The sequence below is a fragment of the Macrobrachium rosenbergii genome, chromosome 14, assembly GCF_040412425.1.
Source record: "Macrobrachium rosenbergii isolate ZJJX-2024 chromosome 14, ASM4041242v1, whole genome shotgun sequence".
Lineage (NCBI taxonomy): Eukaryota > Metazoa > Arthropoda > Malacostraca > Decapoda > Palaemonidae > Macrobrachium > Macrobrachium rosenbergii.
In genome coordinates, this window is record NC_089754.1 from 19,188,455 (window position 1) to 19,260,543 (window position 72,089).

The following is a 72,089-nucleotide window of genomic DNA, read 5'->3' on the forward strand; positions in this document are numbered from 1 at the left end:
AAAGTGCGGACGGACAGAGAAAGCCATCTCAATAGCTTTCCTTTACAGAAAACTAAAAAGGATAACACTAAGATTGTACCCTCACCTTTGATGACGAAAAATTCGGCTTTGAAGAATACCAAGGTAGTAGACCTTTGAGAGAAGTTAGCTCATGAGTTTACAGATTGAATAAAAGCAGTGACCAAAACTGTTGGATCTAAGGTTGGCAATTCCTTTATGATATATGTGGAACAGTGAAACATGAGGCGTGCCACGTTGGATTTAAAGAAGTGTTGGCATAATAATAAAATAGTTTGAATAAACAATAATAAAAGTACTTTTCCTCTTATAGATAACCAAAGAGTTAAAGTCTATAATACTGTAAAGACTCTGGATGGACAGAGTTTTTTTTTATTCAGTTAAAAAGATTATCATCATAAGTTGTTATACATGAAAAAAGTCAAGCCCTCCACATGCATAAAGACCCAGTTATATAAATACGGGAAACATTTCAACAAAACTCAACGCTTCTTAATATGTATATTGTTTTGCTATGATCTTCCAAATATATGCAATCATTGACAGATTGAGAGATAAGCACAGAATGTCTAAATTTGTAGAGACTTCTTTGTATCTATCTGTTTTGCTTATATCTTAAAACGCCTCAGCCAGTATAGGCTATGTAAAATAACCCAGGAAAATACATAATTATTTGCTTCACTTTATTTTAGGAAAACACAGTAACCACCAGATGGATACGTGGAAAGAAAAAGTTTGAGAGAGAATTACCAACGAAGAGAAGGAAAAGGTCTTATGGGAACGGGATTCTCAGGAACACCAGTAAAAGCATGGAAAATATAATCACAGAGACGTAAACAAGTAAATTAAGCAACGCTTTATGAGAAAGTTTTAAATGGATGAACCACTTAACTAAAGAGACGTTTAATTACATAGTGCATATATAAACTTTCATATTTTCAGTATTTTTCACTTATTTTTAAGTAATGAGACAGGATACTAGAGAATGTCATTGGACTTAAGATCTTAATCCCATTACTTATGTGTTCGTTAACTTTAAAGTTTTCCCTTTCAGGTTTAACACGAAACCCTTCTGTTTTATGGAATACAATACATCTGAAATATAGCGACAAAATAATTAAACAGAAATCATCGGCACTAATTTTTGTGGAATACTGCTGCATAACAAAAACGGAAATTCTTTGACAGGTAACAAAATACAGTTGTATTTTGAAAGCGCGAGCATTATTTAAAGGCGTATGTAATTTGAAGTTTTTATTTTTGTACAAAAAATTCATCAACCACAACCTCCCCACCACAAAAAAAAAAAGAAAAAAGGAAAAAATGAAACGGAACTTCCGTACATTAAATAAGAAAGTTCTTTAAAAAATTATATATATGTAAATAAAAAACAGAGGAAATGATCTTCGGAATTCGTTGATTTATTCTGTCGATTTTAATGAGGTTTCTTTCCGAAAGAAAAAGATTAACGGAAACAATAGTTAACTCTCGTTCTTATACTAAAAAGAAAAATACATAAGATGAATTAAGTAGGTTCTGAATTATTTTAATGTTACCCAATTATGAAAGAGATATTTTGTATTAACTTGCTGTTTATCATTTGTGGGATGCACAGCCTGAAAAAAAGGCTATAACTGAGCAAGGTTCCGGAACTTCCACAATAAATGCCTCCTCATTTACCAATATTGAAAATGCCTTAAAAGAGATTCATCCAAATTCATTGCCACTGACTTCAAAAGTGGATAATTTCTTAAGCTACCAGGATATTGATGCTCTTCAATTCCAACATTTCTTCTACCCCATTTATCTTTTACTTCTGGGTGTACCCCACTCATCAATTCTCCCAGAATTCCCGAATTATACATATTCTACATATTCTTTAGTCCTCTATTAGCCTCTATTCTCTCCAACTGACTAAACCACATCAAAACGCTGAAGTATCCTATCAACCACGTTTACGTTTTTAATTCATCGTTAAAGCTATTGCACATATTTCTCACCATTTCATTCTTCCTTACTTCACATATTCTGCGCAAAAACTTAGTTCCTACAGCTTCTACTGATTATCCTCTCAATAACCTCCAACAACTACTTATATTTCCATACATTGGCGTTGGATTAACATTCACTTCATACATCCTAATTTTCCTTCCATGTGCACTTTTCTATACTAGTTCAGTGATTCACCTGTCCCCTACGGTAAAATTAACAATTACATTTACTCCCAAATGCCAATAATACTTAGACAATCTCGTTCCTCTTCATCTATATTAGCATTCCTGTCTACCGTTTACCGTCATCACCTTATTCTAGCTAAAACTTTGCTTTCAAATTTGTTTACTTGCAAACACACTGAACCGTATCTTCAGCTTCTTTCCACTATAATAGCTGGCACTGTACCATCTGCAAATAGTAACCAGTGCATATTCTTACCTTTTCCTCAATATTCTCACACAAGCGGGTCATCGGAAATCGGGCCACCCTCATTCTTCCTTGTCTGACCCTTACAACTCATACTCCTGTTTCAAACTCACTATTTTTTTTTATATAAAAATCTATTATGTACCTTCCAAGCTTTATTAAGTAATGTTGTACTACAAAGAATGATTACAATTTCCATCACTTTTCTGGTCAGTCATTTTATAACTTGACTGCAACCACATTGGTAGTGTGTAACACCTTGGAAGCAAATATAGCCTAGATTACTAATACTTCAGGTATATGGCAAGGAGGCGTCAAGTGAAGGGTTTGGACTCCTTCATAAAAGATTTGTCTCCTAAATGACAGATCAGCCTTGGATGAGTAAGGAATGAAACAAGCACAACTTATTCTTTTGAAGTGATGGATTGATTTATATATTTTAGGCATACATGCCAAGCACTGGGGCAACTAAGATTTTTCAGCGCTGAAACGGAAACTGACAGTAAAAGTTTGAAAGGTGTAACAAGAGGAAAACCTCGCAGTTGCACTATGAATCAATTGTTAGGATAGGGTGAACAGTAAGATGGAAAAAAGAGAATATGAACTTGGGTACAGTAAAAGGAATGAAAGCAGTTGCAGCTATGGGAAGAAGGGACGCTGCAAAGACCCTTGAGTAATGCCTACATTGCACCGCATGAGGTCCACCGACGGCGCTACCGCCCCCCTCCCCTACGGAATGTAAGCTGATATAATGGATATAGGCTGGTGGTAGCAGCACATACAAAATTACTAAAAATTCTAACTCCAAATTGGAAGGCTAACTCCTTCCAGTGACCTCCCTCAAGGGAACAAGAGGCATAGTTATTATATAATGTGTATAAATATATATATACATATACATATACATATATATATATATATATATATATATATATATATATATATATATATATATATCGAAGTCACTTTAACTTGGAATAAGTTACACCCAAAGTCATTATGACCCGTAAGTTTCGGCCACCAAATGGAGAAGGTGAACAGGTGGTTAAGTTACCTTGTTCTAATACTTCAAATGCGGATCTGAATCCTGTAAAGGACTTCTAAATATTTTAATTACTCATTTGGTTTTAGTAAGAAGATTATAGATATTATATATATATATATATATATATATATTTATATATATATATATTTTAGTATTACTCATTATATATTTATATAATAAATATATATATATATATATATATATATATATATATATATATATATATATATATATATATAATATATATATATATATATATATATATATATATATATATAATATATACATATATATATATATAAATATATATATACTGTATATTAGTGCACATCTGCTCTCATAATTGACGGTCGAATATTACAAATTTTTAAGTTGCATAGTACTTTGAAACGTAACCCCTGTCTTATTCTTCCAGAATGTTAATAAATGTAGGACAGAAATTAGATAAATGTAAATATCACATTTAGTCACAGCCACATCCTTCTGTAAATAAAAGTGAATACATGACTATTAAATTAAATTAATTAATCACTATAAGAAAAAGACTAATTACTGATACACCTCATAGTTTCCATGCCATCCGAACTGGCAAATAGCTAAGATGCCTTAGTGTACAATGATTTACATAAATGGCTGCAAATTATATTTTATTTGAAAATAAATTGATAACAGTTCTGAATAGAGCAAATTAACTATAATCAGTATCTCCCCTGTTTTTATTTTTGGCAAATATTTTTTTACTGCCAAGTATACGAACCTAATTTGGCTAATTCGGTTAATCATTTTAAAACTTTATTATTTTTACTTATATTTTTTAACATACTGCAAAACATTACAACAATCAAGCTTTAAAAATACACCAAAATACGTAAAACTTACTGAAAACTAATACAGACCATCAAAGAAACATACGGCTAAGCAAGTTTGCAACATCGAGTCATTATTTTACTTGTGTTTATATCCTTCTGTTTTTTCTCTATTGCTGGTAATATATATATATATATATATATATATATATATATATATATATATATATATATATATATATGTGTGTGTGTGTGTGTGTGTGTATACTGTATATATATATATATATATATATATATATATATATATATATATATATATATATATATATATATATATATATATATATATATATATATACTGTAATATACATACTAGCTGGCCAACTCGGTGTTGCCTGGGAATACTCTGAATGACAGTCGATCATTTACCTCAGAAAGGGAGTAACACGTGGTGTGGTTTTGATTAACATATCCCGGCCAAAATCTAGCGGGAGTTGTCTTGTACACTGTGTCAAGGCACCATTTCGATTAAATAATTAGTTTGAAAGATATTTGAGAAAAACGATGACTCGCGCTTCCTGAAATGGATAGTAGTATATTTATCACTTATATATTTTTTTTAATTATGTCGATGAACAAATGGCTATAATACTCACAGAAATCAAGTTAGCCTATATGGACAAATATGTAGAAATACCAAGAAAGTTAGATCATTTTACATACTAGGCTTAACAGGCGGCCATCTTGGAAAATGGCTGACAAATTGGATTCCTGCATGGCAAGGAGTGTTCTCCCAATTAAAGTCTGGAATTTTATGACAAAGAAACCCCTAACTTTTTCCAATAATGACTGAAATTTAGCTATTTATACAAAAGTATATCTGCATTTTTTCATGATAATCGTCATATGGCGGCCATCTTGGAAAATGGCCACCTATGGGAATTTCAGGTGGCTAGCACTTTTTTCTTAAAGTCTACCCGCCCCCCTCCCCTCCCCATGAGCATTTCTGCCAAATTTCAAACTTGTATCCTCAAGTGAACGATTGTATGGCTTATCTGCGCCAGTAAATGATGAAGGAAATAATATGTGGATTATACAGAAAAATCTGCCGTGAAGTAAAACGGAATATTGATAGTTATTATTTTCGTACAAATATTTGGCCATTTTTCAATCCTACCATCGTGAAAAATTAAAGCATAAAAACGGAACGACCTCCGCTGTATTTGCCGTGCTTGTTAGTTTAATGTGAGATAGTTAATGCTACTGCAGTGGGAGACTTTGCGTAAATTTCCATATTGAGTCAATAATGGAAAGGTGAATATTTTATATACTGTTAGTCAAAGTGTGTGTGTATGTATATATATATATATATATATATATTTATATATATATACACACACACACATATATATATATATATACTTGCTGACCAACCCGACACTGCCCAGGAAAAACTTTGAATAACAGCCGATCATTTACCTTAGATAGGAAGTAACACGTGGTGTTGTTTAGATTAACAAGTCCCTGCTAAACCAAAACACCACCCACTAAACCTAAACACAACCCCCACTAAACCTAAACACCCCCTAAATCGAAACACGGCCCCACTAAACCTAAACATACCACTCAACTAAACTGAAACACCCCCACTAAACCTAAGCCCACCTCATTAAACCAAAACATACCCTTACTAAACCTAAGCACATCCCTCACTAAACCAAAACACACCCCCACCAAACCAAAACACACCCCCACTAAACCTAAACACATTGTCCACTAAACATGAACACCCCTCCCAAAAAACCTAAGCACACCCTCACTAAACCTAAGCACACCCCCAACTAGCCTAAACATATCCCCAATAAACCTAAACACCTCCCTAAATAGAAACACACCCCCACTAAACCAAAATACATCCCCCAACTGAAACATAAACATACCCCCATTAAAACAAAACACACCCCCACTAAACCTAAACACATCCTTCATTAAACACAAACACCCCTCCCACTAAACCTAAGTGCACCCACACTAAACCTAAACACCCCCACTAAACCTAAACACACACCACCCACAAAACCTAAACACATCCCTCACTAAACATAAATGCATCCCCACTATCCCTAAAGCCACCCCCTCTAAACCTAAACACACACCCCCACCAAACCTAAACACAAACCTTGATGATACAGAATTATTAATCACAGGAAAGAGAAGCATTTTCAATACTATATTTCTATGGTCTCGAAAACGTGAAATGAGGCATGATAAATCCGTAGATTTTATTTACCACATTAGCTACAAAGGAAAGGGGGAGGGGGAAGTGGGCGGGGGTATGAGTTTAAAACCTAAGCGAAAGCCTTCCTGGGGTCAAATGAGTGTTGCGGGCAAAATTTCGTTTAGATCAGTCACGCGGTTCGAATTTCTATAGAGCACAAGTTGACATAGTTACATTCACTTTTATTATAATAAAAATATAATTATATATGTATATAACCAAATCACGAAAATATGGAACGTGATAAATATATAAAGACAAATCCACGAAGGAAAGAGAAACACTGAGTGCTGCAAGGTTTTTTCAACTGTCTTCCTTAGTTAGCAGAGACAAAACCCTGCTACGTAAAGGACGACAGTCGAAAGGTCTCTGCAGCATTCCAGTGTTTTCTTCCTTCATGGATTTTGTCTTATATATATTATATATATATATTATAATGTATATATATATATATATATACTGTAATATATATATATATAATATATATAGGCTATATAGATTCTAAATACCAGATATCCTGTCATTTATAAAAAAAAACTAAAGGATTTCATCACAGCAAAAATCTATTTTAAAGATTAAAAACTCCAGAAGTGGAAAAGGCAAGTACATCAAATCTTAATTTTCTGTACACTGTCACTTCTTGTACAAAAAAATATATAAAAAAGTTTCTCTCTTGCACTGAACCCGAAGTACACAGATGCAAATGCTGTGCAAAGTTCCTCTCATGGCGCGTATTGGCGATGCCAAGATAAAGACGAGCGTAAATCTCAGGGGGCATTTCCCGCGAGAAAAGCCACTCCTTTATCAAAAACCACGGTGGGCCGTTGTCATCGATCCCGCACAAAAATCACTCCTCTCACGAGGCTGTTTAGCTTCGAGGTTAGATATCTGTTGCTCTAAATCTGCGTGAGACTTATTCCCTTTCCTCGGAATGCAATTGGGCTGAGATCTGAGCCTGTCGTTATTGTCATTTAAATGCATTTTTGTCATCTATTAATATGTTTTTTTTTAAATAGTTGTCTTACTTCTACTTCCATTTCAGTATGTACTGTATGTACCTTATATTTTTCACATGACGTTTTACCATTTATAAACGTCTATGTGTATATATATACATATAAAACACATACACATATATATATATATGTATGAGTGATATAAAGAAGCAATAGTAATTAGCCTACATATTGGTAATGATGGAAATACATATAGGGGTGGCATGGGATGAAAAAATAATTCATTGTACCTTAGAGTCTGTTAATAGTTAGCCAATGTAACAATGTCTATGACCTTGCAAAAAAAAAAAAAAAAAAAACTTATCATATTTCTTTATCATGAAAAATGTATTATATTTACCTGCACAAAACAGGCAAGAAAAAACAATATTTACGACTGTAAATATTGCCCAGCATCCAAATTCACGAAGTAAAAAAAGGTAGCCTTACACCCCATATTCATAACAAGTAGCCGTAATGAAAAACATACATAGAATCCGCCCTGACAGTGAATAATGATATTCGTTCTTGATACAGACACCTAGAATACGGCAAAATTACGCAAAATTTTAGGAATACGGCTTAAAAAAAGTAACACTGCTGTTCGTGCAACTGGGTCTGCATTCGAAGTTGTCATATTCTTAGTAAATTTTACACAACGGAAAAAATAAATGTTATCAAATTTTGTTCTATGTGACAACTAATTTTATTTGGTGGCATTCAATAAGGCGTCACCGCCAGCAACCAATGACATTTTATACCCATGGTATTCTGATACTCCCACAGGGGATGGATAGCCACTGGTTCAGGTTAGTTAAGGCTAAACGTTCCCAAGTATGTCTTTTCCTTTTGATTTATAACAGCTTATGTATGTAGGTAACGTATGTGTATGTATGTATGTATGTATGTATGTATGTATGTATGTATGTATGTATGTATGTATGTATGTATATACATAAATATGTGTTTGTTGGCAATTGCTGTCACATAAAATATACAGTCCCTGTACATTTTATAGCACAGGCTAAGTATTCGCTTCTGTTGAAATATACTTTTTACGAGGCCATCACATAACATATTCATAATAGCCTAAAACAACAAAGTTCCCAACAATTCATTTTCAAAATATAACAGTTAATCGTATAATTTCTCATGCCTCTGAAACGTTTTGCAATTGAAATACCACACTCACTCTCGACAGAGATTCTCTTACACCACTGATAGCCTAGACCTACTCTACGTTCACTGTTAAGGAGTTTGTTATTACCTAACATCCCAACCATTTCTGAACGACAGGAAACTGATATTCACATATATTTGCTTTAAACACTGAAAAATGTGAACCAATCAATTATGTCACAGGCAAAATAAGGCACATGATCAAGGCTAGGCTACTCACCGAAACAGCACCGTTTTGATCTTGATGGAGTAGGTGACTGGTGTTCACTTACTACTTTATTCACTTTTGCAGTAATCTGCCATTATTTCTTCCTATTGCACGGTAACACAAAACGTTACTGACTCCCGAGAATTCCACACTTTATAATGTTTACTCTTCAATCACCAATAACCAATGGAAAATACGTTACGCGGCCGAACAACCATGTTACCGACAACGATTCTGCGGATCTGCGTTGCTATCATTGTAAGCTCACGACTTCAGCTTCGACAGTTACACAGGATTTGCTCGCACGTTTATCTTCCTGTATTATAACAGAAAGCGTTCCCGAAGTACCGAACACAGAAATAAATGAACGTTTCGACTTCAAACACCGCAAAAATAATACTATAAGCGACACGTTTTCGACAGACACTTGTGCTAATAGATACTTCTTGGCGGCAGAACAAAATCAAGAGCTCTCATTGGTTACTAATCGGTGACGTAAAAGTAGTCGACCAATAGTAAGGCAGTATTCTTGCCAGGCCACCACAGTTTCTCAAATCGTGGGTTTTCGAATTTTGACATAAGCCATGAACGTTTGGTTTGATTTGATGAATTTAGATGGTCAAGCCAAGCACTGGGAAGCTTTCGGCCATCCAGTGCTTAAGACAGTGATAACGGGGAGTGGTTGGACAACAAGATAAAGAAATCCAGAAAACAGGAGATAAAATACAATGATCTAAAGGCGGTGTCATCTGTACATCGTAGTTTTGTATGCCGCCACCAGGGATGCTCGTCTGCATATCCTTGTGCCGTCTTTAAATCCCCGCGACCCGCGGAAATTAAATGGATGCTTGGTGTGTCCTGCTATTGTTTTCGTTCATTACTTTCGTAATGTTACGTTGTGCACTTTTTAATGGAAGAGATGAGCAAGGGAATTCTTAAAGAAAAATGGAATAGCATTTCACAGGTGAGCAAGCATACTGAATTTTAGTTAACCATTATTTTGTTAGAATATGTTTTGTTAGCAGTTGACACGCTTTCTCAGTAAACATGTCTCATTTCCAGCACATTATTGTGATACATAAATGCAATGGCGATTTCAGTTTTGAAATCAGACCATCATTAATCTTATATACTCCACTTAATATCGTAAAATAGATCTTGCTCGTGTTAAAAATGCTATGTAGGAACTAGGCCTATAGGTTACTTACTGGTTGTGTCAACAAGTCTTGTCTTTTAATCATAAAACACGTTACATGAGAGTATTTCAGGGCGACCGATGATAACAATTTCTATTATTTAATTTAAAGTAAAAACGGTTGTATTTTTGTATGTGTAATAAATCCTGGTTTCATTTCTGTTTTCATCAAATGATACGTCTCGTAGACTGATATTAGCGAGAAAACGAAAATTTGGTAGCCTAGGATTCACCTGTGCCCTTAAACCACTCATCTATTAGGATGATGTATCATTTAAATCTCATTCTATGTACAACTTATTCTCGAATATATGACAATCATTTCTTTCTGGTAAAATTTACTGAATCACCATACTAAGGGAAGAATAGCCTTTAAGAATGCTAACAGCAAGGAAAAGAATCTTTGCTAAGTAAACGCTAGGCCTATGCTCATTAGTTCGGGTGGTTTTACTCTTTTGTTTTTTTCAGAACAATTTTCGTCCAGATATATGGTAGCCGTTATTTAAACATTCTCTTTAGATATCGTTCCAAAGCTAGCAATAAAATGCTCCCGGAAATACCAAAGTAGCTCAACATGCTAAACAATACGCAATTTACTCGGCAAATGTAATATCACTTTCACAGTGTTGATATTTCTTATTTGCTGTTAAAAATGCTTGGCTATAAGTAGGCTGACAAGATGTTGCTTATGTTAACATGTCTTGTTTTTATCCTGTAACAAAGAAGCGTGAGAGCAATAATTTTATATTGATGGATAAGAATAAATATATTTACATGATGTATGATAAAAAAGAATAAATATTATATATATACGGTGCGGCGTAAGTAACGCCCTTTGTTTAAGTGGAACAAAATTAAAGCCTTTTATTATCCTTATTTTTTATGAACATACAGGTTATAGATTAATATAATATATTAACAAAATTAATATAATGCTTATTCGGTTTAATAATGTTCAATAAATGATATTTCGGCTTTGCATGAATGTTAAATTAGCTGATAACAATCTTGGTTTTCAGCACCATTTTATTGTTTTGATAGTACAATTGAATTGCTTTTATCTCTGTTCCTTTGTTAATCTCATGTTGTATAAATTATCTGAAAAAAATGAATGCAAATTAATTAAAGAAAATAATAAAACCAAATAAAGCATTATATTAATTTTGTTAATATATTATAATCTATTAACCTGTGGCAATACATTCATGTTCAAAACATAAGAAGATAATCAAAAGTTTTAATTTTGTTCCACTTGAAACAAAGGGCGTTACTGTATGCTGCAGTATATATATATATATAGTACTGAATGTTCAACATAAATCAACATTTTAATTTAGTCGTTACAAGAAATATCTGTAATGATATATTTATATATATATATATATAATATATATATATATATATATATATATATATATATATATATATATATATATATATTGTTTGACATAAATCAACATTTCATTTTATAGTTATTTATTTATGCGTATTGTTTACTGATCACTCTGTAAGAGAATCATTTTTCCTGATGAAATTGTGTATTTTTGACTTTCCAGTATTTCAAGTTTATACAGGTTAAGATTGGTGATTCTTTTATGGGAAATTTTAATTCACACAAATCAACATTCAGTTATTTTCTGTTTTTTTGTTAAAAGAAAATTTATATTTATTTGTATGTATATAGAATACTGATTGCTTGATAAGGAATAGTAGTTTTCTAATCAAATTGTTTGAGGTTTTTTCCAATGTCTGAGATATAGACAGATCAGAAAGCAAAATTTTGACTTCAACCAATAGACCCCGTACTACGGTATTAATATTCCGAAATATAATGTACAGTAATGATTAATTTATCTGTAATAAAACATCATATTCTTAATTTTATAATTAAACGAGAGGGAAAAGAGTAATATGCTACTTTAGTGTTTCTTCATTACAATATAGTATTTTGTGTTGATGCACATGGTGTTTTTGATGCCAACAAAGGTCACGTGTTCAGCTGAGAGAGCGCCACTCCATGTTTTACTGATATAGAGGTGGAACTGGGAGAAAATCACACATTTGCTCTACGAAGTAAAGTTAGAGAGGCTGGACAGCCTGATTGAAAGAAGGAAGAGGGATATAGGTAAAATAAAGTGATAAAAACTGGGTGCAGCTAGAGGCCGAAGGGACGCTGCAAAGAAACTTTAGTAATGCCTACAGTGCACCACGTGAGGTGCACTGACGGCACTACCGCCTTACTAGGAAAGTCGTGATCTCGGTCTCACGGAGTTGAAAGGGTAGGCAGCTTCGCCATTATCAAACGACTTAAGTAAAGTCCAACACGCTTAAAGACATAACAGATATCGGACACCAAAGAATGTTCACGCAGTTTCAGGGGCCATTTCCCACTCTAAGAAGCTCCGTAGAGATTTTGTTTGTCCATTAATAGAGTTAAAAAAGATTTTTCTTATAACACCCTTCCAAGCTTGGTCATAAAATCGGTCTGTCAGTCAGCATTATTAAAGAGGCGTGGGGACTGAGCGTCGGGAATGGTCGTACTGATCCCAGCTTTCCATTACTCTGTGAAAACGCTAATGATCATTTGATGAACGTCTTTGGCAGTCACAGGAAACAGCAGGCGGCAATACCACTTCAATGGCGGATGCAGGAAAGAGTCCAATTATTCTTCCATTTCCTTTTGAAAACGTATCCGAATTTCTGCGCGAAAATGCAGCAGCCAAACAGTATATTTCATGGCAAACATGAAGCTGTTTCTTTTGGAAGGGCAAAGAATACTGTTGGCAAGAGATTTGTTTCATTGTCAGTTGAAATAATAAAACCATGACGATGAAGAAAGAGAGAAAAGTGTTTTAAAAATATGAAGGAAAAAGAATGCCTAACCAAATTCTTGTTGACCACAATTTATGAATAGCAATTATCATCACTGCAAACAGATGAAGATCTAATCACGCTTCTAAACAGACTTTTCATTTAAGGCCATAATAGACAATCGCTGACTATTCAGTCACAAAACCTGAGTCACAAACAGCTATACATTACAAAAGAAAAAAAAACAGTAAAAACTGCAGACTGGAAAGAATCAAAATGCCCTCGCTTCACGGAAAAAAAATCGAAAAACGTGAACCAAACATGAATCATCTGGGCATGTGTTAAAAGTCTATGATTAATGACAAGCTATTGGCGAGGCGGGTAGAAACATAGAATCGAATTGAAAAAAAACACACACACGTACACACAGAAATAATGAAATGGAAGACTATTGTAAAATAATGACAACCCGAGTTCCAAATCCTGTAATGAAGAGTGCCCTTGGTTGTGCAATTTTTAGAGATGAAATATTATCAGTGCGAGAATCAAGTTATAAAGCAATACTGGTAACATTCTCAGACCATGAAATGAAAATGCCTTTTATTTTGAAAGATTGTATATTTAAAAAAATGAACCAGAACATGAGCTCAAGAATTGCAATTTTGACAATATATGATGGGTAAAAGAAAATTAATGCTGTATTGAAAAGGATAATTTTACATACTACCAAAAGAAAAATAAAATCCAAGAACATCAAGTTGGGCTTATTCCTGAAAGAGTGATAACCTTCAGATAAGTGACTAAAAGATGATAAAAAAATTCTTGAAAAGTGTAGTGAGAACCTTTTGATACAAATGTCAAAGAAGACGTGACATTTACCAAAGAGGTACAAGTAACGTCGCTGCAGAAATGAAAAATGATTTATTCACATTCACGAAAGAGCAGAACGGAAATTGAACCCTTCCGTCATGCGAAATAGATTGCAAAAATATATTCGGCTGTCAGGACCATAGCAAAAGTCCAGAATGTTAAGCAATGGCAATAAAAAAAAAAGTTAAAGCATCTGCTAGGATAGAAACAGAAATAAAAATCGGCCAGTCGTCAAATAAATGATTTTCTTAATATTTTCTAAGATAAGCTAAATTCATTATAATCCATAAAACGTATTCAGACTGAAAAAAAAAACATGTTGCTGTGAAGTAACACTTCTTAAGAAGTGCATTGACACACGCTACACACACACTGCGCCACTCACTTCTGATCTTGCAAGCAATCTTCCTTTCCAACTCTCCCATCATGCTTGGTGTTTCTCTTTAACCCTTGCTCCCAAAACTTAGAAATATGCTATTTTTCTCCTATTTACCATTCTTTTCGCTTGTCTTTGTATCTATTTTTCCATGCACACACATTACAAACCTTATTTATATATATATATATATATATATATATATATATATATATATATATATATATATATATATATATATATATATCTGACTCACATGGGATGAACCCAGGTCTTTCAACTGAATGCCAAGGTGCTGCCAACTGAACCACGCGTGTCGCAAAAAATGATGGAACCTAAGCACCACGGTACCTGAGGCTTTTATCTGGGCAGGCTCACTGCCAAGACACCAGCGAGTTTTCCCCAACTTCCCGACCCAGCAGCAGTGACCCAACTAACAGCATTTCATTCGAATTATCCCTTGTGAGTGAATGTGATACAAGTAATCAATACACAATTACATGTGGAACAGAAATAAATTTCTGGCACACATCGGGATCGAACTCAGGTCTTTCAGTTGTTAGCGCCCTTGCCTTTCAACTGAAAGACTTAGGTTCGTTCCCGATGTGAGTCAGAAATTTATTTCTGTGCCACACGTGAATGTGTGTTGATTACTTCTATCACATTCACTCACAAGGGATAATTCAAATGAAATGCTTTGTCTGCTGGGTCGGGAAGTTGGGTAAAACTCGTCAGTATGCTGGGCAGTAAGTCTGCCCAGGTAAAAGCCATGGGTACGGTGGTACTTAGGTTCCAGCTTCTATTATAACTTATGTGGTTCAGTTGACAGCGCCCCTGCCCATCAATTGGAAGACCTGGGTTCGATCGGCATGTGAGTCACTTGGATTCCATCCCGATGTGAGTAAGAAATTTATTTCTGTTCCACACGTGATTGCATTTTGATTACATATATATATATATATATATATATATATATATATATATATATATATATATATATATATATATATATATATATATATATATATATATATATATATATATATATATATATATATACATTTATATACTATATATACGTATGTGTTTGCATGTATGAAAGTATGTGTGTTTGTACGTATATATACATTCACAGTTAAATATGTTTTACAATGCGTTATAACTTTCGAAAGTGCACGCGATGCTTATTGCTGCTTTCTAGTGCTAAAAATTATCACCTAAATTATTTTTTCTTTTTCAAGAAAATAATTTTCAATTTTCCAACTAATTATTGCATTGAAGGAGGCCATCAAGTTCTATTAGAAAGAAAACTGTCATGGAAAATTTCCTGCGGCGATTATTTTTGTAGAAAACAATTGAAAACCCCCGATTGGCATCAATTATGTCAATCAGCACATCATCCGGCAGCGTCCAGTCCAATCCATTTACGAGCAGAGGGGCAAAATTACGTCTATATGGATTGCCGTCCTGCTAAAAAAAAAAAAAAAAAAAAATCTAGGGAAAAAAAGGGATAAACAAACAATTTATTTTTAGCCAAAAGCTATTGTAATGGCTCTCATGCGGACGTTAATAGCTGCAAACATTTTTCTGTTTGCTATGAATGTGAAAATTTCATTTAACCTGCATGGTATATTTACACATTATTCCATCCAATGGCTAAAAGCTTTCCTGGCCCTTCATACAGTATCAATATGCCAGTGCTGGGCTACGCTTGTAATATGGCAAATGTTTGTCCCTATCTGTATGGTTGTTGTGCACTCGAGCAGATTTCCGTTGATTCTTCATGAAATTTTAGGAGACAAACTCCAGGGTTAAAAACAACCTTAACAATCCTTCGAGTATATCGACAGCTTCATAATTTAACCAAGCGTGGTTTGACCTCTTGAAAACAATCGTAAAGGTAACAACGAAGTTTGGAATTTAGTTATTTTTACAAATACACGACATGTAAATGGACTTTCTCCAATAAAATATACATATATTCTTCTCCTGTCTGATACTGGCGGTGATCAAGCTCTAACTAACTAGTGAAGACGGATTTTCCGAAATTTGGTTAATTAATTTATAGTCCATTAATTATGCATTAGCCTACCTGTCAGTAAATTACCATACCCCTTACGGGAACTATTTGCGTGTGTGTGTGTGTGTGTGTGTGTGTTTGAGAGAGAGAGAGAGGTGGGAATGGTTGCCAGGAGTGGTTATTTTAATCACAAAAAATAATTATAACATCGACTTATCAATCACTGAAATTTTCTTATTCTAACAAAAAGAGATGACAGGTAATCGAAGAAGACGATTCGATATCTTCAATCTAGTGTGAAATACAAAAAGAAAAGAAAAAAAAAAAAAATAATATATATATATATATATATATATATATATATATATATATATATATATATATATATATATATATATATATATATATATATATATATATATATATATATACAAGCACACACAGCATAGTACTGAATGAGGTGGAAAAATTAACATAATCTGGCTGTGTCAGCTTGCGCTGATGCAAAGTTCTGAACCAGAAACTGAGAAGGGGAGTCTTTTGAAAAGCTGGTGCCAGCTAAGTTCTGAAGGTCATTTGTTTCAGAAAGTACTTCACAGCCTTATAATAACTGAATGTAGCCCTCCAAGGTGGATGTAGAAGTGAGGGGCTCTCCAGAGTGGCGTGTTTATACCCTCCATCTCATTTTAAAGTCTTATTGCCGAATAATTTCTTCGACTGGAATATCAGGTTTAATCATATAGTTTTAAATCAAACAACACTATTGAACAGAATAAAATATAGAATTTATGACAAAGGCCAAGCGCTGGGAAGCAACACTGTTGCCGTGACCTTCGCCATTAAATTTTTGTGATGGAAGGCTTCATTAAAGGCTCCATTGAATAACATCCCAGCCCTGTTGTTTCTGTATCACTTTCCCATATAATAATATAAAAGGGAGAAACCTGAAATCTTTGCTGGTGATATTCAGTATCTCATTTTTAGTGATATTTTAGATACAGAGTGTATATAGTCTCCTGAAGTAATGTATTATGCGTGTTTTTTAAAGGATTACATGTTGTGGATCGTCACCGAAGATATTTTCGCCTGAGAATTCTTGATTCTAAACTCTTCACCTTTCATATTGGCGCTATTGTGCCTTCAGGCAATTAAGTTTTAGTTATGTTTGTGCATAGGATATTTAACAAGAGTAGCAGTTCTTCGTTGGACTGGTCGGTACCGTTCTCAGCTAGCACTCTGCAGGGCCCGCGTTCGAATCTCCGGCTGGCCAATGAAGAATAAGAGGAATTTATTTCTGGTGATAGAAATTCATGTCTCGCTATAAAGTGGTTCGGATTCCACAATAAGCTGTAGGTCCCGTTGCTAGGTAACTAATTGGTTCTTAGCCACGTAAAATGAGTCAAATCCTTCGGGCCAGCCTTAGGAGAGCTGTTAATCAGCTCTCCTAGGTTAAAAAAAGTGTAGTTAAGGATGATGTTGCAATACCTCTTGCTTTGAACATTTTATTTTAGCTCTTAACTCCCATTCATTGCTTTTAAGAATGTGACAATATTTCATTTTCAAAATACTGCAAAGTAGCAATGTATGAAAACAATAGTTGAAGTGAAGCAGCAACTGGTATACCAGGGAAGAAGGCGTTTACCACGTCGTGATTAATAAAAAACATTTTGTCTGTTTAGTACTTAGATCACCGAGTGATAAACTATGAAAGACAGATACCGTAAGCTCCCAGAAACATCTGCAAGTGTTGGCATGGCGCCAAGAACCCCATCTCAAAAAACTCGGTGCTTAAAAAATTGTAATAGATCTGAGGAATCCAATATGCCTGGCAGGGAAGCTCTGTGACTCTCTAGAATCCAAAAAAGCTAGTGAGTGGGAAGCCTTAGTATTGTGCAATGTTTTCTTATTCTTCTTTGCAGATTGCATCATACGTCGCTTTTCCTCATTTTTAGCGTCATGATTTGTTAAGTTCTGTTTTTCTGTTCTTCAGATTTTATTTTGATTGGTAATTTAGTCGCGTAAAGATTTTTCTTTCGCTCATTTACCTGAAAACGATAACTGTTATACAATGTAAGGTTTGTCCTTGGCTTTTCTTATACATTTAAAAGAAAATACAGTAAAGTTCGTTTATAAGGTACAGGCTTGTAACGAATTCAGGCTTATCACGAATGAAAGTGAAATCCCCGGTCCCACTTCAAATAAATGAACTTAAAATTGTAGGCATGTGACGAATTCTTTATTACGAAATCAGGTATGTAACGAACTATTTTGTATGTCCCTGTGACAGTTTTATTGGTAAAACATACCTGTTGTAACGAAGTGATAATTTTATTGTTAAACAAACATCAAACACTTGTTATCTCAGTAAACTGTTATTACTTTGTTCTTAATTTTGTCTTTGTCAGCTTTGAAAAATTTTTCCCGCAAGAAGGCCATGTTTTTTCGGTACAATAGTGCTTAAATCTTAAACTGTGCATGAAATGATCGTGAGAACTATTTTTTTAACCGGTTTGTGCTTGTTTGCTAATTTCAGTTGCTTATGACTTTTTGTTGTTTTTTATGTCATGCGCAATTGAAATATTTAAAATTAATATGCTGTGTTACTTTCTTATTATTCCAAGTGAAATCCGTGTCAACAGATTGTTTCTTCACACAAGTAAAAAATTATTACGTTCAATACACAACCACTAGAAGCTTAATAAAATTCACATGTACGAGTATTACACTCACCGCGGACACTGTGTACCTTGTGTATCAACATAATCTCATTTAAATGTTTTAAATAAAGAAAAAACTACAAACATTACTTTAATTTTGTTACAAACAAATTCTTAACCTAACAATGACTGTTATTGAAGTGTATTAGAAAACTTGATGCACTTAGGAGGATCGATACTTTATAGTCTGGATTTCATTCTGTATCAAAACATGGGAGGTAATCCAATAATTTCAAGTATCTCCTTTTATATCGAATGATGCCTATAACGAATTGCAGACGACAGTCCCCTGGAATTCGCCATAAACGAATTTTACTGTATACCCTATCTACTCTAAATTCGAATTCCAGAATTTAAGAAATGTTTTTTAGGATAATACTAAGACTTTTGACCAGCGAATCATGCAAATTTAGTTAGGAAAATTCCAGATCTAGTGATTACGATACGATATGGGAATTCAATAAGAATTTCATATTCAAACCCACATTCTAGTCTAGGTTGTTCCGAACCTTTCTTATGAATAAAATGAGAATGAGAAAGGAAGAGTTTTATTTGGATCGTTCTTGTAGCAATAATTTGATGATACTACCTGATTTGGAACCCACGTCTGAAATGCATAAGTAATTGATTCACTCTTGGTAGCTTAGACTATTTATAAACGTTACGAACGACAATGCATAGAATAACAACTAAACTTTCCACTTCCTTAACGTGCGCCAATAAGATTACCGGCTGCGTCTAGCTCTAGAAAAACAAAATTAGAGAAAAGCCGTTGTTGATTTATTAACTGGAGGACAATTTTTTTTTTTTTAGAATACTGACTATATGTAAGTTCAGGGGCTGTTAAAGTTTATTTTCTGTTTATTTATCTTTTTATGCGTTTGATGTGCAAACATTCAGAGGGATGTTTGGTACGGAAGTAAGAGGTCATAAAAACAACTTTTAGAGATTTACTTACGGCTCTCATACCGCTATAAAGAATTTTATCTCTGCCCCTGAACTCAACCAACGTTTTTTGTCCTCATTTTTTGGGTAAAATTTATGTTTTCTTCACAGATATAAACCTATGTAAGTATTTTCTAAGAATATTCTGTAAATAACTGCCCTTGAGATGTATCTAAGGGATAAATAGGTCTGCTTCACATAGTTTTCACTCCACTGTACTCATTCTTACGCAAGTAGATCAGCTCTCTTTCAGTCAACTAAAGAGCTGGATTATATGATTTACTTCATAAGAAGTATTTTAGCAAGTCCATATACCCTGCATTTTTATCTTTTAATACATTTATATGTGGAATACTTGTTAGCCACAGTGCCCTCTTAACTCCTCATTTACTTCACATTTTGGAAACACTTTTCACTACGAAGCCTGGAACCAAACTAAGAATGAAATGAAGTTTTCCATCTCCATAAGAGATCCATCAGTGGCATGATTGCTGTAGGCAGAAGGTGAGAAGAGTGTCAGAGCTCTCGGTAATTTAATTTTCTTGATGATGATGATGAGGTTACAACTCAGCGATGGACATGAAGAAATTGATAAACTGTCTGAATAAATTGCATTTGTTTATCCACCTACTGTAGTCATTGCTGGAACGAGATCGCTGGAGACGGACCCCAACCTTAGGCTGAGTAAAGCAGCTAGACAGTACTGGGTCCCCAACTCAAAATGAAAACATTGAATTTTTGTGGCCCACCTAAAACACCTTGCCAAGCCCTGCATTGTTGCAGGCCAGGCCTGCTGGACATAGCACGACGAAGCCTTCATTAAAGATTAATATAATCTTAGGGACGTCTATTGCTTCTAGAGACAAAAAATTATACCATTTTTGTATCCGTCTGAAAAAAGTTAGCTGAAGTGTGGCGCTATTAGGACTTCTGGTTGCAGGATTCTGAAACTTAGATAAAAGGGTTCGGGGCCTTCCATCTTTCCGGAGAATGTTGCGTCTTGCAGACAAGTGAGTTTGTGAAAATCGACAGACATACAAAGAGATATGTGTCACACAAGTAATATAAAAATGAGGACTAGGCATAATATGGGTAAATGTGAAAATAGAAATGTAGAAAAGGAAAGCTTAAAAAGCAGGTCAAGACATGGATGTTTGCCTCATTTTTATAAACGTACACACACGCACAAACGTTTAGTATATATTTGTTCTCCGACGAAGCGTTTTGAACTAGTTTTCATAAAACATAGTTTTTCAATGCTTTTCACAGAGTTCATCATATATATATATATATATATATATATATATATATATATATATATATATATATATATATATATATATATATATATATATATATATATATATATATATTTGATGAACTCTGAAAAGCATTGAAACAACTACGTTTTATGTAAAGCAGTTCAAACGCTTCGTCGGAGGACAAATAATAATAATAATAATAAATAATAATAATAATAATAATAATAATAATAATAATAATAATAATAATAATAATAATAATAATATCGGCAAAAACAACAACAATAATATGAAAGCCCTAAATAGGCTGCCGCAGCCAAGTGTGGTGAAAGGAAATAATTGGAATCAAAAAGAAATAATATTTCGGAATACATTTTTTACATATAATATCACAATGACGATGAGCACCCTATCTAACCTTGCATAAATATTAATGAACCTTTCATTTAAAAGTTTGAAATAGCAAAAAAAAAAGAAATCAATTAGCATTTCATTCGAATACTCCCTCCGAAAGGACAATTACATTCGTGTTCAGGGAAATATAAAATATTTGGTTAGCTATTCAATTACATATACGTTCGCTGAAAATTTGCGATAGAGAGAGGGAGAGAGAGAGAGAGAGGAGCGAGCAATGTGGTAACAGAATTTATTACGCGGAATAAATCCATTTATCTCAACATTTTTGTGCGATTTGTGAGTTTCTTTAATGTTAAGTAGAACTACATTGTTGTTTTCATGCAAATAGAACTTTATTCAAGGAGCATTTACAATGATCTAATTGTAAAAGGTAATAATTCTGCTTATATGTGTTTAAAAGTCTCTGTCCATCTATTTATCTAACTATCTCTCTTCTCTCTCTCTCTCTCTCTCTCTCTCTCTCTCTCTCTCTCTCTCTCTCTCTCTATATATATATATATATATATATATATATATATATATATATATATATATGTATATATATATATATATATATATATATATATATATATATATATATATATATATATATATATATATATATATATAGAGGGAGAGAGAAAGAGAGAGAGACAGAGGAAGGACAGGCAGTGTGACCACATTTACAAGATATATATATATATATATATATATATATATATATATATATATATATATATATATATATATATATATATATATATATATATATATATATATATATATATATATATATGTATGTATAGATAGATAGATAGATAGGTATATGTGTTTATACATATTTTATCTATACATATATATGTGTATATATAAATAAATATATATATATATATATATATATATATATACATATATATATATATATATATATATATATATATATATATATATATATATATATGTGTGTGTGTGTGCGTGTATTTTCAATATCCACAATAACCTCTGAATTTTTCGCCTTCCTCGCCCTTTATGCATACATTTATAACAATCTCATGTCCAATAGGCAATATAAGACGTTGCTTTTCATTCTCCGCTAGACATGTTCCATTCAAGACTCACTTAGCTACGAAGACAGACACAGGTCCCACGCATATGTAATCAGTTCGCATGCATTCTACCGGGCAAGTAGATCGACCAGCGTCATCTTAGCATAGGTTGGCGGTTATTGCTTTTAAGCTAAAATATAAATATAGACCCTACTGTATATATATATATATATATATATATATATATATATATATATATATATATATATATATATGCATATATATATATATATATATATATATATATATATATATATATATATATATATATATATATATATATATATATATATATATATATATATTTATATATATATATATATATTTATATATATATATAAATATATATATATAAATATGTATATATATATATATATATATATATTTATATATATATATATATATATATATATATATATATATATATATATATATAATAGCACCAAATATCGATTGACCCTTCGTGCATTGGTTCGAATCCTACTTCGATAAGCCTGAAGAGTGTAATGAAATGTCGGGAGAGAAATCTGTATTTTGTGATGGATAGGAGGAAAATGGATTCTAGGCCAACAGCTGTGATTAAATCAGATCATCCATAGATTAACTTTGGTTTTATGTTTGCTATCACAGATCAGCTGTGATACATATACAAACATGAAAAACAGATTTGCATAGCAAATATGCCAATATTGACTTTGGAAGACGTTTGTGTCTGTTCTTCATATTTCATTATACAGATGATAAAGGTTGCTCTAGAAAACATTTTCTGAAGGTTTCTTTAAAAAAAAAATTGTCTAACATTCGAAAACATGTAAGTATAGATTTCTGATAGTTAAACAGCCCCCCTACCCTCTAACTAGAGTTTTTATTGACAATCAGTTCGAGCCCTTTTTATTTGCTTCCTCTTCTGTAAAAACAATAATTACTGTGAATACCTTCCCTACTCCACTTCCCTTTATGGTCTCTGACCTCACTGCAGGAAGCAGTGATTTTCACAGGTAATGTCAAGGGTGTTTTGTTTTTCAATTACTCCAGTAAGATCTAATTGTTTTCCAGTCTTTATCCTACGCCCCCTGTACCAAAGTTTGGCAAAGAAAGAAAGCTCTGAAAAAGCAGACGTCCCTGAGTAATAGGCTAAAGTAGATGGTGCTAAAGAATGCATAAAAAAAAAACACACTCACACACTCACACAGAATGTCGGCTCGCGGGCACTCCGAAAATGAAGACGATTATTCAGTATTCATCAACTTTAGAAGCCAATGGATTCCCGAGGGAGTGATTTTAGTGGAAGATGTTTGTTAGCAAGGGGAAAAAATGGTAAATGAAAATATTCGGTCTCATTAATGTTAAACATCAGATTTACAATTAACCCTAAGTTCGTCAGCCGTGGTCCTTTAGTAATTCTTTTTTTTTTATGTCAGGACCTTATTTGCTTTCTTTCCTAACTCACTGAATATGGCCTCTTCTTCCAATCAAATGAACCAACCACCATCCCGCTTTGGATTATATGCTTTACATTACGACTCCTGAATAACAACTGTGCTCGCCTCTCTCCAACTAACAACTGTTAAAAATACACACACTTTATTTATGTTATATACTTGAGGTTATCATGTTCAAATACCAAAGTGAAAAGGTTTGTCCTAAGGATATGATATTACGAGTATATAAGAAGAGGAGTAACAGATATTCATAACACCACCCGCTCTTGTCTGAAAATGAGACAGCTTGTCTTTAACAATTTACTGCGTTCACTGAAGGTCTTCTCAGAACTTATGAACAGTCAGCTCTTCAAATCAGAATTATCTGGCGATGATCAATGATCCATTTGAGTTTAAACAAGCCAAAAAAACAAAAAAATACACCCACACACCATCTGACTGTATGCGTTCTTTTAAATATTCTGTACCTTATCGGCTTTCCGCTTTGCATGTTTTCTTAGTATTTTTTTTTATTATGAGCTCACTGAATATAATATTCGGCAAATTTGCGGCATTGTTATCAGTTATTTTGTTGGCGATTTCTGAACATATCTACAGATTTATTATCTCATTTATTTGTGTCATGTACTACATAAATCCCAAAATGTTTTCAGCTTCATTAACATCAGGTGTTTGTGAACTGAAGTGTGAAAAAAACAGAAATGAAAAACATTACGCTAAACCTTACCTTACGTACGATCTTTACAAATTCCACGAGAAAAAACTTTTTTAAAATTCAAATAATAACAAACGAGAAAGAGGTTCATCAACTTGAACACGGCTTTCTGTAAATTAAGAAACAAAATTACTCCTGCAAAGTTAAGCAAACATTTCCACCAACTTCCGAATTTTTCCCACAAAAATATGCAGCACACTGTCAGATTTCCTTCGAAACTTTTTTTATTATTATTTTCCTTACTGCCACTGGGGCGTCCGATATCGCTGATTTTAACAGATTATTATTTTACGATAGGATTTTATATTGTTTTCCTGTTTCTCTATCTATGAACTTATTTAATAAGTTTTTCTAATGAGTTTCTGATATTGCATATTAAGATGAGCGATTCCCGACCGGGAAACTGGGAAAGCTTGTTTATCAACATTTTGAATCACCTTTTTTTTAATAGGTTGGATGATGTCAGGTGCCAGCCATTCATTTCTCAGCAAATCTTCGGGATGATGTTGTCAGGCCATTACCTTTTTCAAATCTGATTGCGACCACCACAGACATCTAACATCCAGGTACGTTATTCATAGCTTTTGTCAACTGAGACACAAGAATTTTTTAAGGGAGCATTCCTACCGCCCGTCCCCACCAAGGAGTCGAACCTGTGTCTCATGGTTTGCCAGTTGCTAACCAGTATTGGCTCATTGGATAGCAACCTCGCCTAGCCAGCTCGAAATCGATCCCATGGGTAGAAACGACATATGACCTTATACTAAAGGATTTCTTGTGCCTTTGATGTACTAAACAGTTAATTAGATACTTAGTGAAGAACCGTGAAGTCATAACCCTCCAGGAGCCATTCATTTACACTATAACAGCATGTAATTGAATAATCATACACACTCACACATATATATATACAGTATATATACTGTATATATATATATATATATATATATATATATATATATATATATATATATATATATATATAATATATATTTATATATATATATATATATATATAATATATATTATATATATATATATATATATATATATATATATATATATATATATATATATTTATATACACACACACACACACATATATATATATATATATATATATATATATATATATATATATATATACGTATTATATATATGTACAGTGTATGTATATATACATACATATATATATATATACGTATATATACAAATATATATGTATATTTATATATACATATATGCGTATATAAATGCATATATACACACACCATACAACTTTTCCCCCTTTGGAGGGGTTGAAGCTGGAGGAGTACAGCCTCTCGATTTAGCAGCAGATCTTTTGGGATGAGGCTGCTGGCTCACGCCCTTTTTCTTGACCCTTGCAGTTACTGATACCCATTTACAACCCGGCATACACAAAAGACTTATGTATATTATATCACTTGTAAAAGAGTTTACCTTCGAATGTGACATTATTTGGAATTAATCTGATTTCTTAGCCATTATGTGCCATCGTATTTACTTTTTAGGTGGAGCGATGCAGTCGTATATTATTTTTTAAAGTCAAAGCAAGCTGAAAATTATTTTTTTATTCTTATGTATTTGCGTAAGAAAAGGCAAAACAAAACAAGTAAAAAATGCGGCGAAGAAATATGTATAGCTCATAATCAAGGCCACCGAAAATAGATCTATCTTTCGGTGGTCTCGGTATAATACTGTATGAGCTGCGGCCCATGAAACTAACCACGGCCCGGTGGTGGCATGTCCTATATCGTCGCCAGACGCACGATCAGGACTAACTTTAACCTTAAAAAAAATAAAAAGTACTGAGGTTAGAGGGCTGCAATTTGGTTTGTGTGATGATCGGGGTATGGATGATCAACATACCAATTTGCAGCTCTCTTTTTTAAGATCTGAGGGCGGACAGAAAAAGTGCGAACAGAAAAAAGCGCGGACAAAATAAAGTGCGGATGGACAGACAAAGCCATCTCAATAGTTTTCTTTACAGACATTTTGTTTACCTTCACAGTTCATCTCGCAGCGTTGCTCTTTAACACATTTTTCACACCATTCTTTATTTTGTTACTTGGTAAAGGATACTGACATGTTGAAACTAGGACCCCCTTGAATCCCACTTGTTACCCCCAGCCAGTTCTGTTCAGAATCCAATCAGATTTTCGTAAATAATCGCTCTTCCTTGTTCATAACGATGGTGGTCATAATCTCCCCCAATTTCTCGCTGAACACATTTTTCCCTTCGCCAGTAAATGAGGACACACACACTAGGTATGTGAATACCGCAGATAAAAAAAACTCGGAGTTTAATGCTTCCCTTTTTATAGCTTTCATTCAAGGTTTTCCACTAATACTAGGAAAGTCTCGCCGCGTGATTTCCATCAAGGATATTGAATACAAAAATGGCACGAAAATCATTGGGAGGAAACGTTCTTTGGGATTTTATTCCTGAGATCCAAAGAAGTCTGGAATTCTGAGTTGGCATCTCAGTCGTTTTTGAAAGCTCCCCCTCTGCATGGAACCATGCTGGCTTTTCTTGTAATACTGTTCTGTTCATTTAGATGGATCTGTCTCATTTCGTTCATTTATAACCTCAACGGTATGAAAATTCTCTCTCTCTCTCTCTCTCTCTCTCTCTCTCTCTCTCTCTCTCTCTCTCTCTCTCTCTCTCTTCTCGAAATGGACTTCTAGCACCGTCGTTTTTCATAACGAGAAACTTAGACCTAGATTCACTGCAGAGAGAAGGAATTTTCCTCATAAACTACCTATCACTGTTGACCAACAGCGAATAATGCCCCTGATTATTGGTCAACAGTTGCTGGTTGTAGTTGGGACTGCAGAAAAAGAGAAAAAAGAAAAGAACACGTTTTGATAATGGTGAAATTGTTAACCATAATTTAATGATTACAGCACTGATGGACTCGATGGGATAATTCTCACTGAAAAATTGTATAACCCTTCTGGAGTTGCTTTCTATTGATCTGTAAAATTATTCATCTGTAAAAGCTGCAAGATGCATTGTTTAAAGATCGGTTAAAGAATGCGATAGTTGCACAATGAAATTTTTCATTTGCAATTGCCAAACTTTGACGTCATTACTCGTAATAGAGAATACTGAAGCCATGATAAAGCATAAGGATAGCATCAATAAAAGTGCCCACTATTCCACCAAAACTTCTTCGGATTCAAAGATGAAAATAGATTAGATGTTTGAGATGTAAATGAGGCTGAAAATCTAATTAAGACAAGTGAATTTCATAAACAAATAAGATATTGAAAGAAGAGATATAAGCCAACCGTAAACGTAAATAATCTACAAGGACAGACTAAAACTCTCTTCAGGAAATATGTACTGCTAATTTTTATGATAACAACAAAAGTTAAAATGATTCTAATGAATGTGTTTCCCTTTCGAATTCCGTTAAGCACAGACATTTTCCATATTTGGTACATGTTGTAAGTAACGAACTATAAATTTTCTCTCTCGTCCCTTAAATCGAATTCACTGGAGTATCATCTTCATAAGAACCCTTTAGCACAGTAATAATAACAAAGACAGATTTCTTCCGAAAGTTTAATTGAATCTCCAGATTCTTAAAAACAGAGTATCCAAGCTCCCAGTTATGCGTGTTGAATACGTGAGTGCAGGAGAAACTTCAGAGAGAGGATTAATGAACCTCTTCTCAGCTATGAAAGATAAGTTATATAAACAAAAAAGTACTTTGCAACAGAAGCCCCAGGGGAACTCTTGACATAGCGCAGACTACCAAGTCCATTTCTCAGAATTACACTAATCACCTGAACACTCGTACGCACGCTGTCGCCCGTATGTATACTCTGATAACTGTGTAGCGATATTTAAGTCGATGTTATATATTATTTATATATATATATATATATATATATATATATATATATATGTGTGTGTGTGTGTGTGTATATATGTGTGTGTATTTATATATACATATTATATATATAAATATATGTATTGCATATAAAATATGTGTATTTATATATACTATACATAAGTATGTATATATATATACATATATATATATATATAATATATATATATATATATATATATATATGTGTATATATACATATAATATATATATATGTATTTATATATATATATATATATATATATGTATATATTAATATATATAAATACACACACATATATATAAATATATTGTATATATATATATATATATATATATATATATATATATATATATATATATATATATATATATTCCTGTGTGTGTGTGAATTCGTGTGTTTGCTCATGTTGAAGCGCACTAATTTTAAACTGCCTGGAAAGCATTACAAGCATCGATATTGATGTAAGAGGTGTTTGTACTGATTACGTAACAAACTTGTAACGTGCCTGTGGTTGTGGACCCGTTGAAAGTAAAAAAGGATAAATATATTAATAATTCTTTTAGCAAGTCATCAATTTTCTTACCTTGAAATTGGAAGTTAGAGTTCCGTAGCAGTAGTGTGTAAATCCTAACGCTGCCTGACCTACCTGGAAAAGAACATATAATCATTTTAATTACCCTACGATATGTGGTCATTTCAAATCGATTATATATTTTCATATTTCGTTGTTTGTATAGCTGCAGATATATAAGAAACTAATTTTCTGAGACAAATGCATGACTGTTATTATAAATCTTGAATCAGTGTAGAGAAATAAACTACTTTAAGTCACAAGTTGTGAAATATATACTAATTACAGATTCATCTGGTCGTTATTTTCAATAATTTTCATTTCGTAAACGGGAGAAAAATTCCCGGAATAGTATCGAACCATGTCGAACTGACCATGAAAATAAATGGATATCAGTTAAAAGACTTTTGAATTGGTTTTTCACATTTCGTACGCAGAAGTAGTTTTACAAACTATTAATTTTGTATAATTCTGTATGAAATATGAAAAGAGATGAATATATTCCACGAAGATACAAAAGTAATACATCAATCCTTCCTTTTGTACAATATGAAGCAATTCTGTTCAGTACTTTTACAAAAATTATCCGCAATTTCGTCAGATGAAAGGAAGTATTGCGCCGTATGAAAGTTATGTTCAAGACATACTGTGGTAAATTTCTAAACCTTTCAAGATTTGTTATATGATTTAATGGACGGATATGAAAATATATACCACAATACTGTCATGACAGATGATTTTATGCTGAATGTTGTACATAAGTATTCGCTGTTAGGGAAAAATATATTTAAGAATCTAAATTGTAAGTTTATAGATAATAATTGTGATAAAAAACTATGAATTACGAGTAGTATTGGGAAGTCTTGACAATTATTAATTATGAAATATTAAATCTATTAAAGATCATCACTGAATAACATCTTATATGCTTTTCTTATATTAAGTTGGCCTTAAATTTGTTTCTATTACAGTTATAGGAATTCCACCCAGAAAAGTGATAAGACTGTTATTAGTTCTCTTAATTGAACTTTGTGTGACTAAACAAACATTTGGGTAATTATTTAGGAAGAATGAAGTAAAAATAGCCATGTGCTGTGTAAATTCGTGCCTGTTGCAAATCACATTATTCCCGTGTATAATTAATCTCTCGTTGAATACTTGAGTATAAATGTCAAGTTGTAATGCCATAATATGTCCTTTTTTAATATGAGAAAATTTCTATTGGATGGTTTTAGTAAAAGGAGATATATCTGGGTAACTCCACTTATTTTAAAACAACTCTTCAGGAATTCCATTCATAATACATCAATTCTTTGGTTTTGTTTTAAAACCTTTAATGCAACTTGGAAGATTCCAAAAAGCTCGCACAGATACTAATGGCAACCGTTCTAGGTTACTCTCCTTTCTTTCAGTGCCCTCTAAGCTTTGAAAAAAATGACCCTTAGGCCTCCATATGAGAACCTTAAATCTAGACAGTCATCATGCCTAAAGGAAACGATTAATTACTTGCAATATCCTTTTATGTCTAATTCGTTACACTCAATTCAATGTATGAAACATTTTATATGAGTCCCGAAGTGATCACATTAATTCTAGTGCTAGCTATCTTACCCTTTTCTGATCATTAATTCATAATAATTATGAATTTGTAAGTTAGGAGTCAAAGCATGCAGACTTAGTATCATTCACATTGATTGCAAGTAAACGTTATCAGTGAGTTATCGTTGATTTTTGTCTTAATGTGAGCTTTGATCGACTTTGTTTGGTGTTCCATAGGTTCGAGTTTTGGGACCTTTAGTGTATTTCGTTGTTACTTGTGAAATGAATATAGGTAATAGTTTACCGGTAATTAAGGCTACTCAGGGAAATTAATACCTTTGTACTGTAAAGTCACTGGTCAGCTCTGAACAGGGTAAAACACCTGTATTGCACATCATGCTAGGATTACAGTGAAGCCCTTGGGAGCAACGAGGTGAACTGGCACAGCTAACCAAGACCTCTTAGTCATACACTGAGAGATCTTACCAGGTCCTAGTAGACCGAGTCATAAAAAAATATTAGTTTATAAATGTAAAGTTTCTAATTTGGCCATATTACTTCTTCCCACAAAAATAAAAGTATGCTGATGCTTTATGTTTTTCAAATCACATGCCAGTAAAATAGTTTGGAAATCATTCCATCAAGCGGTCATTAACACGCATCCTTTATTGATGGTCTTGGCTATTTTTATTTATATCTCATTATACCATTGGCATGCATTTCTTTAGAAAAGGTTAGGATAAAGATTACACCAAGACATGTAAAAGCACTTTGCAGTTCCATTACATCCATCGAGACAGTAATTGACGTCTATAAAAGTAGTTTATGTGAACTCTATGTAACTGAAAATTCGATCCGAAAGGAACAAGATTATATCACCATAAACCGGACATATGCGGTAACATGAATATACAACATACCTTATCATCCCTTCTGTGTGCGTTGCCTTAATTAAATATTTGTTGTTCTTTCATGCCTCTATACCGTAATATCAAATAGAAAAACAGAGCAAGCTTGTATATAGACATTTGGTTAAATAATGATCAAAATTTTCTGTTTGACTTCTCAAAGCTAAATAAATAGCCTCATCACCACAACTTTATTTGCTTATAGTATGGTTTGGCTTCCGGAAGCCAGAAGGGAAATGCGTTAATTAGGCAACGTAGCAGAAGGAGAGGTTAAACGGAAGTAAAAGTATTTTAGAGGCATTAAGATCATAAAAAACGACCAACAAAAGAATGGAATGAGATAGGCATGTGTTCTTTCATGTAATTAAGTCTGTCTACTTTATGCAACTAGAAGTGATTTTGATTTAGTATAGACAAAACCTTTTACTTAATTTTTTAAGCATCTAACTATTGAATGACAGAAGACTTCAGAATATCACCTTTTTAAATCTTCCTTTCATAATTACAGTCCTTGTGTGACTGTCATTTGAAATGATGAACTCATAGAAATTTAAAATGGCTAATCAAATTCAGGTGATATTAGCTTACAAAACCTCACATTGTCAATGGACTGAAGCATTTCTTCTGTGATACAGAGGCGTCTGTTGTCCCTTTCTTAATCCAGAGTTTCTGTGCCTGCTACTAGTGACTCCTACAGACAGAGGCCGTGTTCATCTCGATAGTATATCATAATGACACCGTCTTGAAGGTGGCAGGTTAACCTTTTGTTGGCCGAGCCCTGATCATGTGTTGCACGACTTATGTTGCACGGTAAGGTCCACACTCCTCACTTTGACAGGTACACAAACACACATGCAAATATATATATATATATATATATATATATATATATATATATATATATATATATATATATATATATATATATATATACAATCACAACAGGAGCCACTGCTCAAATCCACATCAACAGGGTAACGAGGAAAGCACAGAGCATTTTCATGATTTATTGTACCGACGTTTCACAAACCATCTCAGTTGCATTTTCAAGGCTGCAAATATTTGAACACCATATTACTCGTAATAACTCTTAGGATATTTCGACAAAACATAGATTTACTACATTGACATCCTCAGTAAAAAGTAAAATATAGCAGAATAGTGAAATTTAAAAAAACAAATCAGAATACAAAGATATAAAAAACACAAGAACGTAAACTTAAAAAGCTTAAAAAACTTAAAAATGTAAAAGACGTAAAATAATCTTGACATCACTGGTTACATCAATATATTTCAAGTGAGACAAAAATAAAATTAGTAAAAAACCAGCAAAAAAAAAAAAAAAAAACGAAAAAATCGAAGGTCAAAATAAAATTAATACTGCCAAAAGAAGAAACATAAAAAGCGCAAAAACACTGGAGTAAAACACCCACCCAGCGGGCAGTATCAAAGAAACTAAACAGAAGAACCTTCAGAGACCGAGAAACGAAAGACGAAGTGCAACGGGCCATTACGTAATGTACAATTGGATGGAGGAATTCTAGAGTTTAACGACGGAACTAGCATTAATGATAAAAAGCTAGTTCCGTCGTTAAACTCGCAGAATCCTCCATCCAATTACATTACGTAATGGCCCGTTGCACTTCGTCTTTCGTTTCTCGGTCTCTGAAGGTTCTTCTGTTTAGTTTCTCTTGATACTGCCCGCTGGTGGGTGTTTTACCCGTAGTGTTTTTGCGCTTTTATGTTTCTTCTTTTGGCAGTATTAATTTTATTTTGACCTTCGATTTTTTTTTTTTTTTTTTTTTTTTTTTTTTTTTGCTGGTTTTTTACTAATTTTATTTTGTCTCACTTGAAATATATTGATGTAACCAGTGATGTCAAGATTATTTTACGTCTTTTTTACATTTTTTAAGTTTTTAAGCTTTTTAAGTTTACGTTCTTGTGTTTTTTATATCTTTGTATTCTGATTTGTTTTTTTAAATTTCACTATTCTGCTATATTTTACTTTACTGAGGATGTCAATGTAGTAAATCTATGTTTTGTCGAAATATCCCAAGAGTTATTACGAGTAATATGGTGTTCAAATATTTGCAGCCTTGAAAATGCAACGAGATGGTTTGTGAAACGTCGGCACAATAAATCATGAAAATGCTCTGTGCTTTCCCTCGTTAGTTGATATATATATATATATATATCTTAGTATATATATATATATATATATATATATATATATATATATATATATATATATATATATATATATATATATATATATATATATATATATATATATATATATATATATATATATATATATATATTATATATATATATATAGTATATATATAAAGATAATACAAACGTCCTTTTACATTTTTTTCTACACTTTCGAAATAATATATTTTTATATATGTTACCTGAAAGGGATTTGTAGATGGGAGCCGATATCAACTTATACCTCACTTGCTGGCCGTGTGGGTAAAGGCATCCACTGTAATCCTGAGTTCTTGTCCTTCGTTGGTTGAGCCACGGGACGGCGAACTTATTATCAACTAAAAATTCCCCTTCGTTAACATATATGAAAATATATTATTTCGAGGTAGAGCGAATTGATATTAAAGGACGTTTGTAGCTATGCTTGTATATGAATCACGGTGATGTGATAAAGTCATGCAGTATATATATATATATATATATATATATATATATATATATATATATATATATATATATATATATATATCTATATATATATACTGTATATATATATATAATATATATGCATATATATATATATATATATATATATATATATATGTATGTATGTATGGTACGATTCATTTGTATCCGTACATGTACCATAGGTAATTGCTATGTAATCATCTACAATATTTTTGGGGTACCTTTATTCTGCCTTATCTGAATTTCTTACTTCAGAAGTATATCATGACGGTCTGCTTCGCTAGCAAGTGGAAGTGATAATAACAATACTCTTATGAGGATTCCTATTGTGTCCTGTGAGACTGTTACTAATGGAGACTCATAGGTTCTATCCTTGACTGAAGATAAATGTACTATGTACAATAGATGGAAATATTACATCTAGTTTGGTCTAACATCTTGTCAATGTAGCTGTGCGATACACCGTACACACGATCTCATATACGAGTATATATATATATATATATATATATATATATATATATATATATATATATATAATATATATATATATATGTGTGTGTGTGTGTATACATACATATATATACTTATATATATATATATATATATATATATATATATATATATATATATACATATATCACAAAATAGCCACATAACTTTTACTGTTTGTATTTATATATATATATATATATATATATATATATATATATATATATATATATATATATATATATATATATATGTATATATACATCCATACATATATATATATATATATATATATATATATATATATATATATATATATGTATATATATATTTATATTCTGTATGTGTGTGCATGAGGGTGTAGATAGATGTAGGGTATATGTATATGTGTGTGTGTATGTGTGCGCTTTTATTCGCTATTAATTTCATCTAGACAATATTCCAAATAATCGTGGAGTACGAATCCTCATATATACTCCTTAGGAGACCTACGTCCTTACTACTTCCGTACACCCTCCAAGTACCTCGCCACCAGAATCAATCGATAAATCAATTAGCCGTCCTCATTTATTTCCGCATGTGCAGCCTAATTACCGTACATCAGCTTGAGCCATAAAGATTGTGTGTCAACAAAGACGCAGTGGCCTAATCACCCTCCTTTGGGGAAGATTACCTCGCTTTATCTATATCTGTCTACCGAACTATCTTTCTAAATATATACTGTTTACGCACACACACACACACATATATATATGTGTGTGTGTGTGTGTGTTTATATATATTTACACATATTCATGCATAGAGAGACAGACAGACAGACTGAGATTTAATCTATACATGCTTTCATACATACATACAGACATATATATGTATATATATATTTGTATATACATATGCATATTTAATTTATGTATATATACATATATGTATGTATGATGTGTATATATATATATATAAATATATATATATATATATATATATATATATATATATATATATATATATATATATATATATATATATATAGTTGTGATTCACAGTTTTTTCACCTGTTTGGGGATTTCTCTGTGGAACAAACAGTATATACACATTATTCGTGGTAAATTGCCTATTTACAGTATTTTTCATAGAAAAAATATTCACAAATTACTATATTTTCATATAATTTTCGTGAGTAAGTGCACTTTTTGTGATAATACTATCAAAATATTCAGGTATAAGCATTTTGAAAGCATTTTTTGGTGTTTTGAACTATCAAAATAGGCAGTTCCAAGCATTTTTAGAGGCGTTATAAGCATTTGCGGATTTGAGCTATTCACAGGGGAAAACGGCGCGCATCCCCTGCGAATACCGGGGGTTGACTGTACATATATATATATATATATATATATATATATATATATATATATATATATATATATATATATATATATAGAGTATATATATATGTGTGTGTTTGTTGTGTGTGTACACATACATACATATTTCCACACTGCGTCGTTAAGTTAAATTTCCAACGGATTACAAGGAAACAGAGATAAAAAGGTTGCCAAAATACATGCTAATGTTTATGTTTACTGCGGCGGTGGGATAAAGAAAACATGAAAAAGGAGCCCATCACTAAAAGTAAGCCATACTATTTGCCCACCACGAAAAACTGAGGATGTACTTCATTTCCCTCAGCAGCTATTATTTATTTTTAGAGCACAAGCCCACATAAAAAAGATTCTTCTTTCTAAGTTTGTGTGTGTTTGTGTTTTTACGTATCTATTTTATTGTAAGTGTGCTGAAGTGCTCAAATTTGTGTGTGATTATACCAAAATTTTGGAGTTGGGTAACGTATCTAATTACTTCACACGATGCAATATTGAGTTTAGTAACTTTGAACATATTTCTTCACTATTTTCTTACATTACTAAAGGGTAAATTTACTTTACCTTACAAAAGATTCATCGGTTGTATATTCGGCATTTTAGGAGGAATAACTGACATGTATTTTATCTTTCGCTTAGATTATTATTATTATTATTATTATTATTATTATTATTATTATTATTATTATTATATATAAGAGATAACAACATACGACTGAGTCCTGAGTAAAGCATTCAATGGTAGAATTAAGTAAAACTCGATAAAAACGACGCCCACAATGAATAAATCAAATTAACTCGCTCTGGCAATTAAAGACGACAAGTACGGAATAGAACAAACACCAGGAACGGCTTACAAATTCCCTGCTTGAACTGCACCTCATCGTCTTCCGTGAGAAGGAGAAAGAGAGAAAAGAAGTAATATTTACTTCACCGCCAGCTCTCGCTCCCTCCCCCCTCCCTCCTTCCTCCCCGTGCCTTGAGATGTCTTCATTTTAATGCTACACTTTACCCAAACAATCCCGCAGCCGTCCCATTTCTTACATTTCACTGGTTCGTTCATCTCTCTCTCTCTCTCTCTCTCTCTCTCTCTCTCTCTCTCTCTCTCTCGTCCTTGACTTCCCTCACAGTATAGGAGACTCCTCACAACGATATCCGGAAGAAAACAGGAAATACCAAATAAGATGGAAAATTTCTTATAGGTGGCGAAGGAATCCTGGATTTTCCTCATGGAAGGGAAAGGAAGAAGAGGATCGAGCTCAGGCCTCTGGGAAAGGAAGGACGAGGTGACATGGCCCAGAAGTAAGGGAGGAAAATGATGAATGCTGGATGATGAGTATATCCAGGGAGAAGGTTTAAACTCCAATGGTGTGTAAAGGCTGAAGTGTAGTTCTCTTCTGTATGTATATGTAGGCTATATGTGTGTATATGTATATGTATATATATATGCATATTTATATATATATATATATATATATATATATATTTACATATATATATATATATATGTATATATATACACATATATATATATATATATATATTTATATATATATATATATATATATATATATATATTTACATATATATATATATATATATATATATATATATATATATATATATATATGTATATATACATATATATATATATATATATATATATATATATATATATATATATATATATATATATATATATATTTACATATATATGTATATACATACACACACACATATATGTATATACATACACACACATATATACATATATATATATATATATATATATATATATATATATATATATATATATATATGTCTGCTTGTATGTGTATATGTTTGTATGTATGTGTGTGCGTGTGACTGCACGAGCCCTTCACTGCTATTATTCATGTAAAAAACTATGGCTATTGAGTGGACAGACGACAAGGATCTTTTATTATCATTATGATTATTTTCATAATCAGTAGTTTCAGTAGTTTTATCTAAGTACTGAGTTATAAAATAATCATAATTTAATAAATTCTAACTAATAAATTCAGCGGCCGGATAAATGGAGTACGCTGAGGATTTTAGAAAAATCCTTTCATATGTTGAAGTTAGGACTGTTAGCTTCAGCAAGATTAACGCCTAGTGTTGACCTACATCCTCTGCTTTCAAGGACTGGGTCATTCATGTGTTTGTTCATGTAATATCCAGGGGTCAAAATACTGCGACTACTTTAAAATGAAGATAAAATAACTTCATTGCAGTATTTAAAAAAAAATTGCCACACGCGAACAATACAATTAATGACTCCTTTTATTTTCACCAGATTCATTATTCCATAGAGTATTTTACTTATTAATGATAATATTATGGCAATGCTACACAATCACATAAATGCCTATATTTGATCTGCCCCATAGGGTGATAGTGCCGTCAGCGCACCTCATGCGGTGCACTGTAGGCATTATTTAAGATTCTTTGCCGCGTCCCTTCGCCTCGAGCTGCAACCCCTTTCATTCCTTTTACTGTACCTCCGTTCATATTCTCTCTCTTATATCTTTCTTTCCACCCACTCCTATCAATTGTTTCATAGTGTAACTACGAGGTTTTCCTCCTGTTATACCTTTCAAACCTTTCTACTCTCAATTTTCGTATCAATGCTGAATGACATAGGTCCCAGAGTTTGGCCTTAGGCCTAAATATCTTCCATTCCACGCTTATATTTGATTTGGGAGGAGTACCTTTGGCTGCTTTGTAGACATCTTCATTTCCTTAATGCATACTTGATCAAGAATTAACATATACGACATATATACTGTTCCTCGTTGGGAGGGTGGTTTCCGTTCTCAACTAGTACTCTGCTTGGCCACGAGTTCGAATCTTTCGGGCCAGCCTAGGAGAGCTGTTAATCAGCTCAGTGGTCGACCAAACCAATGAAGAATTAGAGTTCCTCATCGGAATCTTATTTCAATGAAGTGATAGAAACTCATTTCTCGTCATAATGTGGTTCGGATTCCTCAATAAGCTGTAGGTCCCGTTGCTAGGTAACCAATTGGTTCTTAGCCATGTAAAATAAATCTAATCCTTCGGACCAGCCCTACGAGAGCTGTTAATCAGCTCAGTGGTCTGGTTAAACTAAGGTATACTTAACTTTCGCCTAAAGGAAATTTTAGCAAAGCGTTGAAGACTCTGCAGCATCTCCAGAGTCACTGAATGTAAACAGAACAAAAGATAATGCAGCAAATTTTTGATAATCTTGGCTAGTATGTTCCAGACATTTCTGTTGTGAAAACGGAAGGACTGCTGTAAAGAGAACTGACTTGTTTTTATAGAATTTATGGAACCCTAGTATAAACTGCGTGAGTCGCACCGTTAAATCTTAAATGTTTCCTTAAGTTCTATGGATCTATTACGTATTGATGAGTCCAACGACATCTTATATTTGTATTTCGGATTTTTGCTTTCATGATATAATTTTTCGTCGTATTACAGTACACTCAAATTCTGAATACACTTCCACGTACATGCATGTGTGTATATTCCTGTAGCCATTTTAATAATTTCTTCCAGTGCTTTATCTTATGATCGTTGTTCATTATACAGGTTATTGTACCTTCTACCTGGTGTATTTTGCTGTTTTATCATGAATTCTTAATTTTGTGGTTTCTACCAAGTACCAAAGAACTTTATGTTTAGAAGAATATTTAAAAAGATAAGGGCAATATTTATAGGTTGCATTTCTAACGCCTGAAAGATCTACTCGTTTTATTTTGTTGTCTCAAGTTTTCAAAAAGGGATATTTTCTTCATGTATAAGTGATATAATTCCAGTCAGCCCTGTGTAGATTAAAACATGGAATATGAGCAGTTGCTTATTAGCAGATCAGAGCTCAGTGATGGAAAAATAACCCTTTTTTCTGAAACTGAGACTTGATGAATTTTTTTTTTTAGGGTAATATGTATTTGATTTCATTATCATCTAGATAGCGCAAACTATTTTCCTTGTTACACAGATTTGATACACTTCATTGCTATGCATGTTTATCGCATCTTGGTCATAATGGTTCGAGTACTATTTGCCCTTTCAGTTAATCGCTCTTCCTCTTCATAATAAAGCATCATTACAGCTTTCTGAATGCTACTAAGTAAGCCATACCTCGCTAATTTAATTCTTATACGCTGATGTATTTAAATTAGAAAAAATGAGATATTCCATATGGGTGTTTTGGTCACCCATCGAGTTACCTTTGATTATCGAATAAAAGTTTGAGATGGATTTTAGTTGAACTTTTTTTTACTCTAAAACTGAATACACAATAATTTCTCGGTTGAGACCAAGAAAACTTGACAAAGTACTCTTTCTCAAATATACATTTGGATTTTATCAGATGTTTATAATTTTCTGAAACCTCTGTTCTCTCCTTTCCTTTTATTTTACTATTTTAAATGTTTTCCTGGAGTAATGATAGATATACTTTATCTGTCTGTCTCTGTCTATCTATCTCTATCTCTCTATCTCTCTCTCTCTCTATCTCTATCTCTCTCTCTCTATCTCTATCTATATATATATATATATATATATATATATATATATATATATATATATATATATATATATGTATATATGGTCACTTTTATATAGACACATATGTAATTCTAATAGTTATGCCTTTAACTTCTCATAGTTCTTCTGTTGGGATATGCTTGGGTTCCTGAAGTTCTCCAAACACAAGAAATTGAAGAGAGCATTTGCCTGCAGGAGCCGCAGGTCACCTTAACCTCAAAGGGGGTCACGTTGCCGACCTGGCTGAAGAATAAAAGTCTATTACCTGTCGTGATAGAACCTGTCGTTTTCAGATATATTTCTAGAGCTATACCCCATGATGGTGAGGATGGGTCTATTCCAGCAATAAGTAAATATATCTGAAAACGACAGGTATATATGTTGCTAGACTTTAACCAGCTGGTTCTTAGGTTAAGGTGAAAATAAATCTATTTTTGTGTTTTGTCACCTTATGTAGTTACAATATAACCCTAGGAGAGCTGTTAATCAGCTACATATATATATATATATATATAATATATATATATATATATATATATATATTATTATATATATATATTATGTATATGTTTGTGTAGACATTTGAATCTAAATGTCAGTGTATATATACATTATATTAGCACAAACAGCATAAACCCTTATGTAGAAGAAACATGTATTTTTCACGATGACTAATCAGTCAGTGGCAAAACACTTCACCGGCAAACATATCCAAAGGTTAGGCTAACAAAATAATATGTGCATATTCGAACAGAGCTATTTTCGATGATCATTCCCCAAGGGTCGGATGCTCATATATGAATAGGTCAGGTGATAAAAGCCTACCCAGAATCTTACAGGCCTGCTCATTCAATCGATAGATAGACAGAAGGGTTACATAAGAGGGATATTAATAATGTGATTAATATATATATATATATATATATATATATATATATATATATATATATATATATTTATATATATACGTATATATATGTATATATATATATATATATATATATATATATATATATATATATATTTATATATATATATATATATATATATATATATATATATATATATATATATATATATATATATATATATATATATATATATATATATATATATTCATACTAAAATCTTGTTTAATATCAAATTCACGCTACCTCGGGAATATCCCCGATGGGGAATGATCACCAAAGGGGAATTTATAGGTGATAAATGGATCGGCACTGCCGGGTCTCGATCCCACTACACAGTTTCCTTCCAACAACTCCAGTTGACGGTCTACCCACTGAGCTAAATTCCCTTCAGTGATCATTCCCCATCGGGGATATTGAGTAGCGTGAATTTGATATTAAACAACATTTGTAGCTTTCATGAATCTATATAAATCACGGTGTGATAAAAATTTCATATATATATATCTTTATATATATATATATATATATATACATATATATATATATATATATATATATATATATATATATATATATATATATATATATATATATATATATATATATATATATACATATATATATATATATATATATATATATATATATATATATAGAGAGAGAGAGAGAGAGAGAGAGAGAGAGAGAGAGAGAGAGAGAGAGAGAGAGAGGCCTCTTCCAAAAGAACTATTCTGGGCCTATGAAAGATGACCTCCGTTTAATTTACATTTTGTCATCGCATGAGAGAGAGACAGACAGACAGACCGAGAGAGAGAGAGAGAGAGAGAGAGAGAGAGAGAGCTTATGAATACAAATTTTCTTCACAACATTTCAAGTCTTAAGCAAAAATACAACAAAGGTCGTAAAATAAGAAAGGTTATTACAGAGCTAAATGTTTTCTCTCCAGAATAGATTTGTTGTTACTTCGTTATGAAGTTACCCCTCTTGACCTTATTTTTTAAACACTTTTTACGTTATTTTTTTCCAAGTTGCTCTCTTGAGCCTCTCGACTGTAAGCTGTCCTCGCTTTACGGGTCCTTTAGGAATATCATGGACAAGTAAACTGTGTCATCTTATCCTCATTCTCCAGTCTTTAAAATTTAGTTCTTTTCACACTCTCATGATCCTACTCTTTAATATTCTTTAGATTAGTCAGTTTTTGTCTTCTCATTTGATTCCCAGTTAGTTCCTCGTTAGGCGAGTCGATAGAGCTGTAGTGCTAGCACTCGCTAGGCCCAAGTTCGAGTCTCCGGCCGTCTAATGAAGAATTAGAGGAATTTATTTCTGGTGATAGAAATTCATTTCTCGCTATAATGTGGTTCGGATTCCACAATAAGCTGTAGGTCCCGTTGCTAAGTAACCAATTGGTTCTTAGCCACGTAAAATAAGTCTAATCCTTCGGGCCAGCCCTAGGAGGGCTGTTAATCAGCTCAGTGGTCTGGTAAAACTAAGGTATACTTAACTTGAAAGCAATAATACAATTAGGCTCCAGCAGCATGAATGCGGAACTAAATTTAATTGTTATAAGAAATGATAAAAAATAATATGAGTTTTGGAATATTTTCACACATCAAACTGTCTAATTCTGTATGTTTACTGCTATTGCGTCTCTTGAAAGTGCAGTAAGCCCAGTAAAAATCTTTGGCCAAATTGTCAGATTTGATCATGATGGGCAATCAATTTTTGGAATATTGCTCTTGTATGTGGGACGTTTCATCTTCCTCTCTTTGGAATTTTTCTCTCATATCTGAGGGTTTCATCTTTTGTCACACCTCGACAACACAAGATGAAGCCAAAGGTAGCTCTTCTTACCAGTAGCCAGTTCATCTTCTATTTCCTATTTCTTCCGCCTCGCAACCCCAATGTAAATTTTTGCCTTCTCTTTTCTTCCTTCCTACTTCCTTCTCCCATGGCTGGTTTACTCTTTTTCTCTTTTACTAGTATCGTTTCGGCTGCTGCTTCTTCGAGCTAAGAGAGCCCCATGTATTAGGCGGCTGCAAGAATACATTCTGTTGCGTGCTCATTTATTTAGCAAAGATTAGCAGTTTTCCTATTGTTCGGTTAGGTTTGCTTCCCTGTGCAGCTAATTGTGGAATTAAAACATATTATAGATTTTTCTTAAGCCATAATATTATCTCAAATGGTCAATGTGTTTATATTTTTTTTGAGTAATACCAACTTTATTTATTTATTAATTTCGGGGCCGGCTTCAGTTAAGTTAATAGAAATCAGGGCATTGCAAGTTAAAAAAATAAACTTAAACCCTGAGTTTCCTGGAATATACGATTAATAAATTAAATTGATTTCCCTTCACTGAAATCTGTTTACGTTTATTCGTGATCCGTACTGATTTCTGATTTACTACTTGAATAGGTCTAGAAATTACGCTGGTATTTTTTTAAAAACTGAATTTACTGAAGCTGCATTCATCTTCAGTTAAAGCCTGTGAGAGCACACGTCACTACATGAAAACACTTCATTAACCATAATATTACTTAAAAAATAGAAAGTTATATCGCACCAAAACACAATGAAAATGAAGAACATCTGTTATGAAGCAAGAAGCAGAAATGTACACTGCATATCCTCTTCTGTTTTTTTTTTTTTTTTTTTTTTACAAGGAACTGGGGTATACAGGGAAAGTTCGGGACATCTCATAGCGCTCTAGTATATTAGAAAAACGTATTGTCCATTAGCTGGGTAATTTCTTAGTTGGCGATTACCCAAACGAAGACTTTTAAGACGTCGGTTCAGTTGGGCTTTTTCGAAATGAAACTGAATTTCATTGCCCTTCCGGATCTACGTTTGCGGTGTTTTCAAAAATAGCGGCTGCATCCATTTTGCAACTGTAAGGACATTTACTTCGGTGCTGTAACGTTCCAGTTATGGCTAAAAGGAAGGAGCTTTCCGCAGGATTCTTCTTCAGATATATCATCCATCATTTTCAGTTACGCCTGGGCATTCTTTAGCTGGAACTGGAAAGCACTGCATGTTCCAGGAATGGAAGATTAACTTTGGTACACTATTATGAAAACGTCCCTTTGGTCTTTTGACTGCCGTTTAGATGTATCGATTTTCAATATCCTGTCTATCGGTTATAGCTACTATTATTGTAGAATGCGATCATATTTTTTTCCATTCTCTCTCTCTCTCTCTCTCTCTCTCTCTCTCTCTCTCTCTCTCTCTCTCTCTCTCTCTCTCTTTGTCTGTGTCTCTTTCTCTCTTGAAACATGTACCTCACTTTCTTTAAAGGCTTTTCGGGAATGTATTCCAAATTCTCCAGCGATTTAAATTGCTCCTTAATGAGAACGATCTGCTCGCCCGCAAACTCCCAGCTTGCAAGGAAAGTTCCCGGGACAAAGCCACAATGAACATCATTCTTCAAAGGGACTGCACTAACTCTTGAAAATGAAAGATAAAAATAAAGGGTTTCCTTTTAACTAGAAAATATACTTTTCTCTTCTTTTAGTATATAGAAATGCGTACAAAAAAAAAAAAAAAAAAATTCAGGGTTCTTCCGCTTCAATGAGGTTAAATGTTTTTTGCCCAATTATAATATTAAAATAAAATGGAAATTCATTTCAAATCTTTTGTTGTTATGTTTATATGACGTCAATTCCTGTTTGAATTCAGCAACCCATTTCTACTCACTAATTGATCTGACAATGTCTTAATAGATTCTCTTGGCAGATTTCCTTTCCTGGGCAATTCCTTAATCTTTTTTCAGAATTTTGCTAGCAACTAATGAATGTCAGGCGGCTTCATCGTAAAGCAGTTAGGCAAGCAATGAGTCATTTTACAAAATTATATGGGTGTCTATAGATGCAATCACATCAAATATCTTTTCGTTCCTACTTCTCTTACCGGGCGAACGTAATTTGATAAAAATCAGCATATGTTTATGCTGATTTTTATCAAATTAAGTTCGTCCTATATTGAAATATCCTGCTTAAACAAGCACAGCCAAGATAAAAATATAACCTTCATTCATGTTCATTGGCGGATGCAACAGTGAGAATAGTAATGATGTCAACTTGAGGAAGGAGAATAAAGTTGTAAAATGCAAAAAAAAAAAAAAAAAATTATGCACAGGCATATCAGCGAAGAAGGTTTTCGAAACTGAGAATCTGCCTTTAATATTAGATGAAAAAGCAATTTCTACGTTACTAAGAAATGCATTCAGACTTGCGTTCCCTTCGTAAAGCCAATGAAATGTCTAACCGCCGCTGAAGAGAATGTCAAAAGTATTTAGGACGAAGGCATTTTCCCCATTAGGACACAGATCCACTCAACGCTGAGATAAAAAAAAGGCGCTTAAATGTCTTGTAATGAGATGCCCATGAAACTCGAGATGTGAAAATGAGTGAAACGCGATCGGATGAGATTTCCTATTAATGAACCAGCGGGGAACGTTCACTACATGCAAACGTACTTTACGTTCGCAGCAGACTACATTATATTCGTTGTTAGAGAAGTTATTAAAGACGACGAGCTTCGAGTGATCTTAGCCGAAGCTAGAGAAAGACGATGCCTTTAAATTCTTTACAGAAAACTTTCAAGAGTCCTCGTAATGGAAATCCATAGTAGGAAATGAGACTTGAGCATTACAGGAGGGAGAGAGGGAGAGAGATGTTAGTTCTTACTGTAAGATGTGAAAATAAGGTTGGACGATGGAGTAAGAAGTAATGATGGCAATAACCTTAATGTAAGGAGAGGAGATAATAATAATAATAATAATAATAATAATAATAATAATAATAATAATAATAATAATAATAATTAAAAGAAAAGAAAAGCAACAATAACAACAGTATACAATGTAAGGTTGGACGATGGAGTAAGAAGCAATGATGGCAATAACCTTAATGTAAGGAGAGGAGATAATAATAATAATAATAATAATAATAATAATAATAATAATAATAATAATAATAATAATAATAATAATAATAATAATAATTAAAAGAAAAGGAAGAATTGCAACAATAACAACAATATACAATGTCAAATGACAGTTTTACATAAGGCAGTCTCATGTCAACAGGAACTTAGATTCCTTCAGGCAGTTGAGACAATGATCGATATGAAGAAACGACTAGTTTAAGTAAGGAACAGAAAATATTCTTTAGTGAAGAAGAGAATAAGACATATATATATATATATATATATATATATATATATATATATATATATATATATATATATATATATATATATTTATATATCATATTCCAACCCAAGAACACATACGAAAAATGAATAGATGTGTCTGTTATGTATCTATACCTGCGCCAAAGGCTGTCGAAAAAAGGACCTTGGAAACCTTTTACAGAAAAATGTATCAAATTGTACGCTGGAAAGAGAACCTTACAGTTTCAGTTTTAAGGTATTTCTTCTCTGCAGTTTTATACGGTCTAACTCTTTTGCGATTTAACAAGTATACTTTTATCGTTTTCCAGACGGTTTTGAAATATAATGGTAATGCATTCTTTTTCGGTCATGGAAAAATTCTACAAGCCTTCATTTACGATCAAAAAATGAAGGAATAAGGCTAAAAGAAACACAATAATATAGTTTGCATGTCATTTTTAAGACTTATCTACTATTTTTCATTTGAATTATTTTCAAATACTGGCAACTGTTACGTGAATGTAATTATTGATATCATTACCACTACTACCGTTGCTTTTAATAATAATAATAATAATAATAATAATAATAATAATAATAATAATAATAATAATAATAATAATAATAATGGGGAAACAAATTCACTTTTATGTATGGGTACCAATATACTTAAAAATATATCTATACGGAGAGCTTACTGGAATCTGTTCAATTCCCCTAAAGCTCTCTGCATAGATACATTTTTAGATATATTTGTACCCACACATAACTGTGGATTCATCTCTCTATATCGAGACCCATGCTACTATGAGTATCTTTTAATAATAATAATAATAATAATAATAATAATAATAATAATAATAATAATAATAATAATAATAATAATAATAATAATAACAGATTAACTAGGCCCTCCAATAAATGAGGAATTTTGAGTAGGGCAGCTTTAATATTTATGGAATGGAAGAACAAATAAAAAAAAAAAGAGGTTATTTTCTGGAAGCGTCTCTGGATAGAAACTGCATCTTTAGTCAGCGTTACTTTCGCGAATCAACGGAAAATCAGGAGCGCTGTTAAGATAATCCATTATCAGATTATCTAAATATTAAACTACCTAATTATTCCGTTTCACGATGTTTTCGTTTTACAGCGCGAGACCCTATTTTAGATCCATTTTAACTATTTAAATACTTTATAGATTTTCGGGGAAGCTTAAAAATTTAAAGGTATTATTATTATTATTATTATTATTATTATTATTATTATTATTATTATTATTATTATTATTATTATTATTATTTGCTCATTAAAACTAAAGCTATGTTAAACTGGGCTAAAAGCAGATAGATTTTAGGTAAAAATAAATTTCTTATACGCTTAATGTTTATTCTATGGACGTTATAGAGCAAAAGTGTTCCTTTCGTGTTGATAATGAAATAACGACTATTATTTTTTAGGACGGAAATTTTTCTCTCTCTCTCTCTCTCTCTCTCTCTCTCTCTCTCTCTCTCTCTCTCTCTCTCTCTCTCTCTCTCTCTCGATTTTATATAATATGTACATATAGAAATATGTGTATATATACATACATACATATATATATATATATATATATATATATATATATATATATATATATATATATAAAATATTTGATTTTAAACCACGAAAAGGTGAAAAAGTGATGATTATACGAGCAAAGTTTCAGCCATGAAGGAAAGTGAAACAGTGGAGATGCTAAGTACTTTTTCGTCTTATTACCCAGACATTTGCAATGTCTTGGTAATAAGAGGAAAATTTAACAATCTCCATTGTTTCACTTTTTCCTTAAATAACTAAAACTTTGTTTATATATATATATATATATATATATATATATATATATATATATATATATATATATATATATATATATATATATATATATATACATATATATATATATATATATATATATATATATATATATATATATATATATATATATATATATAAGATGTGAGTGTGTGTGTGTGTGTGTTGTATGAATGTGTCTCTATATATGGTTTTTAAATATGTCGTGAAAGAATGTACATCTTATAAGAACGAGTAGACCATAATATTCACTACTGAAAAGCTGATTCCATATCAAGTGTGTCATCGAACCCCAATGTCAAAATAATAAATAAGTGGAATTAAAACAAGTAGAAAACATTTTAGCATTGCTGAAGCAATCCCGATCCGTCCACAGTGACACTTTTCACGACTAATGAGTTTAACTGTGAATTCTTCTGGATTTCGCCTGGATTTTCTTTATTTTTCTCTCTCACTGAGTGAGAAGAGGTTATTGCGTGTATTAAAGGCGCTTTGGAACATTACGTTTGCCAGCCCTGAAACTTCTGTGCTCCAGGTCCTGTTCTTCGTAATTGTCAAAGACTGAAGGTCATATTTTAAAGAAAATTAGAAAATAACTCTTTGTTGATAGCAGAAACATACGTATCAAACAGAAGTTGAAGAACGATGGATAATAATTAAGTTATGTGAAAATCTGGAAGGGAAATGAACATAATTAAAAGATGGTCGAAGCTGATGACGTTTCAGTAATGAAACAATCGTGTCAGTGTCACAGTCGTTAATCAACGCACTCGTCTTTCCGTTCTGGAAAAAGGGAGCACAGGCCCTTAATGAACAGATTCTTGAAAACGTTCTTTGTTCCCTGACCACCGACCAGATGAATTTGATGCCGAATTAAAAATCAAAATGACAAATGCAAGAGTAGATCACGTCATGAAGTTAGTATTTTTTAGTGGCTGAAGGAAACCTAAAAATAAAAAAAAATAACTCGGTAGATAATTGAAAGTCCACAGAATGTTCCATTGTAAAGATTATCCCTGTTATGACTATACGAAAGTTTTTCTCATACAGGGATTTGTTGAAGGATGCTGTCATTGTTGTGCATAATAAAAACATTTGCAAATGCAAAAACGCATACTTTAATAATAATAATAATAATAATAATAATAATAATAATAATAATAATAATAATAATAATAATAATAATAATAATAATTATTATTATTATTATAATTATAATAATAATAATAATATCTATCGATTACATGGACTAATATACTTATCTCCTTCAATGTATAGAATTTTTCTCTTGTGACATGCAGCGTGTATTTGTTTAGCCTCTGGAAATTTCGGAAAAATGTCTGAATTCCGTTTTTGTTTCCTCTCTCCTTTGATCTCCCCACTTTTGCTCCATTGTTTACCTCGTATCATTGACAAACATAAGAGTAAACCCATGAAGTATCTTTTGTAACGCCCAATAACAACATAGATAGCATACCCATCTTTCCCACAGGGGATAGCAAAGGGAATCCTAGACTTAGAGGTAAATTATGAAAATTGTATTTGGAGAGGAACTTGGAAACCGATGGATTATTAGAATTCCTTTTACTGTTTTGCTTCCGGAGATCTGTGTTATGAATTCTTTACAAAATAACTCTTACAGCGATTAAGGAAAAAAAGAACCATTAAATCATTTGTGTATTTGTTTCTCTGCTGTGATAGCAAGGCAGATTTTGGAACTTGAATGGCTTTATCTCTTTTCTGCATATAATTTCATCTATCTATCTATCTATCTATCTATCTATATATATATATATATATATATATATATATATATATATATATACATACATATATACATATATATACAGTATATATATATATTTATATATATGTATATTATAAATATATATGTGTATATATGCATTATACGTATATGTATGTATGCATACATGCATATGCTGTACAGTATATACTGTACGCACTTTGTACAGAAAAGAGATAAAACCTCAAATGAAAATTAAAGCTTTGAAAATTAACAACATATTTGATATTTCAGTCTTTATTAATAAACTAATTCGAATGGTTTCAGCAGTGAGATGTATAAGGAGATGTATAAGGACACAGAAAAAATTTTCCACCAAAAATCCCAGTTCCATACCACCAGCCCTCGGATTTACCCGGGACCTGCCGGATGCAACGCAGAAAAAAAAGGCTAAATTAAATCAGGATTTAATTCTATACAGTAAGTTCAATATTGTCCCTTATACGAATTACGAACGCTCCTAGCGGAGTTATAGTTTTCAAAATCGTTATAACTTCGTGGTAACTTTTCAACTTCCATAAAAATTAGAACCCATGAGAGACCAATGAATTTTTTTTACCAGCTTTACATAGAGCTTATACTCTAAAAATATTAAAAACTCTGTGAGCGGATAAAAACTGGTTCGGATTTGTCTATGGGAATTAATAATTGTTTATAACCAAGGGCAAGAAAGTGATGCATGCCCATGGGAAAAATGTCAGGTTTTAAATAATTTCATGTGTAAAAATAACATTAACGGAAAAGGGACTCCATAATTTTATTTACCATACAAAGGCCGGAACACATGAAAGGGATATCCCTCTTTGAAAATCGACAGGGAACTGAGTTATCCACTTCATATTTTAGATGTTCATTTTGGTTAAGCAAAGAAGAGCACATTCAATAACAAAAGTAAATAGAGAGAAATTATAAATGGAGAGAAATTGCCCAAAAGTACCTTTTGTTTACATTGCTTCATCGGCTTTGAACTATTTGAATGACTTTTGAAAGAATTTCCATTTTCACTCAGCACTTAAAATGAAGCCGATAAAAACAGTCTTCTACACAGTAGCAACATCTTTGTCAAAATCCTGTGGATGAATAGATCAAAAGAAATACTCAAAACTGCCCGAAAGAATAATGCTCTCTTAACAAACTTAAATTAAACAATCACATAGAACAGACTGGACCGTAAGAGTGTAATGATGTGATGTAATATCAAAGTTTTCTAGAAATCGTTTTTTGTGTTTTTGCATAAATACTATTTACTTCAAAATATTAACCTAATCCCAGGTCTGTATGTTCTTCATCCAGTTTTGCACAATATGCTGAAATAAGAATAAAAGGAAGAATTGCAGAATACAAATAGTAGCTCTTGGTAATGTCCTTCCTTTCTATTACCTCAGTTAATTGGTTAAGACATAGTGACAGTTGTAGGCGTGAAAACGGGTTCTAAATCTTTTTACTTCTTTTTATTTTTGGCATAAATAAAGTATCCTCGTAATTTAATTTTTTGTAGTGTGCAAGGTTTATATATATATATATATATATATATATATATATATATATATATATATATATATGTGTGTGTGTGTGTGTGTGTGTGTGTGTGTGTGTATGTATAATGTATAAATATGTATTATATATATACATATTTATAGTATATATTTAAATGTATATTTATATACATACAAACATACATACATATATATATATATATATATATATATATATATATATATATATATATATATATATATATATATTGTTTGTGTATGTTTAGTCCTCTGCCTCCATTCATCATTAACATGTTTTAAGTTAGGACTAAGGACCAAAAATATATAATCATTTGATATTGAAGGGAAGAGGTAATATGTTGCATATGTGAGAGAGAGAGAGAGAGAGAGAGAGAGAGAGAGAGAGAGAGAGAGAGAGAGAGAGAGAGAGTTCAAAAAGACAAAAAGGAGACTTCAAGGAGAGTGAAAAGTTATTAGAAGTGTTTAAAGCAAAAACTGCCAGGAGTATTGCACAAAAGCTCACAATGACTGACGTGATCATTAACCCAACGTAGAATCAGATCATTAACGAAGCAATCAGTGCAATGACAGCGCTGTCAATTGTTTCGATTGTCTTCATGCCGAGGGAATACAAAGAACCAGGTAATACATGAGGTTATAATGTAAAGTATGTATTGTCTGTCAATGTGACAGCAAATTAGAATTGTAAATCTATAATAGATAATGCGATATTGATGAAGCAGATGATTTATGACAGTGGAAGGTTTACGCTGAGTCAGAAAATACCTTACTGAATGAAATATGAGACAATCTATCAATCTTCTTTTACCAGTCTTCAATAAAAAAATAATGCGCTCTTTGCGACACCACGTACTATTGTTTGCACAGTGCATAATATCCAAAATAATAGTTAATTAACTGTTTATTGTTTTTTAAGGAATGTATTGTCATTTTTCTATACTAGAGAATGAGTCCTTTTACTATCTTTTGCGAATAACATTCAATCTCCAGATTTTTTTTTCTGTAATTTACAACTCTCGGCTCACGTCATAGGCAAAAGATTTGTCAACTTCATCTGGGATAGTACTTTTCCCTGTGTTGTTTTAAAGGATTTTTATTTTAAATACAAGATTTCAAGACACTTGTAGTACTCCAGCTATATTTTTGTCCAAACGGTGTCAGCCAGAAATTCCCTAGAACATATTATTCTTACTTGGTATTAAATAATGGTAATAACTTTGGTCTCCACATCTACAAGTCAGAATCTCTTGTCTATTTCGGATTTTCCGAGATACATACATCTCGTTAATGCTGTCCTTATCTCTTCTGTTGTGGTCTGCATGTTTTATGCGTAAATAATGCGTGCATATAGCCTACGACGTCCACAGAGATCTATTCATCTATTAATGCCACATCTCATGAGTTGCAGAAAAGTTCATTACATATCGAAATATCTTCTCCCAAAGATAGTCTGAAAAAAACTGAGCTTTTTGGCTATTCTGAAAACCGGCGAAAACCTGAATCATTTTGTGAAAATACAAAATAAAATAACTACAAAAGCAAATGATGACACCAAGATTTCGGAGTTCGGAATAAATTATTCGTAAAAAAAGGGTGTTTAAAAATAGTCGCTATCAATATAGCAAGGTGATAACTAAAATAATTTTGAAATCCCAGTACTCTAACTTTTATTTTAAAAATCTAATAGTTTCAGACCAATACAAAAACAGGAAGTTTTCCAGAGAATGACGTAAAAGTTACTCGATAAAAATGGTTTGATGTGGCGTATTATTCAAGTCCCAAAATAACAGCTGTTAAGCCTATTCCTTGGTTGAAAGTCGAAGTATTTACGTAGAGTATTCAAGGAGCTGTAATCGAGTTAATTCTCGACCCTTATGCCCGGAGCCCGAGAGAGGTCTTTTAAAACCTCCTCTGGAGTTTTATCGAAAACACCACGTAACTTAGTTGCGGGAGAGTAATATTGGAAGGTTCTGCGAAGTAAATAGATACAAAGAATTCGAAATTAAATTTAATGGTTTTCTCAACGCAAGGAATTCGTGTGATTTTTTCATTCCCTTTCTTTCATCTCATGATGGTGTTGTCTTTCAAGATTATAAAAAAAACAATATTAATCAGGGACTTTGCCTTGAATTCCTTCGTTGCATACATGTCCTAGAATAAAGACGGTAATGGCAAAAATAAAAGATGTCAATTAGTAACAGTATAAAGCTGATAATAAGACCTCTATTGTGTGTTTCCTTATGCATACTATATAAAAATAGTCATCTATAACATATAATACTATTGCCACTCGCGGTATAAGTGTAAATTATTGAACGTCCACATGCTGTCTGATATTCATGCATCACCTTACTTCCCCTTCAAGGTCCTCTGTTAATGGCAGAAGTCTTCACATGGAAAGATGAAAGCAGTCACTTGAAAAACATCTACGAGCTCATTCCTCCTCAATAACACATTCGATATTCTCCCGGACATTAAAATACTTCTTTTCTAGCATTTCCGCCGTGTCATCAGCACTTATTTTCCAACTCTCTTCCTTCCCCTTTCCTCCAAATATCGGAATTATTAAAAAACCGTTTTCTTTAATTTTTCCTCCCATTTTTTCGTCATGATCACATCACCTTGACGTTACACGATCCATTTTACATATGGCAATCTTTACAATTTTCTTAGCTTATTCAACACTTACTAGTACCGAAAATAGAAAGTAAACAGTTCGTTTTCAGGTATTTCACATACTCGTTTGTTTATACTCAACCAGGAAAAGTCACTGTCGTGAAAATGTAGATCGCTAACCCTTCCTGACATTCCAGCCTCTGCTTCCTTAAGTGTTCTTCTCACCCGTAACTTTCGCGGAGCCCATAATGATAATTACGTTGATGATTATAATACAATTTTCAGGAAGGCATATACAATAGATTCAGTATATATTAACTTCATGAAATAGTGCATTTGAACTGAGTGCTTGGTTTCTCTAAGCCACTTTACAATTTCGTACCGAATTCACGATCGTGATGCTTGTCCACTTTTTCTGCAAGGGAGAGAAATTTGCATTCTTGTACACCACTTCCTATTTCATCATCTTCTCTTTCGGTAAACAATCAATTTCCTGTATCACTTTTTGTTCCACCTAATTTTTTTGTATTTGTCAATATTTCTGTCAAATAGTTCCTCAGCTTTTCTCTAGGTTGAGGTTATGCTTTCACGTCCTGTGTATTAGAGATAACATATTTCGCGCAGTATAGTTAGACTTCTGTCGATGTGATAAAGGGGCAGTATAAACCGAGCTTTTTATATATAAAATCTATTTCTCGTTATTTAAAGTTCATCGATACTAATATCCATTTCTCTTACTCATTCTGCATTAGTCGACCAGAGCTGGGATATTTTGGCCTTCTAACTTTCCTGGAAAAATAAGATGCATACATACACATCATATTTTTACACGCATGCCAACGTACATACGTCTAGAAAAGGTTGGCCCTTATTGAATACAACTGTAAAGCTGACTTGAAGTGCTATGCAAACCTTGTTACCGGCCCAACAGTGAATAGACTTCACTCCATACTAAATCATCGGACCCAAACTTTCTTCTTCTTCCCAGTTCTGCCACGAAAGTTACAATTTTAACCGAAGTTTAAACCAAGAAATCTGAGGGGAAATTATTACACAACAATATACTTTTATATTTACATGCTTGCATAAAATTTCAAGACATGGTACCAAGATTTCTCGACAATTGAAGACCTCCTCGAAAATTAAACGCAGGAGGTTCAGGTAGATACCCAGGATCTTTAAAAAAATTTACTAAAAAAATTCACAATATACAGTAAACGTTTCACAGGAAAATAACCAATTCATGCACATGAAGTGAGTCTGACAGTTTTCTACTTCCTTATTTTATTTTTTTTTCCATATCCTATTTCTAACAGATCTGCCAATTTTACAGTCAAAATAAGTAAATCTTGTGAACTACTCAGTTATGGATTACTTTTCGAAAAGTTATCATTTACTTATAATTCTTGAAGTTTCCGAATGTGGAAAAAAGAGGTAGAACAGTTATAAATTATATAAAAGAAATAAAAGCTAAATATTTCAAACGCATGAATGAAATAGTATTTATATAGTTCAATGAAATGCATTTCATGTATTTTGCGACGAACCCAAATTGGTTTAAGATTTTAAAGCACTAAAGGCTCTTCACAAATTCCTGACATTAGAAGAAATAGAAGAAAAATACTGCTGAAAGTATGAGAAGAAAATTATTCAGCTTCTGTCACAACTGTCCAACTAAAACAAAAGGCTAGATAAACAAACGCAAAGTTAAGAAGTAAATGTCATACACTTTTGAGATAAGTGGTAAGAGATTCATGAGAACTCCTGACAAGTTTAGTATCTAAAGCAGTTTTCTAATAACTAAAACATGCACGTATTGAGAAATATGATATATATATATATATATATATATATATATATATATATATATATATATATATATATGTATATGTATATATATGTATATATATACTTACATATACAGTATATATAGACTTACATATAAATATACATACATATATATGTATGTATATATATATGTAAGTGTATATACACATATATACATATATATATTATATATAGGTAAATATATTTCTAGTTATAGATATATATATATATATATATATATATATATATATATATATATATATATAGGTATAATATATATTTATAGTTATTTATATATATATATATATATATATATATATATATATATATATATATATATTTATATATATATATAATATAAATATATACATTTATATATATATATATATATATATATATATATATATATATATATATATATATATATATATATATATATTATATATATATATATACATATATATGTATATATGTATATATATATATATATATATATATATATATATATATATATATATATATACTTCTAATTATAAGGGCAAATTATCAGGAGAAACTACCATAGCAAAATATATATGCTTGTAAAAAAAATATCAAATAGAAACTAAGGAAGATGATACATAATAACAAAGACTAAAAATGAGCACCTTAAAAGTATTAAAAAAAAATCAAATGAAAATGTAAGAAACCTTTCGCATTCTAAAACTAATATAAAATAACCAGAAAATCTCATTCGCGTGAATGAACCAATATCCTTCGAGGAAGATGGTTCAGCCTGATATGATATTCCTAATCAAGACTGAGAGAGGTAATGACCGAGCCTTGGCTGAGATGTGAAGGACCCACTTGGCTTATTCGAGTGATGATAATTATGACATTTTCTTTCGCATCCTTAGTATGCACGGTCGAAGGAGGATGCGAAAGATAAAAGGGTTTAGATTTCCATCTTATCTGAGATAAAGGTCAGTCAGTGTTTGCATTAGGTAATAATAATAATAATGCATAATAATAATAATAATAATAATAATAATAATAATTATTATATTATTATTATTATATTATTAAATGATGAAAAATTCCACAATTATGTAATTGTGTATATATATATATATATATATATATATATATATATATATATATATATATCAGCAATAAGTCACCAAACTGTGTGACAAATGTATACGTGACGACCACATGAAAGGTGAAAATTAAAGACCAGGTGTGTGTGTGTACACTTTTCCGGGGTACAAAGTAAAATAAATAAAGATATAAACAAGAAAACTTCACAAAACAAAGATCAAAGCCACTAACAAGCTAAACATCATTACTGAATGCAATCACTAGTTTGAAGTCAAATTGTCACATACCAAACAAAAAATACTTTTTTGTTTAGAACAGGCTATTGCTAAAAGGTAACATTGTACTTCCCTACAATTTTATGAACAAGGTAACTATCTAATTTAAAAAGACCCGAACTAATATTCATAAGTTGATTGTTAAAATGCTTAATAAAGGCAGATTCAATTATATTTTCTTAACAATGTGGTTACAAAAAATTATCTCAAATGAATTTTTCCAGTCTACAACGGTTAAAATGGTTAAAATCAAATGTACAGATAAAGCACTTGTCAATGAACTGCGTAACGATGCTGTTTTAACGATAATCTAGTTCTTTACCAGTTTAATTTATTATACATCCAGCACAAGGAATGTAAATACAGCCATTAATTTGTTTTATACGAACAATGATATTCTGAAGTGTCCCTGAATTCTTGTAAACAACAGTTATCTGAAAATTTTCAGCAATTTTCTAATGAAACAAAGATTTACATTTTTCTCTCACCAAAGGCTCCCTATTGTTATTGGAATAAAAATGTTTCTAGCTTTCTGTAAAGATTTGTCGATTAAAAACTTTGGGTATTTTAACATAATTCCTACGTCATAAATTTTTCAAAATTCCGAGTCTAAGAATTCCGGGCTGCATATCCTTAATGCCCTTAAAAACATGCTACAAAAAACTGAGAGTTTTACATTTGGTGATCTGAATAATAGTGGACATAAGAACAGACGTTGGTAGCTTTCCTGTAAACATCAAACACAAAACTTCTATCCCTTCTATGAACCAAAACATCTAAAAATGGTAATGAACAATTATTTTCCTCTTCAACGGTGAATTTAATAGAAGGTACCAAATGATTTACCCTGTCCAAAAACTGTTCAAATTTTCACATGGGCCAAACACAGAATATGTCATCAACGTATCGAAACCAAAGAACCCCTTAGGCAAAATAGCAGGCAATATTTTTGTTTCAAAAACTCCATTAGGTTGCTAAGAACTGGGGAAAGGGGATTATTAGCCATCCCAAACTTTTTATTTCCGTTAAAAACAAACTTTATTAATTAATTTTATCAATTCTAAAATACAATCATGCCTTGTTAATTCGTCAAGTGTCAACTGGGACATTGGTAAATAAAAAGTTACATCAAAACTGACCATTTTAAAGTCGTAATTTATGCGAGAATTACTAATTTTTTCAACAAAATCTGTATTATTCTTTTATATGCGATTGGGATATAACAATATTTTGAACTTCCATATAACGTAAAATTAGAAAATTGCTGAAAAATTTTCAGGATAACTGTTGTTTACAAGAATTCAGGGACACTTCAGAATATCATTGTTAACTCCCAAAACAAATTAATGGCTGTATTTGATGAAGAATGGATAAAATTTCAAACTGGTAAAGAACTAGATTATCGTCTAAAAGCAAAGTTCAGACAAATGAAGGATATTGAATGAAACCATTGTATAGACTGAAAAATTCATCTGAGATAATTTTTTTAGATTCTTAGAAATTATTTCTTTATTAAGCATTTTAACAAAACATGAAAACAGGTCTTTTAAATTGATTACCTTGTTCATAAAATTGTAGGAAGTACAATGTTACCTTTTAGCAATAGCCTGTTCTAAAGTTTCAGTTCAGTATTTTTAAAGTATTTTTGTTTGGTATGTGACAATTTGACTTCAAATATTATATTCAGTAATGATGTTTAGCTTGTTAGTGGCTTTGATCTTTGTTTTGTGAAGTTTTCTTGTTTATGTCTATCTTTATTTATTTTACTTTGTACATATATATATACCTGGTCTTTAATTTTACATGTGGTGTATATATATGTATATATATATATATATATATATTTGTGTGTGTGTGTGTGTGTCTGTGAGTATTTTTAATTATATTTTTACATTAACATTGAGTGGTTTTGTTTACCATTATTATTATTATTATTATTATTATTATTATTATTATTATTATTATTAAATACAATCAGGAAAGTGTAAACGAAAGAGAGAACAGAGAGCAGAGTAAAAAAATTGTGAAAGATAAAAAGACATTAAGAAACTGATGAAGAAGTCTTGAAAACTGTAAGGCAAGATAAAGAGATTCTTAAAATTTGAAAACAGAAACCTTGATTAACACAAAGGAGAAAGCAAATGTAAGCAATACAGATATGTGTGTGTATATATATACATATATATTCACATACATATGCTAAATCTGAAAAATACAATTCTGATGACTTATAACAACAAACAGCTAAATATTATAGTCTTGTGTAAGCAAAAAAGAAAAATAGGAAAAAGCAAAGTAATTAAATACATAAATTCTGATCGAGCTAAATATTATAGAAAAAACTAAAGAATACAAGATCGACTTTTTGCCTCCGTGTTCTGATTTTCTGTTTTATGTTATCCAGAATTGTTCAACGGTCACTAAAAAAACTGTTACAGCGAGGGGGATGATAAGAAATGGAAACAAACGATGAACAATAGTGTTTACAAGATATAAAGACCAATTCAGACGGCCTTTTCCGCGCGTTCACTGGAAAGGAGATAACTTTCCTTTTTATCGAAAATTTGGAACTCAAGGAAAGAGCTTCACCAACAAAACACTTTAAGGGGTTGTTAGAAGCTCTAAGGAAAAAAACAACAGATTTACTGAAAGGTCAACAATTCTAGAAATGATATCTTCACTTCTGTTTTAGTACTGGTGAAAAAGATTAATATCAGTAATAAATTTCCTCCATCTCTTAATATATTATTATTATTATTGTCATCGCTAAGAAATTCACAATTTCTTGAAAAACAGTTTGTGTAATAAAAATCCACAATGATATAGTAAACTATTTTACATAGTAATATAGTTTACTATACATAGTAATATAGTTTACTATATAATTGCAGTTCTTCATTGGACGGTTCGGTATCGTTCTCAGCTAGCGCTCTGCTGGGCCCGCGTTCAATTCTCCGACCGGCCAATGAGGAATAAGAGGAATTTATTTCTGGTGATAGAAATTCATTTCTCGCCATAATGTGGTTCGGGTTCCACAATAAGCTGTAGGTCCCGTTGCTAGGTAACCAGTTGGTTCTTAGCCACGTAAAATAAATCTAATCCTTCGGGCCATCCCTAGGAGAGCTGTTAATCAGCTCAGTGGTCTGGTTAAACTAAGGTATACTTAACTTCTGTTTTAGTACTGGTGAAAAAGGTTAATATCAGTAATAAATTTCCTCCATCTCTCAATATTATATTATTGCCATTGCTAAGAAATTCACAATTTCTTGAAAAACAGTTTGTGTAATAAAAATCCACAGCTATATAATAAACTATTTTACATGGTAATATAGTTGACCATATAATTGTGGATGTTTATTACACATTATTGTCATTATTATTACAATAATAATAATAATTATTATTTTGACACTGTTATTTATATACTTAAAGGTCTTCTCTCCATCTAATCGTTTATCTCAGACTAGGTAGTGCTGTTACGGCTCAAGATATCAACAGATGAGATGGACATGTTAGTTACAACAGTGTTACGTACAATGAAACATCCCTGGAGTAATTTGAGTGGTATTTACAAAATAGATCATACAGTCAGGAATTTATTTGGCATACTGGGTGTTCATTAGTTATGAGTGAATACATTCATTGACCTCTGATTCATGCTTCTGATTAGGAGACCGGTTTAGTGATCAGATAAAAGTAAATGAGACAGTGAACTATTTCTTTTAACGCCTGATAAACTTCATTTCGTTTAATGTTATGAAAATTTCTAAGTCAGTGGCATGGCAAACTAAGTCTGTTTTTTTAACGAAAAACAAATACGCGGGATGATGAGTCAGGCATGCTATGGTCCAGTAAATTTCAATGATGACATAAACCTGGTCAAATAAGTACATGATAACAAACAGGCCAAAAAGGACTCATTTGCTATTTAGAGATCTCTATTTAAGCATAAAGAGGCTTGGGAAAGCTCTAGAGATTCTGAAAGCAACCAGAAAATGCTGGATATTACCAAAGAGATTCTCCGATAAAAATGAAATACTGTTTTTTGCCAGCTCAGAACTAGCCACAAACAATTGGAATATGGGTTTTTAATTGCTTGGTAACAACAATTGTTTTTTTATTACAGAGTGGTCCTCTTGACTGCAAGGTACTTGCTTGTCTAATGTCCCAGTCTTTGGAACTCATATTACATGTCATCTCCAAGTGCCCAGATGAGGAAGGCAATCGCCCTCTCTCAGGTATCTTGGAAAAGCTACAGTTCATGATTAAGGGGTAGCTTTAAGTTTATCGAGAAAGTTCTTTTTCTTCAAAGGAAATAATTAATTATCAGTTTCTGTCCTTTTTTACCTATCTTAATATATCATCTTAACGGAATAAGGCCCAGGAGTATTTGAAAATTACGCAGGGACTGGCTGAAAATTTCTTGGAAAAAGGTTTAACTAAATCTGTTTTTTTTTTTTAGGTCAGTCTAACTATAGAAAAAGAATATTCCTATTTTCGATATTCATGATTGTTGTCACGCTAATTTCATAAGATAAATCAAATAAATCAGTCTTCCATTATCATTGCTAACATTCATCAGTCCAGTAGCCCATTGTCAGCTCATGATCCTAGCCTTAAGCTGACTGACAGGCACCTTTGGTTTTCTCCTTTTTTAAAAATTTTGCTAAACTATTTAACAAGTCTTAGCAGAATCTCTTATGATACCATCTATCAATGCTGTGTCATCACCAGACTTCTGCTGTTTTACAATATCTTCCCAATGCTGATCTTCACCCACAACCTTATAACTGTAATTGGCCGTTTCTGCAGCTTTTCACTGCTCCAGCCTCAGACATTACGAAACAAAATAGACCATCGTCATATCCTTTCTACACAAGCTTCACTTTCATAACGGGGTGTTTCATTCTGGAAAGTGTCACTACAGCATTTCTGTTCTAAACACTCCCTAGGTCTATATGTGCCTAATACAAAATTTACCCTTGGTTTGTAATGAACTCTTATCCCCGTCTACATCAAAACTGTTCATGATTTGTCATGCTTTGGCTGAATGCCCCTTACTAAACACAAAGATAATACCGTGTACATATCTCGAAACATTTCATTATGAAATAAGAGAGAGAGAGAGAGAGAGAGAGAGAGAGAGAGAGAGAGAGAGAGAGAGAGAGAATTTAATTAAAGTTAGTAATTAAGTACAGTGGGCTCAAGAGGTCAAGACAGCTTTGAGTATTTTCCTCTCACCTTGTTTAACCACCAATTTCTTGTTGAAGAATTATTCTGAAAGGGGTAAAATAACTAGGATTTTCGAAATGATAACTTCTTTTGTTTCTTTCAATGGATATTTTGACGGAAAGCGATTTCATTAATCTCCGTACTAATATCACTACAGGAAACAAGGGAGCTGTGAAGAAGATATATTTTGATATAGTTGCTTCTATTCATTAAATCTCATAATGTAGGCGAGCAAAATGAACTCAACAATAATGTATTTTTTACCCCGCAGTAATGAAGTCTAATGTAATCCTAAAATTTATGCAAGAATTAAAGTTGTTGTGAAAGAAACCAGTTAAAAGTTATAGCGAGCTTAAGCAAATGTATTTGAGAGAGTCCTTGGACATCTTTAAGCAAGATTTCTATACCGAGAGAAGTAAGGGAATATAAGCATCCTTCAGCCTCCTCTCGGTTATTGAAATGTGACCTACCCTTTGCTCCAAAGAGATGAAAGAGCTTACGGAATAAAACGGCAAAAGACTCTCACAGGAGAAGAAAAACGTTCACGTGTGCCAAGTCCAACTCTCTGTACCAAGACTGATACACAAATCCATTTGCATAGACTTTTAAAACATTTCATTCACCTCATATTCCTCACTTCCACCTCCCTTCACCCATAGGCACCCCCACAAACGACAACAAAGTCGCGTCATCGCCCACTTCTGCAGTGTCCTTTTAGCCACTCAGATTCTCTCGCCCACCTCCTCTTACATTAAAGAAAAAAGTAACTTTTAATTAATGTTGCTGCAACTAAAAAAGCGCCGGATGTCAGAAATATCACCTTCCATAATTATCTCTAATGAGGCCCTCTGAGTAGACGTGTGTGTATCATTTCTCAAAGTGGGTGTTCGTCTCCCGGTTCCTGTGTGTCGTAATTCGTTTTCGTCCTGGTTTACTAATCCTTTCATGTTCATGCGACTGCCTTACCTTTTATTTTGTGTGTGTGTGTGTGTTGGGAGAGGGGGGGGGGGAGCATTTGATATTAAAGCAGTACAAGCATTATCTTCTTTATAATTTCTTAAACTAAGTGATTTCCTTTGTGTTGTGGAAGATTTTGGTGATTACCCAAGTCATAATTGACCTCTAAGCAAAATATTTTGTTACCTACAAGTTAATTCGTTTAATGTACCTGAAGGGCAGCAGTAAATGCCAAGCTTCTCCCAAAGTTAAGGAGAAGTCGTAAGTACCACTTTAACATTATGGTGATGGTCCATGATATGTCACGTAGTTACGCAGAGCAGTTTGTTCTTTCATCAACGAAGTAAAGAATTAAAGATAATTTTTAGCATTTGCTTATTTTTCCACCTTCCTTACCCACACGTTTTATTTATGTATTTCAGTCTTTCGTGATGTTTAATGTAAATGTATTCAAACTCTACTAGCGCATTCGACATAAGGTAGGACGCAAGAGAAACCGATTTGGCTTTAATATAAATTGAATTAATTGGTTAATCTGGCACCACAACCCTGCTGTCATCGATACTGACCAATACGCTGCAAGTTGAAAAAGGAAAAATATTCTATTTTGTAAGCATCCCGTACAAACAATCTGTGCAAATTACTTTTTTCTTTCCGTGAAAAACATTCAAAATTTCTACATTAAAATTGATCCATGAGAACACTGCATTCAATCACATAAATTTTGGTCACTCTGTCCAATTAAAAAACAGTTGACTTTATGAAAACAACAGCAACAACAACAAAAACAACAGCAACGATAAATGTTTTTCAACAAGGGCCGAATGGAAGCATTTTGCTCCTCCCACGTACGACCTTTCAACCTCATCTTCAAAGCTTTCCAATACTTCTCTGAGGGTCTTTTCTTAAAAGAATTTCCGCTTCATAACAAAGCACGCAATCTACTTTATTCCTTTAATTCAAGAGAAAGTGACATCTATTATAATTACTGAACTCATTAGGATCCACTTACAACCCTCTTGCCAGACAAAAATAAAATATATGTAAAAAGTAAAAGAAATTGAATGGCACAGTTATGCTTGACTTGCATGAATTTTTAGATTAAATTTGATATAGTTATTATCATAATTATAGGTTTATTACTATATCATGTGTATTAATAATTTTCTCAGTATTCCTTTTGCACGTTTTTATTTCTAGTGATTCTAGAATATTAAAAACAACAATTATAGCTTTCTCTTGGGTTTAGAGGTTGAATTATACATGGTTATTGTTTGTGACAGAAAATTATTTGTGAAAAACTGGATTTTAGTCACTGAAAATATATGTTAGTTTTAACATTTGTTCACATAATCCAGAATAAATATAATTTTTAGTACAGTATTACGAATAAGTTCTGTGTAAGTTAACTTGAAATGATATTGTTTGAAATGGACAGCCAATACTGCCAGAACCAGTGGCTGAAAGAATTGTCTAAATCTCTTCGATCTTGCCAATAGGCCTTATTAAACTAACCAGTTCCAATTAACGTCGCACATCAGAAAACCTCCAAAATCCTGTTAACTGTCGTTGTTTGCTCTCTCTCTCTCTTTCTCTCTCTCTCTCTCTCTCTCTCTCTCTCTCTCTATATATATATATATATATATATATATATATATATATATATATATATATATATATATATATATATATATATATATATATATATATATATATATATATATATATATATATATATATATATATATATATATATATATATATATATATATACTATATAATATATATATAATATATATATATATATATATATATATATATATATATATATATATATATATATATATATATATATATATGTATGTATGTATAAACACACACAATATAAAAACACTCCCAGGTGAGCATATACTAGAGAATGACTTTCACTTCACTTATTCATGAAATTCTGATATTTTAAAGAACTTTTCCTCACAGATTTTTTAAATAAAAAACTGCCTTCTTCTAAACAAGTTGATCATTGTTATTTGAGTACGCTGCCTGTACTATTATGAAGCATCTCTTTTTTAATAGCCCTTATAATATCTATGTGAATGAGCTGATGAATCACTGATATTAAATTAATTAAAAATTTTTTTCAAAAATATTAAGAATTTAAAAACGTTACGTTATGCCATAAGCAACATTTTATTGCATACATTTGATGGTAAACAGGGTGGAGATTTTCTGTTAATTAATATTTACTTAAAGGAGGTAATTTTTTCTCTCACAAACGTCGACTGACGTCAGCCTTAAGCCTTTATGTAGGCCAAAACTTATTGCAAAGAAAAAGGAAAATAAAATAAAGCGTCACGTTAGAAGTATTAATAGTCACATTGAAAGACTTCACGAAACCGGAGAAACGTTTCATTTTCTTTGGTGCAATAAAATCACTCGGAAGAAGAAATGAAAGTTTCATCTTAATAAAGAGATATTCAGCAACGGGAATCACCTGAGTTTTGGTGATTTGTTATTAGCTATCTTGCACATATTCACTTCTATACTATTAGATCATATTGTCTGCGTCCTAATATGGCCTACCTGAGGCAGAGGTCTTGTTATGGGTTTTATTACAAGACAAGATTTTTCATCAAAAATAAACGTAACATAGAAAGTTATATTCATAACAATTTCACAGTGATCTTACACAGTTAAAACATTGATAATATTAAAAGTAATATTTCTTAACCTACGAGATTACCACAGTTACTCCTATTACACGTAAAACTTTTGTGGTTAGTATTGTTGATACTTATGAACAGTGTTACGGATTGTTAGGTATGATAATATAATCACGAAAAAAAATTGAACCTCAGAATCGTAAAAGGAAAGTAAATAAATAAAACAGTCCATAGCAATTGAACTATTTTCCATTTGGATCTCACCTATTATAGTGAGGGATAGATTTTCAATTTAAATCATAACATTTTATTGCAAATTGCATTCGATTTTCAAGACAAATCATAAGTGAAACACAAATAGTATATGGCAGTGTCTATGGGGATCAATTAAAAGATGGATAATGGAATAAATTAAAGCTCTACTTTTCTTTTTGTGTCTTTTTGTATTCAACAATGCAGATAGATTCTTAAACAGTATTCACTGAAAACAAGGTGCGTTGGTGTGCAAATGCATCAGATGTAAATAAAAGCTGTTTATAAAAGGTTCCGCGCTCAGATAGAAAGCGCGAAACCACCGCCAGCGAAAACAAACAAAAGAGCCTATTTCCTTTCAGGTAATGAAGGCAAACACGAGAAGACAAACGTCAAACGGCAACCTTCATTCGTCACAGAAATTAAACGTCAGGGCAATGCCGGAGGAGGGAGCGAGGGAGGGGAGGGGAGGAAGGATGGCTAAGGAGGTCTTTCGTCCTGCTGGGGAATGTTAGGGATCTGACACCTTTCGAAACACAATAACATCTCCACCTGGCTTCCTTCCAGAAGCCTTCTACCTCCCCTCTTCCTTCTCAAAGCCTTTGAGTAAATATAATAAAGGATAGCTATGTCTCATCTGCCCTTTCTATGGTAGAACAATACCCGTACACTTCTCGACTGATACATTCAGTCAAAAACTTTGTGTTTTATGCCCTTAAATTCACATTAGCAAAACTCCTGAAATGGTCGAAAAGTCATCTTCATGTCACAGTAATAAAACTAATTAAAGAGTTAAATGTTTAACAAAAAGGTAAGATAAAAGTAACTTAAGGGACTTTAACCATAAGCTTTAAAGCAGCCTTTCCTCTGATCTAGAGGGGATTTCTGAGTTGGAAGTATAAAATTTAGTCGTGTCCTATTTTTTATCTGTTTCCCTTTTCACATCCTTCCGGTGGTTGATATTCCAATTCTGCCATTTGTTATTCAGATTGGCTCAGAAATTCCTTTAACTGATCATCCAATTCAAATTGTTTAACTACATTTTATAGCAATCATGAGATTCAAAGCACGCTCCTAAAAATGTTGAAATATTTTTAGCTCTTTAAATCATTTTCTTCAATTCCAGCATTCAAAACTTCTCATTCGTCTATTCTGTCCCTTACCAGGTCGTTATTTTAAATTTTTTTCTAAATATTTTATTCTTCTTGTTACAATAAACCAACAGTCATTTGTTTATGTATTTCATATTTCGTCATCTGATTTTCCCTTATATGATACTTTTAGTCTGTTTTCTACTCTCGCTGGTCATAACTCACTGTGCACGACACCAGGTTCCTTATCAATGTAGCATCAGGCGAGGAAACAGTCTCAAAAATACTGTTGATGAGTTGAAAGTTTAGTCACAATTAGATTAAGGAATTTTCCTGTTTTCTCAGAATTCGTAGCCTCCTTTCGCATCTGCTTTTCTTACTTTTATAACCATTTTCCTGCATTACTATTACTTCTTCTATTATTATCTTTCCTCCGTTGTATCTGTCACGTCTTCGATGTCTAGATTTTTCTTACTTTGTGGCCATGGTAAGGGTATAACGTTAACCCATCTCATTGTTCTTCACATAATATCAGGTGCATGTATGTTACTAAATATGCACACAGCTTTGCTGTTAGTTCTAGGTAAACCTATTCATTGAATAAAAAGTGTTAATGTTGTTGGTTGTTATTATTGGTTAGTATATCTGCATCTTTATTTGTCCACATTTTCACTCATGAAAGTAAAATATTGTAACAAAAACTCTTTAAAAAATCACATAAACTCATTTTACGACAAAAACATTTCCCAAAGAAAAGTCTAAAGCAATTATAAATCTTTATTACGTGTATACAATGATCTTGTACCCTAAGAATTTCTCCTGAGCCCGAAGACATTATATTGTGAAAAAGGCACACGCTGAAAAACTTCCACTGTTTTATAGGTATCAGATAGATTTAGCATGATCAAGCGGGCTTTGATGCCGGTGGGAGCTCACTTAACTCGAGATCAAACGAAAGAAACGATTCCCTAAAGAACATCTATCATGTCTTCGAGATTTTATTTCTCTTCTTTTCCACCGAAAAAAGAAAATATGTTGGTGTTTTATTCCTGGCACTCAATTCACCAGGGTAATCTTTGTCTTACTAACGTTTCATCTCCGAAACTGTGCTTCTTCGAGATTGTTCGGGTTCTGGGTATTTGCCCCACTTCGAAGGAAACCTCGATGCATTTGAAAAATAGATAAGTAGAGATAATTTATTAATGCACTGACATAAAAGGAAAACAAGCTGGAAATAGCCCTTTCAATACTATTTCTTTCAAGAAATGTTTTTCCTGATTTATTAGGGTATTTCGGTATTTTACGCCAAGGAGAGACCATCCCGTCGATGTTCTCAAACTATGGGCTATGACCTAGTCTCTTATTTTTGGTGGTCTACTTGCCTTGAATTTGAATTCCATTGCCTCGCTGGAGACATAAGCAATGTTAAATTAGTTACTTAGTTCATTGACTGATGAATCAATCAATTATTTATCAGTTTATTTATGATAAACATTAAAAGTCTCTGTCTTTGCTATTCTTTCATTTTTCTCATGGAAGCTGACATGGATAAGTTTAAACTTTTCAGCTTGCTCTATGAGAATGTGATTGATCACTTTGTGAATAAAAAAATTAAAATAATAACAACAACAACAACAATAATAATAATAATAATAATAATAATAATAATAAATCTGAAAACTCAGTTTTTGGTACTTCATATATTCTATTATTAATTTATTCATTATGAGTAACTACTGGAGTTACTGAAATCTGGCTCAACTCGAGGTATATTAACAAGTTGTTTTGATATAATCAATAACGTGATTTTGTGTTGCACCGAGTTTTTATTTATTTTTCTTGTTTCTCCTTCGGAGAAGGAGTTGGGGAGGGCTGGTGATGGGAAGGGACCGGTTTTACTGAATTGTAATGGGTGGGGCTTTGGAATTTTCGTTCTTTTATCATGTGCCCGTTGGGGTCCAATTTAGAAGCCCTATTTTCTACCTTTTAAGGAAAAACCTCCTTATGATTTTTTTACATGTACTGTTATGAAAGTATACCTTTCCCTTCAGAAATGATAATAATAATAATAATAATAATAATAATAATAATAATAATAATAATAATAATAATAATAATAATAATACTACGAAGGAAGAAGACCCTCTTTGAAGCAAGTATTGTTGAATAAAATGGCTGCATTTTGCAAATTGATTTTATACTGAGTTTTCTCAATTGTTCTAATAATTATATTTTCCTGAACATTAATATTTTAGTCAATAATTGGCCAATGTTCATATTTCGATGGATAAAACAGCGTATTTCTTATAGCAGTAATTCTTTATTTACCGCATTACGGCAGGTTACTGAAACCTGGGATGTAAATCCTTAGATTTTCTTGGTGGTATTTTCGGTGATATTTCTTCTTTTTTATTTTTCTGACGTATATCTGGTAGACGTCAGAAAAAGAAAAAAGAAGAAATACCACCGAAAGTACCATAAAAGAAAATCTACGGATTTACATCCTAGGTTTCAGTAACCTGCTGTAATGCTGTAAACAAAGAATTACTACTGTAAGAAATACGCTGTTTTATCCATCGAAATATGAACATTGGCCAATTATTGACTAATACTGATGTGCCCGAAAGGCGAATTATTAGAAGAATTGAGAAAACTCAGTATAAAATCAATTCGCAAAATGCAGCCATTTTATTCAACAACAACAACAACAACAACAACAACAATAATAATAATAATAATAATAATAATAATAATAATAATAATAATAATAATAATAATAATAATAATAATAACAGTTAAGTTTAAGAAATCAGTTAAGCAATAATTTTAGTCATACTGAAATCCCAGTGCATTTCAATTGTGTTATGATATTATATCGTTACCTGATGACATTTGTCAAAATCTATGTGCATTTTACCACTAACAAAGGCTAAGCTTTAATGAGAAAGGAAGGACGTTTAATTTTGTTGAAATTCAAATAGGATATCAGTTTTACAACCACAATTGAAAATATATAACTATATCTGCTGTGAAATATGCGCAAGTAAAGTTTTATGCTTCTCATTAATCTTCCACAGAACTCGAAACGGAATAATTGAAAAGAAATTATTAAGCAAATGTTAACTACACAGCATTTAGTTAAAAATACACACCCCTGGATTACTTGAACTTCCTTTCCGTTAATATACTGTTTCACGCCTCATAACTATCCACACCCTCTCCCCAGAAGTTTCAACGAAATATATCCTGCCTCTTTTTGTAGGCCTAACCTCTCACATAAACTTCCTCAAAATTAACGGCACGCCATTTTTTTGTCAGACAGCCAATATTTCGTCGAAGTTCCTTGAGTATAACTCCGCAAAAAATCATGGTTGCAGATGTACAAGAACAAGAGAGCCAACAAAACAAAACATGGGCCATTGTGAGAATATTGACTTGATGAAGTAAGTAACAAAGTCAACGCTAAATAAAAAAAAAAAAAAAGGTAATGTGAAATAACATAGTCCTAGATCAGGAAAACTGCCTCCGATCTATCATCTTTACTTCATCTACTAAAACACCGATTTCTCATACTGCATTATGAAATTCACGAGCTAAAATAACAGACATGACAATCGAACACACTGAAAACCTGTTCTTCATAGTGATTCTCGAGAAATCGTAATAAAAACGAGCTATTATATTAGAACTGAAATTATAAGACTCTTTAGTAATATTCCTGGTTCTCCGTCAAGAGTTTAAGACGATCATACAAACTTCCAACAGGGTTAATTTTGCAGTGACAAAGGGGATTTGCAGTTAATGATTAGGTGGCCCATAATATGGCCCAGTTTGACATGATTCTTATAAAATTTCTTATTGTTTGTGATAATCTTACAAGGACCAGTTTTCTAAAATGGTAATTTTCTTACAACAATTTCACTAATTTAGGCATCTTCAATTCCTCCCTACTGGTATAATTCCAAGTAATTAATATAACAAATTAAAATGGCCTGGATCGTAATTGCTCATAAAAAT

The 72,089-nt window shown here is 32.2% G+C and overlaps 1 long non-coding RNA gene across 1 annotated transcript; it reads left to right on the plus strand.

Moving 5' to 3' along the window:
- The first annotated feature begins 9,579 nt into the window (after positions 1-9,579).
- LOC136845747 (uncharacterized) lies at positions 9,580-51,020 on the plus strand. Its single transcript, XR_010855236.1, has 3 exons — positions 9,580-9,914; positions 25,257-25,371; positions 50,833-51,020. It is a non-coding gene; the product is annotated as an uncharacterized lncRNA (long non-coding RNA).
- The last annotated feature ends 21,069 nt before the right edge of the window (positions 51,021-72,089 follow it).